The sequence below is a fragment of the Hevea brasiliensis genome, chromosome 2 (assembly GCF_030052815.1).
Source record: "Hevea brasiliensis isolate MT/VB/25A 57/8 chromosome 2, ASM3005281v1, whole genome shotgun sequence".
NCBI classification, from domain to species: Eukaryota; Viridiplantae; Streptophyta; class Magnoliopsida; order Malpighiales; family Euphorbiaceae; genus Hevea; species Hevea brasiliensis.
In genome coordinates, this window is record NC_079494.1 from 98,998,069 (window position 1) to 99,070,157 (window position 72,089).

Sequence of the window (72,089 nt, forward strand, 5' to 3'; positions counted from 1 at the left end):
CCATGACATGGCCCACAATTTTGGCTCAACATGCATATAAAATAATTTAAATTTAATTATTTTAATTTTATTTCGGGCCATCTTAACCCAATAATTATCAGAAACTAAAATTAGGGGAGCCCAGCTCAACTCTGTTACCTCATTTACAAACCATTAAAAATCATAGAAAATTTTCATTTATTAATACAAAAACTTAAACTCATACAATCCTTGACAAGATTAATGCTACTGCTAGTACATGCGAAGTTCTAAATTACAATTTAAAGAATAATAATACAATTAAGTAATTATTGATAACCTGTGAGAAAAGAAGCAGGTTTTTTTGAAAAAGGTCTCCTCCTGTAGCCTGGAAAAATAAGGTGAACAGGAGTGAGCATTCGACTCAAAGAGTAAAATACTAATTTTAACCACAATTTCTATGTCTATCTAAAGTTAATGCATCCTAAGGAATGGAATGCAACATCATCATAAATTTCATACAAACCACATCATAACAGTAAAAAGGCAATTTGGAGCACTCACACACCCAACACTGTTTAAACAGTACATATATGGAAGCTAATCCCCTATACAGCTTTCTTAAACCAACCTCTGCCAGCGAGTGTCTATCAAGCTGGACTTTCACTTAATAAATCAAATGCGGGGTCTTAGCGAGTGTCTCTCAAGCCGTGTCTACTCCAACTTATCCATAAAGGATCGGGTCCCAGCGAGTGTCTCTCAAGCCATGTCTACCCATCCTGTCCATAACTAATACCATACCACACGCACGCCAACGCACACACACTGCTCCAAATTATCACAAATAATATCCATGGCACTTCATTAATTATGAATGCAATATTTATAAGTGATGCATGGGCATACTTAAACATATATTAATATTGAAATTATAATTAAAATTAATATTTTACTCACAGTATACCGAGGACTATTGTGGCTGCTGAATGGAGGAAAATAGCTAACCTTGATCACCTAATAATTATACTATAAATTTATTATTACTAAGTCAAAATAAAACTCTAAAAAGACAACAGACAGCCTAATTAATGCAAGAAATCCGGCAGAGTTTCCCCTAGACCTAGGACCTATCCAACCTGTAAAAATGGTTCAAATAACACTTCTAAACTCAACCCATATCTCATCATCATTATATAGCCCCTCTTAGGCCCTCCAAACCAGGCAATACTCACACTCTTAAAAATTACGTTTTAGTCCTTATAATTGATATTTTATAAAAATCCACTCAAACAAGCTCTAAAAATTCTAAACTTTTTCTCCATGGTCCTTAACAATATTATAAGGCTATTACAAAAGGAATCAAAATTTTCTAATCATTCACGAATATTTTATGAATTTTATTCTAACCCAGTACAAGACAAAAATTGGGTAATATAGAGTTCGGGTTTACCTATGCCAAATTTGACACCTAGAATGCGTCCAAAACGTCTGAAAATGCTAGGATTGACTATAATATCGACCACATTCTGAGATGGGCCACCAAGCAGCCGGATCTGGCTAAGAATGCAGTCCTGGCACCGGTGAGCTATCTTCTATCCAATCGCACCTAAATTATGCCTAAAAATTGTTAATAATTATCATAAAATTTTTGGGAATCGAACAAGATTGAAAATCTCACCAAGTGATCTAGACCGTCCAATTATCACCTTTTTCAAATGGTATCTGATCGGAGTAGGACTAGTCCTATCTCAAAGATTTCACCGTCCTGAGTCCATCAGTGGCCTCGGATTTCAGATCCGACGATCGGATCGACTGAAAACTTGTCGAAAAGACCACTACCTAAAACTTTCTCTCTCTTCTTTCTCTCTCCTTGGAACTGACGATTTGAAGCACCACCGATCGGGAAAAGTGCACCAAGTCATGAGGAGGTGAACGCCTGTGGGACTACAGCCATCCGGTGTCAAAAACGCTGGGAATCGAGGCCCAAAGCTCCGACGGTGCATGGCTTCTCTCTCTTATACTTCCTCGTGTTTTTACTGCTGGAGCTCGCCACCGGGGCGTTGCCGGAGGTCACTGGTATCGACGGTGGTGGTTGGAAACGTTGGCCGGCGATGGGGTGGTGGGGGTGGTGGCCGGAAGCAAAGGAGAAGGGAGGGAGAACGAGGGAATCGAGGAGAGAGAAAGAAAGGTTGGGGGGGGGGGGGAGGGGGCGCACTACGTTTTGGGGTTTTTTTTTAACTTTTAATTTTATTGAAATCCCTGAAGTTTTCTTATTTGTTCACATAGGTCCCTAATCTTTCTTTAATGCATTTAAATTGATAATAATATTTCATTAAACATTTAATATGGATGTTTAAAACTAGCCATATAAATAAATAATAATAATAATAAAAATAAATATAATAATAATGATAATGATAAAAATAATAATACTTATAAAATAAATACCCATTTAACAAAAATTAAATTGTAAAATATTAATTTAAATTCATGAATAAAATATAAATAAATTATTAGCTCAATAAAAGAAAATAATAAAAATATATTTATTAGAAAAATTAGGTTATTACGTAAGTAGAGTTAAGAATTTTAAATTTATATAAATTTTAAAATTAATTTAAATAATAAAATATAATTATAATTAATTTAAAAAATAAAAGATATTATTGACAATGTTAATATCCCTCTTCATACATTTATATATATTATAAATATATACTTGAGTATTTCAAATACTTTTAAAGTATTGCAGTTCTTGCTATAATGTAGCTACCAAACAAAATAAATTCCTTTTAAAAATTCTTAAAAATGAAAAAGTTAATGAGAATTTAAATTGTTAGTTTCTATAAGATGAGATAAATATTTTCCATTAAAAAAATAGATATACATTTAACCATGATACTATCAATTCAACAATTATAAATAAATATTATAATCTATCTATTATCTATAATTATATGTAAAAGCACGAATTAAGAAGCGAACATGTAAATTGACAAAAATAACCTATAAATCCTAAATAATGTAAATAATATAAATTAAAATTTCAATTATATTGTAAAATGTATTCTATAATCTTATCAAAAAGCCATATTTTCCTAAAAGAAAACCTTAAATTTAAATCAACCAATTTCATTTGAATTAAAACTTGGCGATCGAAACTTGGATTTTTTTTTTTTTCTCAAAGTTGAGTTTTCTTCAATTTAATTATTAAAATTTATTATTTTAGTATAATATATGAAAATTGCAATAATAATAATAATAATAATAATAATAATAATAATAATATATTCAACTATTAAAACAAGAGAAAAAAAATATTTATGTAAGGAAATCAAATTTGTATTAATTTATTTAGGTATTACATATTCATTCACGAGTATTTTTTTTTATAACTTTGCTATATACATATCTAACCAATTTATAACAAAAATATTAAATTTATAGGCAAATTTTTACTCAATGATATTAGAGTCATTTATAAAACTATAAGATTTCGAGTATTCAAAATAATAAAAAAAAATGTTTAACCTAATAACCTAATAAAATCTAAAAAGTATTATAAAAACTTAAAAGTATTAACTCTAAATAAAATGTAATAACTATTTTTAAAAAAAAAAATCTTATATTTTCAAAATTTTAACTGACTAAAAAGTATATAATTATATTTATATATTTAATAAAAATTCCATAATTATAAATAAATATTTTAATTAAGAATTTCATTTTATCCTATTTATTCTTATTTTATAATTTTATAATTCTACACAAGTATTCTAACTACATAACTTGTGAATGATAAAAAAATTATGTGTAAATTTATGTATAATTATAAATAAAATTTACATAATACATCTTATTTTATTTCATATTCTTTCATAATTCAAATTTTACAAGTATTTTTACTACATTGAAATTATTTAACGGACTATAAACATTGATAAAATTATTTTATATAATCATTTTCAATATTTTTTACGATGAATTAACTAAAATATGCAATGTACTATTCATCGAGCAAAAAAGCGGCATATCAAGTCCGTGCCTTTAAAACCCACCAAACTGAATCACAAGCTTACATGGGCAAGCTGTTTCCCAGTGCTCTCATGTGGGTTTATTTGACTCTATTTTTCATTGTGCTTGTTTTATATATAAATATTGAAAAGACTAGTTTACACATAAAAAAAAAATAGATAAGTTAGTAATAAGTAAACCCAAAGGCTAATGTAAGAGTTTGTACAACATTAATGGATCAAGAAAGAATAAATGAGTTTATATAGCCCAAGTCTAATTACCAAAACCAAATTTAGTAAAATTTTGGACATAATGTTTGGAGCCTAAAGTTTTTTAGATAATTAGGTACAAGGTGTTACAATTAGTATTAGAGTCACTGTGTTTTAGAAATTGTGTGGAGCAACCAGGTGGAGTTGCCCAATACACCAACAAATCACAATACCCAAGGGTCTTGTTCAAGCATAGCAATTATACCAAACACAACACAACAAAACTTGTCCCACGTCAATAGGTTAAGGAGATATAAATGGGTTTATATAGACCAAGTCCAACTACTAAAAAAAGTTTGGGTTAACTTTTAGGTCAATAGTTTGGTCCTAAAAGTTATATAGACCAATTAAGTATCATTTTGGGATCATAGTGTTGGCCTAAAAGTTATTTGAACCACTTAAGTGTGTGTGATCTTCACATCTCAAGTAACATGGTTAGTTTGATCAACAATCCTAGTTAAGTATATATTTGAAATAGATGATTTTAATTTATATTTCTAGTAAATTAACACTTATCCAAATAGAGAGAATTTACATATTTGATTAGATTCAAGCCCTAAGAAAAATTTACACAAAGAAAAATTTTGATTATACTCTGTACTTACTCAAATTCAACATTTATAGTAACTCACTCTTCATTGCTTTATTCTTTTTTTTTTTTTTTAAATAAAGGATCTTTGTCATTACTAAATTGCCTTATTCAACTTTCTTAATTTCCTAAATCCCCTTAATTATATTATTTATCACATATAGAGTAAAGGACTCATAATCAAAGCCATTAAATTTAGTTTTATGAATATGAAATACTGGAAAACCACAAGTAAATGAGAGATTGACTTTTTGAAATTTCTAGCTCCGTTTCTTAATTATAATTCATGATAAACCTGATAAAAAGGAAAAATGCTATAAGACTTTAAGCTGTCATGACTCACAAGTTCCATATCCTCTATGTTGTTTTGGCAGCTCCATATTCAATGTATTTTGTTTTGGATAACATAATGAACCCAAATATCAATTTAACACCCTTAAATCTATATTTTATTATTATAAATTTTGTGGTTACCTACAATGATTATCCATATCAAAATTGTCACGACCCAACCTATGGGCCGGACCGGCACTAGGACCTGGACTAGCCTAAAGCCCCCGAGGCCCGTAGTAAGCCTAACTATTCCTCAACCCAATCCTAAGGCCCATTTGGGCTCAATTTCAAGAATTCAACCAAACAGAGTCAGGCCATAAAATGAACCGTTCAATGGGAAGTTTTTGACTCGTCCGACCTATAAACACAATATATAATAAATTGGGGAGCTCAGCTCACCCTCCACATAATCAAAATGTCATAACTCAAATGGGAGCTCAGCTCCCTCATCCAATCCCATCATGCATACAGTTAATAATTTTACAGGTCCAACATAACTTTTATAATACAGGCCCAAAATAAAAATAAGTGCTTCTAACACATGCGGAGTCTAAAATTTAACTCAATTGTATAAAATATATTAAATACTATCAATGGACCTGTGAAGGAGAAGAGCAGGTTAGCCATAACAAATAATCCTCCTGTAGCCTGGAAAAATAGATAAACAGGAGTGAGCGTTCGACTCAGAGAGTAAAATATCAATTTTAACCATAATCTCTATAGCTATCTAAAGCTAATGCACCATGTGGAGTGAAATACAACATCGTTATAATTTTCATATCATAATAGCAAAAAGGCAATTTGGAGCACTCACACACCCAACACTGTCAAAAAATACATATATGGGAGCTGATCCCCTATACAGCCCTCTTAATCCAACCTCTGCCAGCGAGTGTCTCTCAATCTGGATTTTCGCTTAATAAACTAAATGCGAGATCCCAGCATGTGTCTCTCAAGCTGTGTCTACCCGAAGGACCGAGTCCCAGTGAGTGTCTGTCAAGCCGTGTCTACCCGTCCTGTCCATATCCAATACCATACCACACGCACGCCACGCACACACACTGCTCCAAATTACCACAAACAATATCCATGGCACTTCGGCAATTATGAATGCATTATAAAACGTGCCTAGTGTTTTACTACATAGATACATATTTATAAGTGATGCATGGGTATGCTTGAACATATAATAATATCGAAATTACAATTAAAATTAATATTTTACTCACAAACTTGAACTGAGGTCACTGCGGCGGCTGGGTGGAGAAGGAAGGCTGTCCCAGCTTACCTGACAATGTTATTATAATTATTTAATATATTTGACTCAATACAAGTTTAGAAAATACCAAAGACACCCTAAGTTGTGCTGACAATCTGGCAGAGTCTCCCCTATACCTATGACCTACCCAACCTGTAAAATGGTTCAAATAACACTTCTAAACTCAACCCATATCTCATCATCATTATATGGTCTCTCTTGGGCCCTCCAAACTAAGCAATAATTACAACATCAGACAACTCAATTATAAGACTTCAAAACTAATATTTTTCAAAAACTATCCAAACTAACTTTAAAAATTCTATAAACCTACCTCGCGGTCTTTAACAATATTATAAGGCTATTGCAATAAGAATCGTAATTTTCTTATCATCCACGAATATTTTATAAATTTTATTCTAACCCAGTACAAGGCAAAAATTGAGTAATGTAGAGTTTGAGTTTACCTATGAAAAATTTGACAACTGGAATGCATCCAGAACGTTTGAAAACAATGGGGTAGCCTATAATCTTGACCCGATTCTAAAATGTTTCCAGCAGCTTATCTGCTCAGCCTGAAATTGCAGATCCGGGCGACGATCGAATTTCCACGAAATGAAAGTACATACGCGAAGTCCATAATACCAGGGTTATATATATATAATTATTTGAAAATTAGGAATGTTACATTCTTCCTCCCTTATAGAAAATTCATCCTCGAATTTTACACAAGGCAAAACAATGACACATAGTTGCATATCAAACTTATGAGTACTTGCTGCGCATATCCCGCTCTAACTTCCAAGTGCATTCCTCCATAGATTAACTCCTCCACATGACTAACCATATGGATTTTCCCTTGACCAAAGTTGTTTCATCTGATAGTCTACTATGGCTACTAATTGCTCCTCAAAGATCAAATTCTCATTTAACTCCAATGTGTCTAGTCGCAGCACATGAGAAGGATTGGGAACATACTTTCTAAGCATGAAAATGTGGAATGCTGGGTGGACATGAGAAAGGTTTGGTGGCAACTCTAACTGATAGGCAACTACTCCCACTCTGTCCATGATCTTTAAAGGTCTTATTTAACAGAGTGCCAATTTGCCTTTTCTTTCTAAATCTCATAAACCTTATCATAGGAGAAACCTTCAACAACACTGTCACCCATTGCAAATTTTACATCTTTCCTCCTTGGATCTGCATGGATGGTTAAAAATTTTTATGTCTATCTGCCCCTGTTGTAGTATGTCAGCTACCATCCTCCTTCTGAGTCTAAACCTTCACATCTGACTACTCGTTTACCCCTCTTTTGTTTTTTTTTTTTTTGTCATCTCTAGTACTCATTATAACTCCACTACTCTCGACTTGATATCTGATAATTTTAATCAACTTTGGCGCTTACCTCACTTTTATTACGCCCTAAAGTGTCTCTTGGTGACTTCAGTCCTCATTCCTTTGTTTCAATAATCTCTGTTCCCCAAAAATATGACTTATGTTCCTTAGCCTATAGTATCCTATGAAATGCTTTCTTGTAGCACCTATCATATACATCTCGTTCGAAACCTTTACTTGTCCTATGACCTCAATGGTCAATACCTATAAATATTCTCACTCCCATGATACTTCAAATTTTCAATCTCTTTTGTGTCATTATTGAGGTCCTTAGACCAGCTCCTGTCCATCTTATATAACTAGTTATGTAGAGCTCCATCCAAGTGTCAAGCGTACCCTACACCACTTATCAATATTGGAAAGTGAACTGGGTCTCTTCTCTTATAGGACAAATGTATTTGTATTCCCTGACAACCCAGTTAATGCAACTTTATCGTTTCCCACTCCTTATCTGGAATGGAAATATCTATACTTTTTCCTAAAGCTTCTTAGTATGTGGCCTACTTCTGACACATTGGCACTTAGATCGATGCTCTACTACTCCTTTAATCTATCATCTCATAATAACTTGTTTCAAACATCTCTTAATGTGTTCCTAGCATACCTATTCCTTCTTATCCTCATCATTATAACTAGCTCTACCAAGCTTTCTTCTTGTCCTTTGGATCTTATCCACTTTCTTTTCCTATTTTTGCTATCGTTGATATCTTTTCAACATGCTGTACTTATTCCTTAATCTTAGTCCTATCTCACCCTTACACCTTTTCCTTCAAGGATGTCCATCCCATCATAAACTTTAACTTTTTTTTTATATTTCTTAGTCTTATCTTGATTACTAGTTCCATTACTTTAAGAATTCTAACTTTGCGATTGACTCCTACCAGCACATTCTTCACATTACGTAACACTTGTAATTAACCATAGAAAATTCTTTTTGTATCCCCTTTCTCAACTTACCTATCAGAACATTATCATTCCCTACCAGCCTTAGTAGGAAATTGCTCATCCTGGATGGATAGGAGCCCCAGAAATTATAAGTTCCATATGAACTAACACGGCTGTGGGAAATATGTGCCATGCCTTAATTCTGAACAAGATACTTCACGTGTTCATTCTCTTTAATACAATCACATATACTGCCCATAGCTTTCCAAACTTCAACCTCAACTTTTCTCATTAGCAACAATTTCATTCGCTGTAACTCATTAGCAAATAACACTTCCTCCATCTTATAGTTCAAAAGGGTTGTAAGCCCTAGTAACTAGCTCGATTTAACTCCTGTCACCTCTCTGATTATTCTTTCATACTTAACATTAGGTACACCATTATCGTCATTTTTGCCTCAAAAGATTGGATATGTACTAACGCCCATCAAATTTTCAATTAATTAGGTTACTTTGACACGACCTCTCTTCTTAACATAATCTCCTAGAATCGAAACATGAGCCAATTTGAAAAGAAGGAGAAATGTTCTTCCACCATTTATGGTATACCATTGTTTGATAAACAAGATTTAGATCATACCCCTTAGTCTCCCTTTTTAGTTTCATTATTTCTTTGTAATTATTGTGCGTTATTACAAGATATCAGTTGTATCTACCATTTGTTATACTGATGTCTTGCCTGACATATCATCTTAGAATTTACTATTTCCTTTTTACTCTCCATTTATCTTCCATACTTATAATTATTTATCCAATGCTCCTTATACTTAGTTATATTCTAGAAGATAAAAGCACTCACAGATTCTTTCAGATCTACTCTAATCTTACCAACAATCACTCCTCTAATCCATGTACTTCTCAATATCTTATAATTACACCTATACCTATCTTGTCCTATTCTGACCGTTATTAGCGTTCTGCTATATATTATCATACTATTATTTATTTATTTATTATTACTCTTTTTTTTTTACATAATTATTCTATTAATTACACTGAAAATATATGTCTAACTCCAATTTTTGACTCTAGGTCTCACCACTCTAAATTTTAATATCAAGCCTCTGTGACATTATCCCTCATCTTGCACATTTATATCCCTTATGTTGACTTTTATCCAACTTCTACTGATCTTGCTTTTTTATCTGATAATACAATTCAAGTTACCACAGCACGCTCAACAGTTACTACCTACTTTGGTCGCACACCTCATCTAATTTCCATTATACTGTCAACAACGGAAAGGGTTCTTATGTCATTACCCCATTATCCTACCTTAGGGGTAGAAAACAGATAAGGTCTAATCTAGATCCTGTAACACTAAGCTTTAGGCTCAGGCTCCTAACACTACATCAATTATGACCTACTCTAAGTCCTGTACTTCTGGGTTCCATAAATTAACAATATTCTTTCTAATGCCATCCTTTTCTACGCTCTCTATCCTTTTTTTTTTTTATCTCGTTCACCCTTCCTATAACTACATTTACCTCCTCGGTATTCTGGCTCTATTCTTCCTAATCTTATCCTAATCTGTTTTTTCAGTTTATTCTTTAGCCAACTCTTTTTATCTTACCCAAATCTAAACTTTCACTCTTCCATCCTTTAGCTCTATTTTCTTTTTGAACCTGATTGTCATATCAGAAACTTGTACCTTTCCACTATCCCTACCACGTCATCTATACCTCAATGTTACTCAGAATTGATCCTCTAACTACCCTGGCTAGACTTCTACTGGCATTCAGGCTATCTCTCCTACTGCATTTGAACCGCACTCCATATATATATATATATATATATATATATATATACATATTCTATGATTTATCTGTGCTAACTTTTGTCTTTTTTCTTATACTTTATTTGGAGTATACTTTTGTCTTAAGCATTAAGAAGCTAAGGATGAACTTAGGGAATAACAGTCATACTACTCCTGTGTGATCTCTATTCTTATCCTTTTGGACTACATACTACCCCCTACTACCTTAGGGAGGGGATCTGTAGCAACTCTAATTTTTCATATCCATTTAATTAGCTGAAACTTAAAATACTAGGTATCCAAACCCGTCATTCAATTTAAAGGCTTACATACATCTTGATCTTACATCTTATAATTCTTACATGAAACTTGTACCCTCTCCAGAACACCTGAGCTAATAACTCTCTATCTCACGCTACAATCCCATCTGGGACACTACTCCATAAGTCATCATTATCAGTAATAACCTTCGATCCCTTCTAAAAAGATAGGATTATACCTTAACTTACTGCTACAAAAGTGCTACATTTACCACCTTGCCAAAACCATGTCAAATTAATGACTCTCTTATCATGTCATAACTCTGTAAATCATCAATTCATAGTTTCGACCTTCCCTAGATAGTAGGGTTGTACTTTACACCTTGCTGATACACACAAGGTACACTATTCTCACTAAGCTCTAAGCAAAACGTCTGTCGTACTGCAAAAACCATCCAAAATTCTATACCGAAGACCAGATGGTCTCACTCTATAGATGTCACCTTTACTTTGCAACTAATCCGCAACTTTTGGTCTGATGGTAACTCTTAATGTAACTCGAGCTCATGTTAGGGTAAACGAGTTACTGACTCTAGTTACCACCCAACTGTGACCTTTCGATATTCTAGCTCTAGATCCCTAACTAGGAGTTCCCAACTCCTTTGCAGATATAGAACTCTGTTCTGGCATAATTGTACCAAAACAGAGGCCATCCGCAAACACCCTCATTATGGAGCACCACGGGGATGCACGCAGCTCTACACAATAATCTCATGTAGGTACTGTAATCTGCAGCTTTCAGAGTAGACATCAAGAATATTGTATAGTTACTGCGATACGTCCTAACAGACTAGGTCTCCTAATCTCTTATCTCTCTTGAATCTACTATTATCATAAACTTACTCTGACTGGGTCATCCACTGACGACTGCCAGCAGTGGTATCCTCACCCTTATCTAGTGCAATTATACTATCAAAACTCACCTTTATGTACTCGTGCCTAGCGCTAGATAGGCACAACACTTAGACCCATATTGATAAAAATATAGTGTTTCTTAGAGAACGTATTTCCATAGCAGACCTCAACACGTCTGCTAACTCTATTTCACACTTCTATGTACTTCACAAAACTGAGGTGCTAAACTGAAGAACTCTTATATTAACCAAGGAATAACACAGAATCTTAAAACGAAGAATTACAGAAAAAAGACGAAAAATAATCCTATACTCTGCATGTGACAACTCTAGGTGCACACTTTCCCATGAATCTAAAGCCTAAGCTCTGATACCACTTTTGTCAGGACCTAACCTATGGGCTAGACCGGCACTAGGACCTGGGCTAGTCTAAAGCCCCCGAGGCCCGTAGTATTAGTAGTATGCCTTAGAGTATATCATTTAGTATGTATCTTGTACGTATTTTTATTAATAAAAGGCATTTTCACTTTTCTGTTTACATAATATATTTATGTGTAATAGAAAAGGTCCATTGATATTTTGTTAGAAATATTATTCTTAAGTTGTTAAGAATATGAGTGACAATATTTCTAGCACAAAGTATAATAAATAGGTTCATAATTGAGGATACTTCATAATAAGGACATGACTTATCCAGAAAGATTGTATTCATATTTGTTCCCAAGTTATTTATATGAGATATAAATAAGATGGAATGGTGAGTCTCATGCCATATAACAAATATGATAGGCACTTATAAATAATAAGTAGGCCGAACCAGTGACACTTATGACAAGCACATGGAGTTTACTCTTGTCAATGTTTTGTCATAAATCATATCAGTGTATATAATCTTTAGACCTGAGATAGCATAGTTATCTTGTATATAGGTAGTTTGAGTTTGATACTACTTTCATACTTGTACTGTGTATGGGTATATGGGCATCTGTTGGCTCCTACTAGTTATATATGGAGGTAGGTGTTGATCAAGATGGAATCTGTTCCTCTAAGTAAATAGAGATAAAATCCTATGTTCATTTAATTGTTCTTGATGTTTCAAGTTCCTGGCCAGGACAGATAGATTTATTCAGAAAAGAGTTTCTGATGAGAAAATCTTTTTAATCAAAAACTGGAATTAAAAGAGAACATAATATTCATAGCAAATGGAGTTTGACATAAACCATGACTCCAGCTTGAGTTGGGATTTTGTAACAGAGAGATTCTAGTGCATGGTAACATATGATTATAGGTTCATTTAAGGTAAACCTTATTACTAATTGGGTGGCCATGGCATGCTATGCTAGGTGTTAACCATGGTCTATGAGGTTTATAAAATGATTTAGAGAAATCATTTATGGTAAGAAAGAGTTTTGATGATATTAAGAGTTGATATCATGTCTCATTGCCAATTAGTGATGAGCCTAGTAAGTCACACACATACACAAGTTATCACCTATTTAAATATGATTTAATTAATTAATTAAAGAGTTTAATTGATTAATTAAATAGGTTTGGTTTGCAATTAAATTGCAAAGTCCCTAGATTATTGGATGTATAGTATAAGTTAAATTTATATTTAAAGTGTTTAAATATGAATTTAATTAATGAGAAATTAATTAATAAAGATTAATTAATTTATTTATATTTGATATAAATTAGAAGAAGAAAAATAATTATTTTGGGTTAAGAACTCAAAATTAAGATACAGGGGCATTTTGGTCATTTCACAGTGTGACACGTGGCACCATGAGATGGTGACACATGGGATTACACATAAGCTTGCCAAATGTTTTTTAATCATGTAAGATGATTAAAATCAAGATTAAATATAGGTTTGACACTTGGCACAATATGATTGGGTCACTTAAACCTAGAGCTAATCAAAGGATGACATGTGGCAAGGGTTTAATGTGTTAACCTAGCTATATAAGTGTTGTTATGAAAAAGAAAAACAACCAGTAGCCACTCCTCTCCTTTGTCATGCCATTTTGAGGCTCTCCATCTATTCTTCTTCATCTCTCATCAATTCAAAGAGATTAGCCATTAATCTCTTGAATTAAGAACACTAGAAATTATTTCTAGTGTCATGTTTACATCTCTAATCTCTTAAAAGGCAGAACTTGAATTTCTAATTAATAAGAAAAGCTTTAGAAGCTGTTCAAGGGCTGCCATAGGTGTTCTTGGTGTGGACAAACTAGAGGGACAACATTTGGTGTCCTAAAGACAAATCTCAAAGGCGCAGACACGCTGCAGTGCATCAAGAGGTTAGTGTAATCGTTCTTGATTTAATCTAGTGTTCTAAAATTAATCTAATTAATTTTAAAATCTTAAATGGCAAATACAGATCCAAAAACATATTAAAAGAGTTTTAATATGTTGTTTATCATTGAAATGAAGTAGATAAAAATAAATCTTGCATGATGCATGTGACCCTAGGTGAAAATTTTTGAATTCAATGGTATAAACTTGTATTTTTCACGCTTCTGTTCCTTCACGTAGTAAGCCTAACTATTCCTCAACCCAATCCTAAGGCCCATTTGAGCCCAATTTCAAGAATTCAACCGGACAGAGTCAGGCCATAAAATGGACAGTTCAACGGGGAGTTTTTGACTCGCCCGACCTGTAAACACAATATATAATAAATTAGGGAGCTCAACTCACCCTCTACATAATCAAAATGTCATAACTTAAATGGGAGCTCAGCTCCCTCATCCAATCCCATCATGCATATAGTTAATAATTTTACAAGTCCAACATAACTTTTATAATATAAGCCCAAAATAAAAATAAGAGCTTCTAACACATGCAGAGTCTAAAATTTGACTCAATTGTACAAAATACATTAAATACTATCAATGGACCTGCGAAGAAGAAGAGCAGGTTAGCCACAACAAATAATCCTCCAATAGCCTAGAAAAATAGATAAACAGGAGTGAGCGTTCGACTCAGGCAGTAAAATATCAATTTTAACCATAATCTCTATAGCTATCTAAAGCTAATGCACCCTGTGGAGTGAAATGCAACATCGTCATAATTTTCATATCATAACAGCAAAAAGGCAATTTGGAGCACTCACACAACCAACACTGTCAAACAATACATGTATGAGAGCTGATCCCCTATACAGCCCTCTTAATCCAACCTTTGCCAGCGAGTGTCTCTCAAGCCAGACTTTCGCTTAACAAACCAAATGCGGGGTCCCAGCGAGTGTCTCTCAAGCCGTGTCTACCCCGAAGGAAAGGGTCCCAGCGAGTGTCTCTCAAGCCGTGTCTATCGGTTTTGTCCATATCCAATACCATACCACACGCACGCCATGCACACACACTGCTCCAAATTACCACAAACAACATCCATGGCACTTTAACAATTATGAATGCATTATAAAATGTGCCTAGTGTTTAACTACATAGATATATATTTATAAGTGATGCATGGGCATGCTTGAATATATAATAATATCAAAATTATAATTAAAATTATAATTAAAATTAATATTTTACTCATAAACTTGAACCGAGGTCAGTGCGGCGGCTGGGCGGAAGAGGAAGGCTGTCCTGGCTCACCTGACAATTTTATTATAGTTATTTAATATATTTGACTCGATACAAATTTAGAAAATACCAAAGACACCCTAAGTTGTGCTGAAAATCCGGTAGAGTCTTCCCTATACCTATGATCTACCCAACCTGTAAAATGGTTCAAATAACACTTCTAAACTCAACCCATATCTCATCATCATTATATGGCCCCTCCTGAGCCCTCCAAACCAAGCAATAATCATAACATCAGACAACTCAATTATAAGACTTCAAAACTAATATTTTTCAAAAACTATCCAAACTAACTTTAAAAATTCTATAAATATACCCCGCGATCATTAACAATATTATAAGGCTATTGCAATAGGAATCGTAATTTTCTTATCATCCACGAATATTTTATAAATTTTATTCTAACCCAGTACAAGACAAAAATTAAGTAATGTAGAGTTCGAGTTTACCTATGCCAAATCTGACAACTGGAATGCGTCCAAAACATCTGAAAATGGTGGGGTAGTCTATAATCTTGACCCAGTTCTGAAATAGTTATAGCAGCTTATCTGCTTGGCCTGAAATTGTAGATCTGGGCGACAATCGAATTTCCAAGAAATGAAAATACATACGCGAAGTCCACAATACCAGGGTTAGAATAAAATATATATATATATATATATATATATATATATAATAATTATTATTTGAAAATTAAGGATGTTATAAAAATATATGATATAAAATTACAATGTTTAATTAGTGAAAATGTTTGAACTTTTCTGCTCAATTGTTCCAAAAGTAAAAAAACCCCTTTGAAATAGTCCATGGCTATTCTCAAAAAATGAATAAAAAGCAGTCATGCTACATTCTAATTGGCTATTAAATTGATATTTATAGTTGTATTGTGAAATAATTTCAATATTAGAGTTAGATATATATATTCAATGGATTAATTGAAATAAACATAATGGGATAATGATAGAAAAAAAAAATAATAATAAAAATAAAACCTTTACTCTGTTAATAAAACATATAGCTAATTGATGAATTTAAATGATATAATTCCAAAATTGGCCGAGAATTGCAGGATAGAATTTGTATATATTCATAATTTGTGCAAAAACTACAAATGAGAACCGCAGTGGAAACTGAAAACTACAAAAACCAATTAAAACTTGCAAGAAATGGATATTTAGAGAAGATCAAACAAATTCATTATAAGCCAAAAAAAAAAAAAAAAACCCTCTCAAATTTTTGGTTCAAATTTCTTTCTTTTTAATTTTTTTTGAATATTTTATTCATGAAAATTCCAATAACAACGTTAAGATTACTATAAATATCCTTCGATTATACATTTATCGACACAAAAAAAAGGCCAAACAATAGATTTTTTTTTCCCTTAATTAAAAACAAATTTTGCAAATTATTTCTTATGTGTAAATAACTTATATAAACTAACAACGCATTCTTCCTCCTTCATTTCACTCGTTCTTTCATTTTTCTTTTCTCTCATTTTACTCTTTCTTTCAATTTGTTTCATTTTTTTTTATCTTTAATTTCATCTTATCTTTCTTTTTTCATTAATAATTTTTTCATTTTATTTTTATCTCATTTACTCTTTTTTTCAATTTTCTTTCATTTTCTTCCTTTCTATCTTTCATTTTATTTTTCTCTTAACTTTTTTTATTAAAATTTTCTTTTTCATTTCAATTTTCTCTCATTTCATTCTTTTTTTTCATTTTAATTATATTTGTAATTTATTTTTAAGTAATTCTTATTATAATATATTGATGATAATTTTTTTACTAATTTAGTATTTTCAAAGAATTTTTATATTGTTTATAATTGTAATTTACTTTTTTATTAGTAATTTTTATTATTTCAATTAACAATTTTTTTTTACTAATTTTATTATAATATATTTATATAATTAGTTTTTTAGTGCTAATTTATTTTTAGTAGTATATTATTAATAATAATTTTTAGTAATTCATTTTAATATTTTTATATTTATTTTTTTAATAATATTAGTGATAATATATTCATAGTCATCGTTTTCACTAATTAAATAATATTTTTATAGTCATTTTTAATGGTGATTTATTTTTTTATTATTAATTTATTATTTTATTTGAAATTTAATTATCTTTCTTTTTTAAATGATTTAAAAATAAATAATTTTTATTTTTATTTTTGCCTTGATTAATTAGAAATGGGCATCCATTTCTAATTAGAAACGAAAATAAAATTTATTTCTAAAAATAATTTATTTTTTAAAAAATTTTCATATTAATTGAAAACAGATTTCCACTTCTAATAAAAAATAGAAATAAATTTGTTTCTACTTAGAAATGAACAAGTCTATGTTTCTAATAGTATTTCACTTTTAATTTAGAATCGAACAAAAATTTAATTTTTAATATAATTTATAATCTTTAATTTAAGTAATATAAAATTTTCATGTTATTTTTAGTAGTTAGTTTTTAAATTTTTTTATGAAATAATCAAATTAAACTAAAAGTTAATTTTTAATCTATTTATACTGGCATAACATTTAGCAAATTAAAATATTATTCTTTGTTAGATTGGTAGCTTTAAATAAATATGTTCTAGATTATTAAAATATTGGTCTGTGTAATTTGAATATCATGACTGTGAATAGAGAGAAATTAACTATAAAATATTATAATAAATAGACCTTGTTGCAACTCATTTTTTCTGTGATTGCAAGTCTACGTGTTAAATATAATTTAAGTATTTTTGCAAAATTATAAATTCATTCTTCTAAAATGCTAACTTTTGTTTATATTTTAAATATTAAATCTGAGTCATTTTTATATAAACTCAATTTTCTACATACCAAATTAAGTTTGTAATGTGATTGTTCTATTTTCTAATTCGCATGAGCAAATCTATCTCGTATTGAGTGGGCAACTAACCACACAAACTTGAAAATAATTAAGGATTCATAATAAATTTCATGTAAATTTACAATTTCCTCACTAAAATTTTGGTTATGCTCTGCACTCACTCAAATTTAACATTTATAGTAACTTACTCTTAATTGCTTTATTCATTTTTTTTTATTTTAACAAATCAAGGATCTCTGTCATTATTAAATTGCCTTATCCAATTTTCTTAATTTTCTAAATCCCTTAATTACATTATTTGCCACATATAGAGTGAATGAATCGTAATCAAATTCTAAGTTAATGAATTTCCATATCTTAAATGATCAAATTCCAAAAATAATAAAAATAAAATATTTACTCAGTTAATAAAATATATAGCTAATAGATAAATTTCCATATCTTGAATGATATAATTCCAAATTCATTTCAAAATTAATGGAGAATTGCAAGAAATGAATTTGGATATATCCATAATTTTTGTAAAAACTATAAAACAAAAAATGTAGTATAAATTCCAAATTCATTCTTTTCTCTTCACATGGGAACCAATTCAAACTTGTAAGAAAATGGTATTTTAGGGATCAAACAAATTTATTATAAACTATAAAACCTCTCAAATTTTCCTCTGAAATTCCTTTTCTTTTTTTTAATTCTTATTTTTGGAATCTTTTATTTATGAAAATTAATACAATAACAGCTTAAGAGTACTATAAATATGGTCAAAACCCTTTCAGCTCCACCATCACACGTACAGTCTCCGTTCTTTCCATTCTCTCTTTAACAGAACAAGTCATTATACCTTTATCAACACAAAAAATGGCCAAACAACAGAGCTTTTCTTCACTTGTTGTAATTCTCATCGTTCTTTTTATTTCATCTTTAGCAAATGCAGCACAATACAATGTCCTAAATTATGGTGCCAGGCCTGATGGCAGAATTGATTCCACCAAAGCCTTTCTTGCTGCTTGGGCACAAGCTTGTGGATCAATTAAGCCAGCCACCGTGTATGTACCTGCAGGGAGGTTCCTTCTGCGAAATGTAGTTTTTCAGGGTCCATGCAATAATAATGCAATCTTATTTCGTGTAGTTGGTACCCTTGTGGCTCCGTCTAATTATCAAGTGATTGGTAATGCCGGGCACTGGCTTTTGTTTTGGCTCGTTAATGGTGTTACGGTTGACGGTGGAGTTCTTGATGCACAAGGTCCCGCTTTATGGGCTTGCAAGGCCTTTGGCAGGAATTGCCCCAGCGGCGCCACGGTATGTTACCTACTCAAAATTAAGAATTTCAAAGGTCAACTATAATTTCTTAAGCCTGTTTATAGGTTGTAATTAAGTGATTAAGCAACGTAGATTTGCATTCAATTTTTACTGAAATTAAGCACCGCAATAGTCATTCTATTTGTTCCTTTTTTGTGTTTATGCAGTCACTGGCGTTTTCCAATTCCAATAATATAGCAATCGAAGGATTAGTTTCACTGAACAGCCAAATGTTCCACATTGTCATCAATGGCTGCCACAATGTGAAACTGCATGGTGTGACGGTGTCTGCTTCTGGTCACAGCCCCAACACCGATGGCATTCATGTACAATTATCAAGTGGTGTCACAATCCTCGACTCCAGGATTAGAACCGGTGACGATTGCATCTCAATAGGTGCTGGTACCACTAACTTGTGGATTGAAAGAGTAGCATGTGGCCCTGGTCATGGAATCAGGTAATTAAACAAAATATATTAGTATAACGCATTAATATATAATAAAACATGGGAGTTGATTAAAATATTTTTGTTCTATGCAGCATTGGGAGTTTGGGAAGCGATCTGCAGGAGCCCGGAGTACAGGATGTGACAGTTAGATCTGTTAGATTTACAGGTACGCAGAATGGATTGAGGATTAAGACTTGGGGAAAGCCCAGCAATGGCTTCGTGAGGAACATACGTTTCCAAAATGCTATTATGATCAATGTCCAGAATCCCATTGTCATCGATCAAAATTACTGTCCTTACAACCAAAACTGTCCTGGTCAGGTAGGTTAATGAAAAATTTTTCATCTTTATTGTTATTGTTATAGTACTGATCGTCTTTGGTTCATAGCTAAAAAACTAACTCTGCGCATCATAATTTTTTTATTGATCAGCAATCTGGTGTTAAAATTAGCAATATTATGTATAAAGGCATCCGTGGAACATCAGCAACACAACTGGCAGTGAAGTTTGATTGCAGTATGAAGAACCCATGCACTGGGATCCATCTGGAAGATGTGAACCTGACTTACATGAATCAGCAAGCTTATGCATTATGCAACAATGCCGATGGAATAGCCATTGGTCTCGTTCAGCCTAGAAGCTGTCTGTAGATCCATAAAAGGGCTACTGCCTGGATCATTTCTTGTTTATGTTTATAAAATTTGAAGCAACTGATCATCAGTGAGCACTGTCTATTTGCCTGAGCGAGTGGCTTTTCCAGCACATTGTAGTTGCTTGGAGCCCAGCCTTGCAATTAGGTGAAACGGAAATGGAAATGGAAATGGAAATGGATTTATTTTGCTACTTTATAATGTTGGGATGTGACCTTACTTTCCTCTTCATAGCAATTACGTGATCCTTGAAAAATAATTAGAAAAAGGCAATTAAAATTTGCCTCACATGGGAGATGGTCTGACATCTTTATAACTATCGGAATGCCTGCGGTATGCGCCCACACTTTCTCTTTCTCCAAATTTTCTCTTAATTTATTTAATTTAAATGAATTTTCTTTTATTCTAATAATAATTTTTTTAATTAATTTATGACATAATTAATTAAAAATGTCTTATTTATTTTTTTAATACATAAATTAATGGTAATGTCTATAATGCTTTTGAATAAATGGTAGGTTCTATAATTACTTCATTTAAAATATAGGATAATTAATATATTCACAAAAGGAAACTTTATACTAATCTATGAGTCAAAATTTCCTAGTGAGGTCACGTCCAATTACTTTTTTGATCCGATAAGATTATAAATATAGACTATTTTAAAATTTGACTAATTGTTCCGATCAGTCTTTTTGAATTTAATAACAATGATATTTATTATTAAAACAATGAATTTAATCAAGGGAATTGTAATTTTAGTATATAAATGATTTTAGTTTATATAGTTATTTTTTATTTTTATTATAAAAAATAAAATAATATTTTGAATTTATCATCAATTACCATATATTTTTTTTATTACATTTTATTTGAACTAAACTTTTTATCTCACTGTTTTTTTAGCAAAAATTGTATATTAGTATAAAAACTTATTAATAAAAATAATAAAAAGTATAGCAATAGAATAAAAATACATATTAAAGATATTAAATATTTTGAAAATAATTGAATTATATGATATTTCCATCATTCAATTTTTTTTATATTCACTTAATATATTAAAGAAAGATTATCTTTATTCAATCCTATTAATATTATTCTAAAAATAATAATAATTTGAAAAGTATAAATATAGTGTAAAAGAAGAAAAAATTATATTTTTGTATAATAAAAAATTATAAGCATATGAAATAAATATATGTTAATATTTATTAACAATATTAACGAGTTGATTGGTATTTTTATATATATATTAAATGAATAAAAAATAATTACTTTAAAGTTTGTAATTAAAATATTAAATTTAAATTTAAAAATTACTTTTTATCAATTTTAATTAGTATACTTAAAAATATATTTTTACAATAATTTTGTGACAATATATAAAACAAACTCTAAGAAAAAAATCTTTGGTTGTATATTTTTTTTAAATCACTAAATAAATTAGCATGAAAAATACTATTTTTTTTTATAAAAATTTAAAATATAAATATGTGAAAACTGTAAGCTCCATATATCTTAATTTTTACCAATATTAAGCCCTAATTCTATTTTAGGGAAAATACTAAGCTATAATTAAGGGATTCTATTAGTATACATTGTAAAAATAACAAAATAACATATGATTATATTAAATGGCATTAATATCTTCCATTAGGATGTTCTATATTTGCTTTCTATTAAATTAATTTATTATGAACAGATATTCTAACGTAATTATTTTTAGAAATTAGATTGGGAATTTAATTTTTCCTTGGAATTTATTACCTTATTAATTTTTTTTAATCAAGTTAACATTCTTGTTTTTAATTTTTATTGAGAAATTAGTGCTCAATATCTATGATTTTTTTGTTGACTTTAATTAGCCAACAAGGCAGGTAATTAGTAGAAACTATATATGGTAGTTTCAAACTTGTTGCCTTTATTTGAAGCTGCCATGTGGAGCCATTAGGGAAAATTTCACCTTATTTATATATATAAATAAATAAATTAGTTTTTCTAGTTACATGATAGAAGGAAACGTAATTTGAATTATACTTAGAGGCATTTAGTTTAAATTAAAAAAATTAGCTACTACTTATAAACTAAGTTTAGCCTATAAATATTGGGCTAGTGGTAAAAAAAAGCCAAATCTTTACAAGTTTAGCGAATTTATACTATCCTTTAAAACTTGACAAAAATGAACATGCAAAGGTTTGGCTTTTTTTTTTTACCAATAGCCCTAAAAACATTTAAAATTTTAATCAGTTACATGTTCAATAAAGTGCTTATAAGTTACTAATAAATAATTAATGAATTTGACAAAAAAATATTTTATATAAGCATATTTATTATTAAAATAACTTAAAAATAAATTAAATGAGATTTGTGATAGAATTTTAAAAATTAAATAAGAATAATATTGTAAAATATATACTCAAACTAATTTATAGGCACAAGATTTATAAGTATTAAAATAAAAAGTTGATCTCCTCAACTTATTTTTTTTAACTTATAAATCCAAAACTTATTATAAATAAATAGATTAATATATTTTTAAAGTTTATAAATTAATTTAACTATCTTATAAATTAAGACAAAAATTCTCTTAATTGTTATAAGAGAATTTATTTATCTACTAATGACACTAATATAATTAATGTAACATGCCCTGTCATGAGAAATTCTTTGGCCTTTGAATGTAAACAAGTACACATGTCTGCTTCAGCTTGTGCTTATAATTCATGGAATTGCATTTTATTCTTTAATAAGATAAACTTTGATATGATGTCAATAAATAGCTCACCTTCAAAAATACAAACTTGTATATTTTTGAGATGCGGGTAGCAATAAATATTAGATTGTTCTTCAACTAATCTATTAATGCGGGTAGCAATCCATTTTCCCATTTGGCATTCGATAAGACTTACACTATATTAAAAGTGTATTGTTAAAGAGATAAATTTTGACCCGATTAGCCAATATTCCTGCTGTTGATAATGATATTCTTATTAATTATATATTTTTGGAATATCAAATTATCAAGTTGTTTTATATTAATTAATCTTATCACTGGTTTGTTATATATATTCATAATATAATTTCTTAAAATTAATATAATTATTTTTAAACTCTTATATGATATACTTCTTAAAATATATATAATTAATCCAATAACTCAGATTTTTAAATAGTCTATGAGCCTAATAATATTTAATAGTTTAACCATGAGGTTTGTTCAATTAGTTCAACCACTGTAAGACCCATTCAATAAAAAAAAAAGAATCTTGATTAAAGGTAAGCAATCTTGATAGGATTATCAAATATAGTAATGTCTATAATTATGCACTTTAAATAGCAATATAATCTTATAATTATGCTAATTAATAATATCTATATAATTACATAGTTGACTTACCATAACCAATCATTGTCTATATCCTATATAGAGAGTTCAGATCATCTATGAAGATATGTTCTTTCTCCCTAATTAATCTAATACACTATTCTCTTATACTAGCTCTAACCTAAGCTTCGGAGGGTCCTCACCGAGCTCATACCCGATGGACTTTTGATCCATTTATTTTATGTTTTGCAGGTTTATACCACATGAAATTTCTGTGGACAATAATATTATATAATATTAAAATATCTCATATCAAAAGATTTAAAGTTCGAATTTTAATCCCTATGTATTAATTAAATATTTTAATACATGGTAACTCATTTAGATTTACTTAATCAATCCAAACAGTGGTCTAAAAAATAAATGAATAAAAACTAATTTTTCTGAAAAAAATAAGACTTTGATCAGAAAAAAGCCTCATAATTTTTATATGAAATCATTTATGATAGATAATTTGAGTCGATTCATAACTTAAAACAATTCGATTTATTTATTTTTTTAAATAAATTCATAGTATTTGCAGTTTATTTGTCACTTCTAAAATTATTTATACGCTAGAAAAAATATTATAAAATTATAAATATTCAAATATTATATCTGTTTATGGTAATGTCAAAGTCAAAGATTTGTTTTAAACGCCAAGATCCATGCGTCGTCTGCACATGGGATTGAAGTAGAGAATTAGCAAAATATAGTTAAAGAAAAGACAGTTCTTCACATGACAAACCTAACATTTACCCACTAATCTTAGTTCCCTCAATCCTCCCAAGTGAGTACCATTGAAGAAATGATATGATATGAAATGGTTGAATATGCAATATTATACGCAGCGTGGCACAGTAATTGAAGAAACTAAATTGTTCCAACATGCATCACGTTCACCTAAATGGAGGCTAATTAACTCATGCATGAACTTACAAAGATGGCAGGTTTTCGCTGCAAGCAAACTCTGTATATACATATACATGGACTATGGACTCCTTATGAAGGTTTTGAGAAACCTGTATCGTGTACAATTCAATTTAATTTATTTGATTCTTTTATTTTAAAATATCTATTATTAGTTTCTATCATTTTGGTCCCTCAATTCAATTTAATAAATCAAATTTAATTTTTGTTAGTCACTATATTCAAAAGAGAGAGAAATTGCCATTTTAGTGACTAAATAGTTCAATGATTAGAAAATAGATAGATTATATAGTTATGTTTTTTAAATTATAGAGACTAAATGAAACCCAAACTAGAGCCTAAAATGATCGGATAGACTCAAGAGTAAAATTAATAAAATTATAGTAACTAATGTATTTTTCAAAGTATGAGAAATGAATAGTTAATTTCATTAAAAATAGAGGGTTTAAGTAGTAATTTTCACATTTTTAAAAATTTTGGGCCGAACTTTATATATATTTAGGTTTATAAGTTAATAATTTTGAATTTTAATTATATGTTCTTCAATCAATAATTTGCAAAGGTCTATGGTTATTGTATTTTTAAGAATGAATTGGAATCATAATATCAATTATTAAAGATACGCATTTCAGATTTTGGGATATTTTTACAATTGAATAATTATATATTAGATTTATCTTTTGAACTCATTGATTGAAATTATATAAATAAAGTATATAATAATTTTTAATTTAAAAAACCTCAATTCAAATTATTACATAGGCAATTATATTCTTCTTTGGTTAATTTAATGGCTTCTAATTATCTCCAAAAATCATTAATTGAAATTATACTCAATGATTAAAAAATCCAAACATTTATACGCATTTTTAATTTTACTTAAAACCTTTTACTAATATGGTCTTCAATATTTAACATTTTTTAAAACTTTAGCAATTAAATTATTTTATAAATGAAAATATAAAGGAAATCATTAACATGAATTTTAATTGTAATTAAAAGTATATATTTTATTAGTGGGCTCTAAGTAATTTAAACACAAATGGCTCAATTACAAAAATTGAAATTAAGAACTAAATTGATAAAATTAGAATTTTAAATAAAATTAAAAATACAAATAAAGATTCAGATTTTTTCAGTCACTTATCCTTGAAATTCATATTAATATGTCATATCTAGAATTTGTATAATTATATAGAGTTCTTGTTTTTTCATTCAATTTTTAGATTTTGGACAAAGGAAATTGGATGGACTCCTTTTCATATATATATTTTAGTAAAGGTTATAATAATAAGTTTAAATTTATATAAAATTAGGAGATTTATAAGTTTAATTTGTTATTTATTTATTAATTAGTCATTTCTTTTGAATAGTATAATATATTTATAAGGGTGAATGTGATGGATGCAATATTTCTATTAAGAATTTGCATGGGATAATTTATTTGATACCATATGGTTGATGGATCTTATAAAGGCAATAAAGAATAATAGAGTATCACTCTGATGTTTAAATTAATAAGAATTAGACTGCTATTTGAATGAGAAATAGTAATTAAGAGAATTATACACATACCTAATAGCCTTTATATAAGCCTTGACATAGATTCTAATTAAGATTAGTAGAACGTGTATAATTAAGACTTGAGTCCATACTGTTGAGAGTTCCATGAGTGTCCAAACATGTGTTCAGTGAGTATCATACATCCGAATTGTTAGAAGAAAGAATACAAGTAATGAAGAAAATGATTGTGTATTTGTCTGTGTATTTGTCTGTGTCACATTTACAGAGATATTACATCTATTTATACATGAGAATATGAACTAATTTGGACAACAATAATAATTGCTATAATTATGCTACACAAATCTCCTATAATCAAATTATGTTACACAAATCTCCTATAATCAAATTATGCTAACACCCCCTCAAACTTAAGGTGGTCCAACTTGAGTTTGCTTAAGAGATCCCAAAGCGGGAGGATGCGTTTTGGTGAATATATAATCAAACATATGGTGCCATGAGCAACATGATGACGTACAAAATGACAATCAATTTCGATGTGTTTGGTACGCTCATGAAATACATCATTATGAGAAATCTGTATGGCACTTCTATTATCGCAATGAAGTATTGTGGCAGAAGAATGAGTGACACCCAAATCAGTTAATAACCACCGTAACCAAAGTAATTCAGATGTAGCATCGCAAGAGCACGATATTGCAACAACGCTTTGCTTTTTGCTACGCCAAGAGATAAGAGAATTACCCAAGAAGAAACAATAACTGGATAATACTAGGGAGGAGGTAGCGGAAAAGTGCAAACCATGAAAAAGAGTGCTTTTGATATAACAGAAATGAGTTGAGCGAGGAGGATATGAAATATCGTCGAGTAAGCGTGAGATAAACAAGACTCGATATAAAGTAGGATCATCAAGAGGAGTGCCATCAAGAGGTGTAAGTTTGCAATTGAGCTCCAATGGGGTTGACGAGAAAGTAAGTCGGATGCATACTTGGCTTGAGATAGATAATAGCCATCAATTTTGAGAAACTTCAAGACCCAAAAATAGAGAGAACCTGTGTCTTTCATTTCAAAATGTTGATTGAGATAATGTTGTAACTCTAAAATACGATGAATCATCTCTGTTATTATCATATCATCAACATAAAGGAAGAACAATACCAGTGAATAATGAATCATGTGGACTAGAGAAAACCAAGTTGAGTAAGAGTGGAACTAAATTTGGCAAACGAGCTTGTTTTAATCCATATAAGGCTGGCCAAGTTTGCAAACCTTATGAGGAGAATGATAACCGGAGGAGGATGCATATAAACCTCTTCGTTAAATCACCATGAAGAAAAGCATTTTTAACATCCATCCGGAAAAGTTTCCATTAATAGCTAAGAAATAGATGTTAAGAGCAAAAGTTTCTTCATAGTCGATACCATACTCTTGAGTGTACCCTTTGGCTACTAAGCGAGCTTTGTAGCGTTCAATAGTTCCATCTCTTGATTTTGTAAATCCATTTGCAACCAATAGGAGTCTTGTTTGGTGGAAGATCAACTAAATCCCAAGTATGAGTTTTCTTTGCCTCACGATAAGAATGAGGCTCATGAAGGGTTGCAATAGTAGAGTAACAATGAAAATCAGAAAGATAATGAGGAGTTTCTCAAGAGTAGTGCTAGGAGGAGATGCGGATCAACAGTGTAGTTGGGCTAATATTGAGCACATCACAATCACTGGATCAGGACTTTCTTTGGATGAAAAATAGAGAGTGATTGACAGAGTGATGAAATTTGGAAAGAGAAGAGAACATAGTATTTTCCCAAAAGGTAACATGACGAGAAACTTATTAGAAACAGGATCCCAACAACGATACCCTTTGTGTTCAATGCCATAACCAAGAAAACAACATTTCTAATTTGGTATGTTCATGAGGTTGTAAAGAACAAAAGAAACACATCCAAAAGGTTTAAGGATGGAATAGTCGGAGGTTGTCCAAACAACTTTTCAAAAGGAGATAAATTATGAAGAACCAAGGTAGGAAGACGATTAATAACATAAATGAAAAGTCGCTTCTCCCCAAAATTTTTCGGACATGAGGCGAAAGAAGAAGAGTAATCAAGAATATGGCGATGCGTTGAGAGGTGTGAGGACAAGAACGTTGAACAACGGTGCCTTGTTGACTAAGAAATCAAGTAAAGAAGAATCGATATTCCATGGCATGAGAATTTTAATGTCACAAGAGAATCGAGTTTTAATCATTTTTGCAAATGTGATGTAAATTTGTGATAACTCAGATCGATGTTTCAAAAAATATATCCAAGTAAACCGAGAATAATCATCAATAAATATTACAAAATAACGAAAACCATCAATAAATAGGAGAAGGACCCCAAATGTCGAATGAATTAAACCAAAAGAAGTAGTATTATTATGAGAAAAAGATAATGCAGTTGTTTTGCAAGTGACAATTTAAACAATTAAATGACTCAAACTTAGTAGATCCTAATAATCCACGAGAAATTAAAGGTTGAATTTGTAGAAGCATGACCAAGACGAAGATGCCATTGGTGAATGGAGGAATTAGGGATTGTACACAAATCTCCGAGGAAGATGTAAAGATGTAAGCTCAAATAATCGACCCACTCTGCGACCCTCCCCAAGAATGGATCCTGCACTGACACCATGGTGAGAAAAAATAACATTTAGTCCTCTTTCACGAAATAAGATTGAGTGCCAAATTAGGGATATAATAGGTGTCGGAGATGAAGATTTGAGGTAGACACATGACCGGTATGTGTGATGTTCATTTTAGTACCATTATGGATTGGTGGTAAGGAAGATAAGACAAGAATTTAAGATTAGTGGTCATATGATTACAACATGCAGAGTCAAAAGCCAATAAGAATTAGGAGAATTAGAAGAGATAACTTGAATAGTGCCTCAAGATCACTCATGGTGATGGCGAGAGCCGAGGAAGATCCAGGCTTTGAGACATTCTTGAATTTAGAATGCCCTCCTTTTGATCTTGGAGGGCGTGTGGGACAATGTTCAAGAATATGACCGTAACCATGACAATATCGCATTTTATGGTAGGACAATATGCAAAAGCATGACCAATTTGATTACAATTCTTACGAGTTGATTGCCGATGTGAGGATCGAGTAGTTGCAAGGCGACTTCAAATTGAGGAGTTTTATCCAAGTCTCTTCAAAAATAATCTCTTGAATAGCCCAATGATGGGAGTGGATTTCGATGTAGCCTCATATTACGATCGAAGAGCCATTAGAACTTGAATGAGATGAAGATGATCTTCACCGATTTTGGCTCGAGATATTTGATTCCAAATAGGTTGGACGGCAAGAAAATCATTGCTTCTTGTTTCAGATTATGAAGAGTAGTCCCGATAATAGTGGGCAAGTCGATATCGATTAGCCAAAAATCGATTTCTTTAGTCATAATTAGGATGTGGATGGGGTGATGATCGATGATTTTTACTATCCCAATCCTCAAGACAAAGAAATTTTGCATCGTTTCATCGTTCTCTCTTGTGATATCTCAATACGCCAAAGCTTGCGACCTATCAAAAAACTTTTCATTCCTTGAACCCAAAGATTATAGTTAGAACCAGTCAGAACTGTTGCAATAGGTTTTGAAATATCAGATTTCTCCATTGATAACAAGATGAGGAGAAAAAAAAAATGGTATAATAATAGGTATGAAAGAATGAATAGGTTGTAGAGAGAGCAGAGAGACCCCAAAAAAACTAGAAATAAAAGCTTTATGGCTCTGATACCATGTTAGAAGAAAGAATACAAGTAATGAAGAAAATGATTGTGTATTTGTCTGTGTATTTGTCTGTGTCACATTTACAGAGATATTACATCTATTTATACATGAGAATATGAACTAATTTGGACAACAATAATAATTGCTATAATTATGCTACACAAATCTCCTATAATCATGCTGATTGCTGTAATTATGTTACACAAATCTCCTATAATCATGCTGATTGCTGTAATTATGCTAACACGAATGATTAAGGTAAATATCCGACCCACATATGGTAACTCGATCCAAACCAGACATCTTAGTGGCTGAATTTTTTTTTTCTTGATTTAGCTTTTATAATATTTAAAAAGGTTATATGCTGGGACAGGTAAGCATACATATATATATATATATATATATATATATATATATATATATATATAAAGGAAAAGAAGACTAAACGTATGGTTGGCAAGGATTACGTACATAGGTAAATTGACTATTCATGGAAGTAACAAATGAAATGTTGCCACCTGGACCCTTGAGTACATTGAGAAGCTCCAAAAAGTAAAGAAAACTAAACTATTGGTTCGCAGCCCACTTAGATTTGATTATTTGACTTTCTCATCACCTGTCAATCATATTTTGCCACTTGTCCTAATTTAGGGAGGGGGGAAGGTGCTCACAACAGCAAGCAATATTTGGAAGCAAGTATAGTAACGGTTGAAAACCGTTTGCAGATCAAAGCCGCAGTCATCCAAATCCAAAGACTATAACAATTAAAAAAAAAAATTAAATTTCTGACTTTATAAAATAGAAAATAAATTGTGTCAAAAATATTATAAAATAAACATTTAATTTTAAATTATAATTTTAATAAATTTTTGAAGATTATTTACTGATTTGTGATTTGCGTTTTTTTTTTTTTTTCTACTATCTGTAAAGGATGGATTAAGCATTCATATGTGGGAATTGTTGTGAACTAAGAACGATAAAAGAAAAGCAAAGCAGGCGAAGCATGTTTCTGTAGTAACTTTATATGGTTATTAACATAAAGGGAGAAAAAGCTTTATAATATAAAGTTAGGCAGTTTAATTTGGTATGATATGGAGAAATAAGCAAAAATAAAATGGATAAGTCTAATTAATATATATATATATATATATATATATATAGAGAGAGAGAGAGAGAGAGAGAGAGAGAGAGAGAGAGAGAGGCTTTTTATTTCATCAAATTAATTCTTTTTATTTTTTTAGTTTTTTTTCCCAATTTTATTGTGATGCTAATTTCTAGTGAAATTGGAAGCTATAAGTCAAACATAGCCCACCAATTTCTAATTCTCCTTATCATGTTAGCAAGGTTAGCAAAAAAAAATAAAAAATTTGCCCGTTCTCTCTCTCATGAAAGTATATAAATGTTAGAATTTCTATTTGAAAGAGATGGATAAGTGAAAGACATATAAGGATAAATACTCATAAACTTATTACTTTAAAATTTTAGCTTGGATGTAGTGTCAAACCCATAAGTATGTTATTTAATAAAACTATTCAATAAAAGATTCTTTTTAGGTGCTTTGAGCTCCTCGAATGTAAAACAATAATTAATATCAGAGTCAATGATTTGGTAGGAATGAGTATAGAGATAACTGTCTGTAATTCTCGTGGCGGTCTAATATGTGGATGCACGTAAATAGACTCTCGGTAGGCTTAATAGAGCTAGAAAAAAACTCTTCTGGAAAAAAGCAGACTAAAAACGACAAACCGATGGAGTGCTAACGTGGCTATTAGAGGTGCATTTAGATAAGCTTAGTGGAGTAATTAAGCTCTTGGTACATCTTAAAGACATATAAATGAGAAGGCATTGTCTAGGAATGGCAACGGGTTGGGTTTTGAGGGTGCCATATCTTATCGAATCCTAATAGGACGGGTTTGGGTATTATATAATCTGGTTTGGGATGAGTTTGGGTTTGAAAAATAATACCTGTGACGGTTTTAGATTTTACATGTTGGATGGCAATTACCGAATTAGTTTATATAATATTTAATTAAATATAAAATATATATTTTTTTATAATAATATTTATAAATTTTTATATATTTTTTATTTTATATAAAATAGAATTTAAATATTTTATGAAATTATTAAAATTTTAAAATATAAATTATTAATTAAAATAATTTTTTATGCAAAATATTAAATAAAATATATAAAATTAAATGGGTTTGAGTTTTTTTTTTTGGTAATAATAATCGGGTTTTGTACGGATTTAAGTTTTAATAATATTAATCGGATTCAAATTTGGGTAGAATGATTTTTGTGCATACTCTACTCGTTGCCATCCTAGCATTGCCTTAAAATTTTGAATTAAATATAATATCAAACGAATGAGTGTGTCATTTTACAAGACTCATAAAAAAATATTGTCTTCATGCGTTTTGAGCTTCCTGAATATCTAATACTGTCATTATATATTAAAATTAAACTATTTTTTTATAAGATGTGTCACATTATCTTTGGCTGATCATATTAGCTTTCAGATGAGCAATTTATTTAGAATGCGTGACTATGATATAATCAAAATAAAATTGAAAGCTGAGTTATTTATTTATAAAAAAAAAAATTTATAATAAAATTACTAAAAATATTGAATTATATATATATATATATATATATATATATATATATATATATATATATATTTAAATTAAGCCAAAAGGATATGCATAATGTCATTTATTTGAAACGCAGCCCAAATACAAAAGAAGTTAGGTGCCTCAACAAGAACTTGTTTCGGTAAGCTCATTTATGACAGCCGATTTCTTCAATTTCGTATTCACCTTTTCCACTTTCATATTCCCACATTTACCTCCAGGTTCCAAAGATGCATGCACCGATGCGTGTGTACTCATCGGTTCTTCAAAATTGATTTAAATTATTTTTTTTAAATCAATAAATCAAGTAATAATATATTATTGGTAAATAAAAATTCGAAGGATGAAATTGTAATTGACACGGGGAAATAGCCATATTCTTTAATAACTATTATAATAAAGGCGAGAAACATTAAAATGGATAGATGAGAAAACTCATGTTTGAATTATTAAAAATAGTAAAAAAAAAAAAAAAGGAAAAATCAATTTAACAATCAAATTAAAAAAAAATTCGAATAATAATAAATTTTTGTATTAATCATTGTAATAGGAAACTAAAAATAGCAAAAAGAACAATAGTTTGCTTCCTTTTTTCCTTTTCTTTATGGTAAACAATGTCTTGCTTAATTAATAAGCATACATAACAGATTGTGATAGAATACTATAGTTAAGAAAATGTGTATAGAAGATAAAGAGTGAAAGAATTGTGAGAAAGGAATGGTTATAACAAAGCAATGGAGCTCATAAAATATATAGTGGAGCTCCGGAAATAAGTAAACCAGAAGGTGATGACGATGGAGGCAGCTTCCTCTACACGTTAAGGCTCATGTGCTTGCCTTTCAGATTTCATTCCTTAATTATTGTTAGTAACTAACCATTTATATGTCCTATTTCTCAAGCAAATGAACTTCTACGTGCACTTGTTCTTTTATGATCGTTTCTCTTTTCCTCAGAAAATTTTCTGTTGCTTGTGTAAATATGCTCTTCAGGTTGCTAATATAATTATTTATTTATTCCAAATGGATAAGTTCTGTTAGCAAATTTCTTATTAATTTTAAATTTATCAAAGCAAAAGGAAAATATAACTTATATGTACATTTCTACCTATACTAAGAAAATTCTTATCTAAAGTCAATTTATTATAGAATAACACAAAATATATGATAGGATTCACATCTAAAATAAATGAAATTCAGATGTCGATATGTCTTGAATTCATAATTGATCATCAAAGAAAAAATAATCATAAATACATAAATTATTCAAAAACCCTGAAATTTAATTGTTGTAACATATGTTTTGTTACTTACTATATCAAAATTAGCAATTTCACTCATCCCTATAATATAACTAATAAACAGTATGAGATTTTCTGGATAAAATCCTTATTGCTATGTTAAGTTTGTTCTTATTTCTTATTATCAAAAACAAAAATTTATACTTATTAAAAAAATTATTCAGAATTTAATTTAATTAAAAATAAGAATTAAGATATAACGGGAATTTTATAAGTTTATGATTAAATTAAAGAATTATTTTCAGTTTAGACTTATTTGATTCAGTAGTTAAAATATATTATTTCCTTTACTAACCTAAATTTGACTCTCTACTCCCTCAATTTCCTACATATATATATATATATATATATATATATATATATATATATATATATATATTAATCACTCAATTATAGAATTATGGATTAAAATATAATTATTTTTTTAAACGAAGTTCTTAAGAATCCCCAACAAAAGTAGGCATGCAAAAAACTATATTAATCAATTAACAACTGAACAACTACAAGAATTTATAAAATTAAAAAAAAAAGGGAAGGGTGGCAAACTATTTATCTGAGTGGACAACCCATTATTTTTAATAGTATAATTGGCCAACTTTTTTCTTTTTTTGGATACATTGGAAGGTATTATTGGCCAACCATGATTAGCAAAAAGTACAGGGTCTGAAGTAAGATTATATTAATTCTGATGTGCTCTTTGCATTTTGTTGTCTCAAACCACTATATATAGCCCCTTAGAGATCAAATCTATCCATCTTCCTACAGCCCTTCAAATACAAACTCTCAACTCTCTCTTTCTTACATGACATATCAAAATGAGTCCTTTTGTTCTTGCTTTGCTCTTCATTTCCCTTACCTCGTCCTTAGCAACAGGAGCCCAATACAATGTGCTCAGTTATGGGGCCAAGCCAGATGGCAAAACTGACTCTACCAAGGCTTTCCTGGCTGCATGGAAACAAGCCTGTGCTTCTAGTAGGCCCGCCACCATTAAAGTACCGGCAGGGAGGTTCTTTATCAGTAAAATCCTTTTTCAAGGTCCATGCAAGAACAATGCAATCTTAATAAGTATAGATGGCACGCTTGTGGCTCCATCTGATATTTGGGCTATTGGTAATGCTGGAAATTGGCTCCATTTTGAGAATGTTAATGGGGTTACGGTTTCTGGAGGCGTACTTGACGGTCAAGGCACTGGCTTGTGGTCCTGTAAGGACTCTGGCAAGAATTGCCCCAGCGGTGCAACGGTATGTAGAAAAATAATCTGAATATCTGTTTACTCCCGCCTTGATGATTAGTTTGCAATTACTGAGTTGCATATGAAAGTGATTATCTTAATCAAATAGAAGTTTAACTGCCATTAGACTAGTGTCACAGTACTTTTAAATGCCCGTCTCCTAGCGTGTCTGGTTCAAGTTACAAACTCTGGAAGCCACCTCCCCCTTCATTTTTGTTATGGGTAACAAACCTTCCCCCTCATTTTATTTGGAAGGCGTAGATTCCCAGGTTCCATGTAAGCCTGTGTTTTGAAGGTCTAAACCTAGGCAGCATCAGTACTTTTTTTTTTTTTTTAATTTTCTTGCTTTTCCAATTTTTGAGATGATTTTGACCTCTTTTTTTTTTTTCAAGACACGGTAGTAATGATGAAATATTATATTCTTCGTTATGCTTATGTGCAGTCCTTGCGCTTTTCTGGCTCAAGAAACATCGCAATCACTGGGTTAACATCCCTAAATAGCCAAATGTTCAATATTGACATCAATGGCTGCCACAATGCGAAACTACAAGGGATTACAGTTTCCTGTTCTGGCAACAGCCCGAACACCGATGGCATCCATGTTCAAGAATCAAGCGATGTAACAATCTTGAACTCAAGGATTGGAACCGGAGATGATTGCGTTTCAATTGGCCGTGGCACCACCAACTTGTGGATAGAAAACATTATATGTGGTCCAGGCCACGGGATCAGGTACTTTGAATTAATTACCACTTCTATATTTATATGATCATGTACTACCATATGCTAGATTTTTACGATGCTGAAAATAGAAATTAATTAATGCTTGCTTGCAGCGTTGGAAGCCTCGGCAAAGATCTTCGAGAGGCTGGGGTGCTAAATGTGACAGTTAAATCAGCCAGGATCACCGGTACTCAAAATGGGCTAAGAATCAAGTCTTGGGGCAGACCCAGTAGTGGATATGCTAGGAACATTCTCTTCCAACATGTTGTTATGACCAATGTCAATAATCCCATTGTAATCGATCAAAATTACTGCCCACATAACAAAAATTGTCCTGGCCAGGTAATTAAACAAAAATTTGATCAAACTGTATAAAGTTTTTTTTTTTTTTTTTTTAAGGTAATATAATATATTTTGTGCATGAAACAGGCTTCTGGTGTTAAAATTAGTGACGTGACATACCAAGACATCCATGGAACATCAGCGACAGAAGTTGCAGTGAAATTTGATTGCAGTAATAAATATCCATGCACTGGAATCAGAATGGAGGATGTAAAGCTCACTTACAAGAATCAACCAGCAGATGCATCCTGTAACAATGCCGATGGAAAGGCTTCAGGTGTCGTCCAGCCCAGTAGCTGCCTATCATAAGTGGGAAAATGATTTGCTGAATTCCAGTGTCAGGGGTTATTTTATAGGGTTTGTTAAATCATAGTAAAGAATTATAGCATTGATACATACAAACAAGTGAAATTGTCCTCATAGCCTTGTAGTAGTAGGGACAGAAAAATAAAAAAATAATAAAAAAAAGGAAAAATCAATTATATACACACGATTTCGTGTCATTAAATTGGACTGAAAAGTGCTTTTCGATTTATATATAGTTGAGTAGAATAATAATATGCCTAAATCCAATACTTCAAATGCTTATAACGTATTGTAATTCCTCCTATGTAGTATCTACCAAGCAAAATAAATTCCTTCTGAAAATTCTTAAAAATAAAACGGTTAATCAGAATTTAAATTCTTAATTTCTATAAGATGAGATAAATATTTTCCCTTAAAAAATAGATATACATGTAACCATGATACCATTACTATGAGTTCACAAATTACAAAATAAAATTTATAATATAAATAAATATGAAATGAATTGATGTTAATATCTCACTAATATATTTAACTATCTATCTATCTTAAATATATTTAAATATTAAAGCTATATATTCAATTCTTTCTTTTTTGTTTGCTTGAGAGTTTTCTTTTTTCATCAACAGGAGATCTAGATTATAGGCTGGGTGTACTAGGTTGAGTATGTTGACTCTTGGCAATTTCTCCGCTGGTTGTTTCTCTCTTACTTCTTCTCTTTCTCCATTAATAAATTTTTTTGCCTATCTAAAAAAAAAAGTTTAAAGCAAAGAGAATGTAACCCTCTCTTTATTTAGTATTTTTATTTCTTAGAAATTTTTGAATTTTTTCTCTATTTTTCTACATTTTGATTGAACCAATTAATATATATTTTTTTTAATTTTAAAATTAATATTTTTATATAATTATTAATTATGACACTGGAAATATGACTATATTAATTATATTCATTATATATTACTTTTTTTTATTTTATGATTTAAATATTTACAATTTTAATTATTACATACATTAAAATAGTGTCATATGAAATTTGCCTTCTCTTTGTTTCCTCTGTCTCTGATTGAAATGATATTTTAGCGATTTGACATGAAATTTGAATAAGTATTCTCGTGGTGGTTTTAGTTCATAAATTTAAATATATTTTATTTATAGAGTATTTGGAATAAATCTTGAAGATATTAAATTAAATTAAATAATTATTTATATTTATAAAAGTGAATTTTCTTTTCATGATTTATTAAATTACTTTAAGGTGATATTGTTTTGTAAATTAATAAAATTTAATAGTGATTTAAATGTTTTGATTTGAAAATTGATATTCAAAAGTACATGGATGGAAAGCATAATTCACTGCTCGCAACATTTTAAATTTTTGTGGTGACAACATAATTTTCAAAGGTTAAGGGCCAAGTTGTAATTTGTTTGACATTTGGCAGCTTCCTTATCACCCATTTTTAGCACATCCGACTGATGATTTTTTTTTTCTCCAGCAGAGAAGAAGAGCGGATAAGTTAATAATATAAAAAAAAAAAAGTGAAAGGAAAGTTCTTAACTCCATTTTCATGGAACATCAACCAAAGAGGTAGGAAATTAGATTTTAAAGATGGTAGGTTTTAGAGAGAGAAATAAATGGGTGTATTTAGAGAGAAAAAAAAGTAGAATTCAAGTTAAATTTTATGCTTTCAATATTTATATGAATTTTTGAAATAAATTAATTTATTTTTAGATTTTTAATTTTATTAGAGTTTAATAAATTAAAAAACATATAAAAAAAAGATTTCTTTTTAATGGGTATATTTTATTATTATTATTATTATTATTATTATTATTGAGAAAATAATTTATATGAAAATTAGATTTTTTTTTTTTTAAGGAAAATGTTATATTGGTGCATGCATGTTATATAAGATATATTAGTGTGAGAATTAGAATTTTTACAGATTTCTTAATTTTTTATGAGAATTATATGTATTTTAAAATAGATGAGAATTTATAGTAAATTTTAGTAATTAACATGAATTAATGACTAATTATTGTATTGGTTAATGTATGTCTTTTTAATTGTATGTCTTAATATAAAATATATTGTATTTTCTTGATGAAATAAGTGGTTTAAAATTTTCAATTATGCTAATTAGATTCTAAAAAAATTTCTTGATAATTTTCTTATGCAAAATTGTAGTATTATGAATTTTATATTTCAGATTTATATTTTGTCTCTATTTAATAAAAGCATTATATTTTTTTAAAAAGAAAAATGAGCTTTGAATAATTATTAAATTTAAAAATAATTGGAAGATAAGTTTAGATTATGTGAGGCCTTGGATGGGTAATTTATTTTAAATAATTTATTTGTATAGAAATTGTATTGGTATTCTTGTTTTGAGCAAGGAGGTAATATTGGGTTTTTAAGGGAGGTGCTAAAATGTTATGGAATTTTAAAGAAACATTATCATATGAAATGTATTTCCAAAAGAGTTTGTAAAAAAAATTAATAAAGTTGAGCATATATGGAATGATTTTTATTTTATTTTATTTTATTTTATTTTAAGAGTTAATAGAAATACATATGCAGCCTTCAAATCCAGTCTAAAGTAGATAAGTTTATATATATATATATATTTCTATTATATGTCACGATTAGGGCACTATTGATTTCTACACTTTATCTTCCTATTACCTTAGTTGTGGAGAGAACTTTTGTTGCCCTTAATATGCTTAGTGTTGGATTTGATTTGTTTAAATTAAATTTTAAAATGAAATTTATATTATTTAGTGAAATATATAAACATCATTTTTTTATTGTTCAATACAAGCATGTACATAGTTTTGAGACCTGAAATGAGTCAGTCAATTTGATAATGTATGTTGTTCAGAAATTATATGCTCTGTCATGACTTTATGTTCAATTAATTAATTTATAAAAAAAATATTTTAAATTTGGTTTCAGGTTATATTTATCCTATTAGTGGATGATGGGTAGGACAGAATTCATTTTCAAAATTTCACCATATTATAACAATAATTAGTTTAGAATTAATTCGTTTATAAATTTTATCACTTTCAATATAATTTAGTACAAGTTTAATAAAAAAAAAATTAGAACTATGAAGAAAAAAAAAAAATAAATTAGAGTAGTTGAAACTCAGTCGAAAATTTATTGCGAGCCTTAAACTAAATTTGAACTCCATAACTCAAAATAAATTTAGGTCGCGCTCGATCTTGAGCTCAATAAAATTAAATTGGGCTGAGCTCAATCTTGCCTCTAGCTCAACCCATTTAAGGTCCTCATTACATGTGTAGGTGGCGAGTCATATGGATATCAAAATTGAAAATTTGCATGGATTGACATATTGCATGGGTGAAATTTTCCCTTATATATTAAGTATAGAATTTGTAAGTTGTAATTAGTGATCTCTCTTGCTTAGAGAGAGAAAATCCTCTCAACCAGTTTTACTTGCCGTTGGTCGTTTTCTCTCGGATTTTGCCAAGCGTGTTCTCCATTTAACTTCTCCCATCTCTAGAGGCAGGGAAGATGGTGTTTCCGGTTCGATCGTGGTCCCCCTTTTCTCCCTCCCCCCACCTCAAGTTGGTTGTTTATAGTTTCGAGTTTGTTTTATTGGTAGCAGACCTTTGATCTTCATGGAGAGAGTGACTTGCTGATAGTCTGTGGCTAGGAAGTAGTGTTGGTAGTTATGCTTGCAGGTGTTGTTTTCTCTTGGTTTTGAATGTTGTTCTCTGCTTGAGGGGAAGCGTTAATCTTGGCTTAGAAGTTTGTACTTCGGGGCTTTATACTTTTTTTATCTTTGTGGAAAGCTCACCCTAAAAGCTATATGAGACTGAGAGGCTAGACAGCTTTGCTACGTCACCTTCCTGTGGCTGTAGAGCTGTGCTTTAGTCTTTGGATAGTGGAGACTTGGAATTCCTTTGCTGTTTTGGATGGCGTTCCAGTAGAAATCTGGATGGCCTTAAGCTGCTCAGGTTGTTCAATCGGAGCTCTGATTATAGGTGATCGATGACATGTTCTCTGCCTAGTTTCTCAATCAATGGTTAAGTTTGGTGTGGCAGACGGCCAATGGCGGTGAAATGCATGGTCCTGTTCCCTCCCCTATTCAGCCTAGGATTTCCAGGTTGGGAGCGAGTTGTATATGGAGTTTGCCTTACCTTATAGACTTGATCTGTGGGCCTTCATGCTCTCGACTACTATTTATTGTTCTGGACCCAAATTTGCATCTTTGAAATGCAATAGTTACTATTTACGGTTAAAAAAAATATACCTGACTTTTTTTTTAAAATTTATTATTTTTATAAATTCTTGAAATGCATTATTCAATGAAAGCAATACTTTTACGTATGTGACTTAAATGACATTTCAACGATTTGACATGAAAGTGGAATAATCATTTTCATGGTGGTTTTAATTCATAAATTTAAATATATTTTATTTATGAATCAGAAGAGTATTTAGAATAAATCTTGAAGGAATTAAATTAAATAATTATTTGTATTTATCAAGGTGATTTTTCTTTTCATGATTTATTATATAAAATTTAGTGGTTATTTCATAAAAAAATAACATGATTAACTTCATTTGGTTCTTAAGAATATAAGAGGATACTTATACACTGTGATTAGTAAATTTTTTTTAGGAATGTTTTGATTTGAAAATTGATATTCAAAAAAATATGGGTAGAAAGCATCATTTACTGCTGGACTTAAAAGTAACATTTTCAAAGTTTTGTGGTGAAAACATAGTTTTCAAAAGCTAAGGGCCAAGTTGTAATTTATTTGACATGTGGCAATTCCTTGATCACCCATTTTTAGCACGTGGTAATTTGTTGGATTTGCTTTTGATGGGCTTAATTTCTAAGACTATTGGTTGCAGAAGTCTTCCAGACTGTTGTAAATTGCCAAAACCAATGCAAACGCAACTCAATTATTTTATGGTGCTTAGGTCATTCGAGCTAAGAGGGAGAAGTGTTCTAAAATTTAAGGGTTTTATTCTTATCTAGAAATAGTCCATTTAAGCCTTAGTAGGAATGAATTCTTGTTTGTTGATAAAAAAATTTTTACTCATATAGTTAAAGACACCATTTTGTGGTGTGATAATTAAAATAGTGAATAATATTGAGTTTTGTCTAAAAGAGGTTGAGAGGACTAACTAATATATTTATTATTTACAAATTATTGTGAGAGTTCTCTTGAGTGTAATTGGATTAATATCTAGTATATCTTTGAACTTGTAATTAATTATTATATTTTATTGATAGTAGAAGATAGCATACCCGTGGACATAACTGTTACACTCATTTCATATAGGTATTTTAGGATAGTTTTGTATCCATTTTGTCCTTATATTTTAGTATATTTTATGATTTTAGCTTTATTTTAGTTTATTTATTAACTTTAGATACTTTATATTTGATTTTTGTAATTTTATTGTTTTTTATAGGATTTTGTGGTAAATCGAAGATCAATGAGTGTATTAGGAAGTAATTTGAAGAAATTTGGAATTCTTTAAGCATGGAGGAAAGTTGAAGAAATCAAGCTTTGAAAGAGCAAGTTAGTCGAAATTTGCTTGAGACTTTGCTTATGATGTTGCTTAGGGTATGCCATATAAGCTTAACCTTAAGCCTGTTCAAGCTGAAAGTTAAGCACGGCTTAAATCCTACACATTCAAGCTTTTACTCCACAACCTGCCGAGAATTGCTTAAGATCCTGCTTAAGGTAAAGCGGCAGTGCTTAAGGTGCAGCACAAGTCAAGCTGAAAGTCAAGTATGAGCAGAAAAGTCTATTTTACTCCAAGGCTGCCGAGATTTGCTGAGGGTCTGCTTAACCTTAAGCAGATAGTGCAACCAGAAGCTGAAATTTGCTAAGAAACTACTTAGGGTTAAGCCGTACCCTAAGCAGACTGCCAGAATGTGAATAATGCTGCTGACTTGGATAATTTTACACCTCATTTCCTATCCACTTCTTGGCTCTTATTTACTTTAAGGGCAACTTTTTGGGACCATGTAAATTCATCATTTCCTAGTTTTTGCCATAAGGGGAAACAGGAGAAAACAAAAAGGAAAAAAATATAAATAGAGAGAGGAGGAGAACGCTATTTTTCTGGAGAAGAGCTGCTGCAACCATCTTTTGGAGCTCAAGAAACCAAAGTTTTGAGTTCTTCCACTTGGGTTTTTCTATTTTAGTCCTCTTATCATATTTTTCTTTACTTTTCCATCAATCTTTCTTGTAAATACCATAATGAGTGAGTAAACTCTTTAGATTTCAGAGTTGGAAAATATGTTTTAGATTAATTTGTGGATTTGGACTGGGTATTTCCTTATTTTACATAAATATGAGTTTTGATTCCTTCCTTGTGTACTTGATTTACTTGCCTAATATTGGTACCCATTGGGTATTGTGTTAACTTTGATTGAAGGACCGAAAGGTGAAAGTCATTGATAGATAATCAAGGATTGGAACTTAAAATCACATAGATTTAGAAATAAACTAGGATTTTAAGAGGAATTAATGATTGGTTACAAAACTTCATGGGTTTTAAAGTAATCAAATAACATACGAAAGTAAGTTTGGTTATTTTAGAACATACTTTGGTTTGCTTGAAAAAGATATCAAAGGAATTTAGAATCAATTTCCTTCAAACTCTATTTTTCTCTTAAAATTGGAATACCCAAGGCAAATCTCAATTAATTTATGTATAAACCCCCAACTCTGGAATCACTTTTAACATAATTAGACTTTGATTTAAATTACCCATTATTAATTTAGTTTAATTGCAAACTAGATTTAGAATTTATTTGTTTGCTCTTTACCCATTTCAATTAGATTAATCAATTTACCTTGCTCATTTATATTTACCATTTATTCATCAATCATTAGCCCAAATAATCGCTTCATTCATAGTTTGGTACTCAAACGGCAAATCCTCGTGAGAACAATACTTGACTCATCACTCTATTACTTGAGACGACCCGTATACTTGCGGATACGCCCAACAAGTTTTTGGCGTTGTTGCTGGGGATTTGATTTTTGTTTGATATTGAACGATTGTTTGTTTGGTTAATTTGGGCATTTTATTTTATTTTCTTTTTACCATTTTACTTTGAGAATTTGTTTATTTTATTTTTCATGTGCTTTATTTTATGAGAAGGATAAAAAGTGAAGAAATCAATTTATTCTTTGATCCAGAAATAGAAATGACAGCAAGAACTTTAAAAGCAGAATCTAAGAGGAGAAAATTTGAATTTAAAGCTCAACAACAACAAGAAAGAGCACAAGAGCAAGAGCAATTACAAGAAGAAATGGCCAATAACAATAACAACCGTTCTGTGAAGGATCATGCCTATCCTAACATTGGGGATTTCATGTCAAGTATCACAAGATCAAGAGTAGAAGCTAATAATTTTGAATTGAAGCTTGCACTCTGTCAGATGGTACAACAATCACAATTTGGGGGAAGTCCAAGTGAAAGTCCACATGTGCATCTAGCACACTTTCTTAAGATCAGTGATATATTGAAGATAAATGGAGTTTCTGATGATGCAATTCGACTCGGATTATTTCCTTTTTCTTTGAAGGACCGAGCTAGAGAGTGGTTACATTCTTTGCCATCGGGTTCTATCACAACATGGGATGAACTTTCTCAAGCATTTTTAGCTCAATATTTTCCACCAAGCAAGGCAGCTAAACTAAGAAATGAGCTGACTTTTTTTAAACCTAGAGATGATGAGAGCTTATATGAAGCATGGGAGAGATACAAGGATTTGCAAAGGAGATGTCCACATCATGGGATTCCTAAGTGGATGCTTGTTCAACACTTTTACAATGGAGTTTCACCCGCTATTAGAAGTACAATTGATCCATCTTCTGGAGGTGATATTATGGAGAAATCTAAAGATGAAGCTTTTTCTGCTCTTGATAAAATTGCTTATAACAACTACCAATGGAGTTGTGAAAGGAATGAGATCAAGATACCAGCTGATATGTTTGAGCTTGATGCCATGAATATGATTAATGCTAAGTTTGATGCTTTGACAAGGAAAATGGACAAGCTAAACATGAAAGTATATTCTTTAGCTGGAGGTTCTAGTAATTTAGTGAATGTTGGGGCTGCAAATGTCAATTGTGCAGCTGATTTTTCTGCACTTAGTCAAGATTTTTCAAGTGAGCAAGTAGATTATGTGGGGAACTACAATAAAAAACCAGGTGGTAACCCATTTTCTGCAACTTATGATCCAGCATGGAGAAACCATCCAAATTTTTCTTGGGGAGGTAGACAAGGACAACATCAAAATTTTCGGCAACCTTCTAGGTATCAGCAACATCAGAATTTTCAGCAGAATAGAGGTCTTCCTCCTGGAATTCCTAAACCTCAAAATGCAGTTGCTCCATCTCAACCACAACAAGCACAACCAAACAAGACAGCTAGAGTAGAAGCTATGATTGAGACTCTACTTGTGAGCCATCAAAGTCAACAAGATATGATTTCTCAATTAGCATCTAAAGTAGATCAAATGGCAACACACAACAAGATGTTAGAAAATCAAATTACTCAACAAGCTAGCTCTTCAAATAACAAAGCATTTGGGAAGCTCCCTAGCCAACCAGAAAATTCAAGGGAGCATTGCAAGGCTATTACATTGAGAAGTGGAAAAATATTGGAGAGTGGAGATAAAAAGATTGAAGAGAAAATTGAAGAAGAGAAAAACAGAGAAGGAGATGAACAAACTGAAGTTGAAGTTAGAATTGAAGCTGAGAAAGAGAATGCAGTGGAAGAAAAAGAAAGTAAGGAGAGAGAAAGCAAAGAGGAAGAACCTAAATATGTAGCACCTAAAGCCTACATGCCACCTTTACCATTCCCACAAAGGTTCTAGAAAGTGAAGTTGGATAAACAATTTAGAAAGTTTTTGGAGGTATTGAAGTCTTTGCATGTGACTATTCCTTTCACTGATGCTTAGCACAAATGCCTTCATATGCTAAATTTTTAAAGGAGATTTTGTCTAATAAGAAGAAGTTGGAGGAATTTGAGATCGTAACTCTCACAGAAGAAAGCAGTGCTATTTTGCAAAATAAGCTTCCACCCAAACTGAAAGATTCTGGTAGTTTTTCCATACCATGTCACATTGGGGATATCAGTATAGATAAGGCCTTATGTGATCTTGGAGCCAGTGTTAGTCTAATGCCATTGTCTATCTATGAGAAAATGAAGATTAGAGAAATGAAGCCTACCACCATTTCACTACAATTAGCAGATGGGCCTATTAAATTTCTAATTGGGGTGATTGAGAATGTTCCTCTGAAAGTTGGAAAGTTTTTCATACCAGTAGATTTTGTAGTATTGGAGATGGAGGAGGATGTACACATTCCTATAATTTTGGTAGACCTTTCCTTGCTACTACTGGAGCTGTGATTGATGTAAAAAATGGAAAACTTACATTAGAAGTTGGGGAAGAAAAAGTTGAATTTAATTTGTTTCAAGCAATGAAAAAGAAAGATGATTCAAATTCATGCTTGAGAATTGATGTGATAGATGAAGTGGTCAGAGAAGTGCTCAAAAAGCAACATCCTGAAGATCCCTTAGAAGCTTGTTTGGTTTATAACATCAAAAAAGGGGATGAGATTGAAAAAGCTATAGAATATGCTACAATCTTGGAAGGAAATCCACCTTTGCCTATGGCTACTATTGAGAAGATTGGAGATTTGAAGCAAGATACAACTTCATCATCAAAGCTTGAAAAAAGTGAAGCACCGAAGGTAGAGTTGAAACCTCTTCCAACAAATCTCAGTTATGCTTTTCTTGGTCAAAATTCTACATATCCTGTGATTGTTAGTGCTAAACTGAATGATTGTGAAGTTGAAAAATTATTAAGAATTCTTAGAAAACATAGAAGGATAATTGGTTATACCATTGATGATATTAAAGGAATACATCATTCTATGTGAATGCGTAGAATTTTGTTAGAAAATAATCATAAAGCCTCTAGAGAGTCATAGAGGAGATTGAATCCAAATATGAAAGAGGATGTGAAAAAGGAAATCTTGAAATTGCTTGATGCAAGTATCATTTACCCTGTTTCTTATCGCAATTGGGTAAGTCCAGTTCATGTTGTACCCAAAAAGGGGGGCATCACAGTAGTAAAAAATGAAAATGATGAACTAATACCTACAAGGACTGTAACTGGATGGAGAATGTATATAGACTATAGGAAGTTGAATAATGCAACTAAAAAGGACCATTTTCCATTACTATTTATAGATCAGATGCTTGAGATTAGCTCATCATTCTTATTTCTGCTATTTGGATGGCTATTCAGGGTTCTTTCAGATCCCTATTCACCCAGATGATCAAGACAAAACCACCTTCACATGTCCCTATGGTACCTTTGCATATCGAAGGATGCCATTTGGACTATGTAATGCCCGAGCTACATTTCAAAGATGTATGATGTCCATATTTTCTGACATGATTGAGGATATTATAGAAGTGTTCATGGATGATTTTTCTGTGTATGGTAAATCTTTCGATGAATGCTTATCTAACTTGTCTAAAGTTTTGCAGAGATGTGAAGAGTTTAATTTAGTTTTGAATTGGGAAAAGTGCCATTTTATGGTACAAGAAGGAATTTTTTTGGGACATCTTGTGTCAAATAGGGGTATTGAGGTGGATAAAGCAAAGGTAAAAATTATTGAGAAAATGCCACCCCCGACATCTGTGAAGGGAGTGAGGAGTTTCTTGGGGCATACTGGATTTTACAGGAGATTCATCAAGGATTTCTCTAAGATTTCTAAACCTCTTACCAATTTATTGAGTAAAGATGTGGAATTTCATTTTGATACTGATTGTATGAATGCTTTTTGCAGGATAAAGGATGCTTTGATAACTGCTCCTATTATGCAGCCACCCGATTGGTCATTACCTTTTGAGTTAATGTGCGATGCTAGCGATTATACCATTGGGGCTGTTTTGGGACAAAGGAGAGATAAGAAGGTGTATGCAATATACTATGCAAGTAGGACCTTAGATGATGCTCAAATAAATTACTCTACTACAGAGAAAGAGTTTTTTGCAGTGGTATTTACAGTAGATAAATTCAGGTCCTATCTTGTGGGGTCTAAGGTAATATTGTACTCAAATCATGCAGCTATTAAGTATCTCCTTCAGAAAAAAGAGGCCAAACCTAGGTTGATAAGGTGGGTACTACTCCTTCAAGAGTTTGACTTGGAAATTAAAGACAAGAAAGGAGTAGAAAATGTAGTAGCAGATCATCTGTCTAGATTGAGGTAAGAACAAGGAGATAATTTGGGGAAAGAGCTTCCAATAGATGATTATTTTCTTGATGAGCAGCTGTTGATAATCATGGGTGCAAAAATCCCTTGGTATACAGATTTCGTGAACTATTTGGTGTGTGGAATCCTTCCACCTGATCTAACATGGCAGCAAAAGAAGAAATTTCTTTTTAATATGAAGGATTACGATTGGGAAGAGCCATTTTTGTTTAAGAGATGTGGAGATGGGTTGATTAGAAGATGTTTAGCTGATGAGGAGATAGGAAATGTTATTAAAGATTGCCATTCTTCACTTTATGGGGGTCATATGAGTGTGACAAAGACTGCAGAAAAAGTTCTTCAAGCAGGGTTCTTTTGGCCACATATGTTTAGAGATGTGAGAAAGTTTGTAAATGCATGTGATAGGTGTCAAAGGATGGGTAATATCTCAAAAAAGAGATGAAATGCCCCTCCAAAACATATTGGAAATGGAACTATTTGATGTGTGGGGCATTGATTTCATGGAACCCTTTCCATCATCCGCTGGACACAAGTACATATTAGTTGGGGTAGATTATGTGAGAAAATGGGTTGAAGCTATACTATCTCCAACTAATGATGTTAGAGTTATGATTAAATTCCTTAAGAAGTTCATTTTTCCAAGATTTGGAACTCCACGTGCCATTATAAATGATGGAGGTTCTCATTTTTGCAACCATCAATTTGAGAGATTATTACAAAAATATGGAGTAAAGCACAAGGTTGCAACACCCTACCATCCACAAACTAGTGGTCAAGTGGAGATTTCAAATAGAGAGTTGAAAAGAATTCTTGAGAAAATAGTGAATAGTTCAAGAAAAGATTGGTCACTAAAGTTAGATGATGCTCTTTGGGCCTATAGAACAGCTTTTAAAACTCCCATTGGCACCACCCCTTTTAGATTGGTTTATGGGAAAGCTTGTCATTTACCTTTGGAGTTGGAGCATAAAGCATATTGGGCCATAAGGACACTTAATTTTGACTTAAAAACTGCAGGAGAAAAAATAATGCTGCAACTAAATGAACTTGAGGAACTTAGATTGGATGCTTATGAAAATGCCAAGCTTTATAAGGAAAGAACTAAGAGATAGCATGATAAGCATGTTAGGAGGAAAGAATTTCAGGAAGGGGATGTTGTTCTCTTATATAATTCTAGGTTAAGGTTATTTCCCAGAAAATTAAAGTCAAGATGGTCAGGGCCTTACACTGTTATAAAGGTATATCCATACGGAGCTGTTGAGATAGGGAATGAAACCTCAGGTACTTTCAAAGTTAATGGGCAGAGATTAAAGCATTACATCGTTGGAGAACCCACACAAAAGGTTGTAGAGGTTTCATGGCTTAGTTCCCCAACTGGGGATATTTAGGTGATTTGGAGTGGAAGGTCAAGCTTAAGACCTTAAACAAGCGCTTCTTGGGAGGCAACCCAAGCGTATCCTTTTATAGTTTATTAATTTTCCATTTCATTTCATTTTCAGTTTTTACCCTTATTAAACTCAAAAGTAACATTTGTTTATCTTTTGTAGGTCATTCATGAAGACTGGGTAAATTGACACTTGTAGCAAAAAGAAAGGAATAAAAGGGAGTAAGTATAAAGCAAATTTCTGCACTTTATCTAGTCTTTGTGAACAGTAACACTTTTAAACTCGTGCTAACTTACTGATATTGAAATCTACTTAATAGCACATGTTTAATTTTGTGTCTTATGTAAATTTTGTGAAATGCAACTTGAATGAGGATCAATTTTGATATTTAGGACTGATGTGAGTTTTATTAAAATGCAATATATATATATATATATATATATATATATATATATATATATATATATATATATATATATATATATATATAGTGTTTGTTAAGTTTTACCTTTTTGTGTATATATAGTTTTGTAGTTAATTAGAATTTGCATGTTTTTGATTGAATTACTGCTAGTTTTGGTAGTTTGTTAGTTTTTGTTACTGTTCACGCAACTGTTCATGCTGCTTAAGAAGTCAATTTCTATGTTTTTTCTGAAATTTTTGAATGCTTTGAACTTGTCTCAAATGCTACTGAAAGTGTGTTTTGGGTATAAGCTTAGGATGTAAGACCATTTCGTTGGGTTTGCAGAAAGGTAATCACAATTTGTGCCTAATTTGAGCTAATTACCACATACTTGTATTATGCTTGATAAGTTTATGAGAGATGATGAGCTTAAATTCTTCAATTTTTTGGTGTTAATGTGTATTTGGTAACTACTGAGGGTCATGATAGTATTCCATAGCATAACCCCAAGTTACCAAGTGTCTGCCCTATATTTAAAAAAAAAAAAAAAGTCCCAAATTTCTGCCATTTTTATGAAACCCTCACTCCCGATAAACCAAAGCACTGTTCCACTCCCTCCACCATTTTTTTCGGCCATTCTTGGGAAGTTAAAGAGATTATTTCTCTTCATTAAATGGTGAGAACCAAGATGTGGTCCACCCACAAACCCAAAAAATCCAAACGCTCTGTTAAATCGAAAATGGCTACTCCATCTTCACTTTCTGTGAACCCTAACCCCAGTCCCAGTCTGTCGCTGCCATCCCAGTCACCACCGCAAACACCACCACTACCTCACTCGCCTCCACCATCTACACCACCACTACCCCAAAACCAAACACCGACCCTCATCCCGCCAACCCCTCTCGCACCACAAATTGAAGCCCAAAATGAAACACCCATTTTCGAAACTCAGATTCAAGAACCGATGTCTGAACCCGCGCCAACTCAAACCAAATCTAAAGCTAAAACAAAAATGGCTGCGGGTAGACCCAAGAAAGCCACTGTCGGAAAAAGAAAAGGAAACCCCTCTATTTCTTTGGACTTTAACTCTTCACCTCAGGTTTCCTCTGAACTAGTCAGTAAAAGAACTAGGTCCTCATCGTCAATTTCATCACCAGTGGCTCCAATCCTTGTATCTCAGTCACCCTTAGCCTCTCCCCAGCCTGCTAGTGCTCCAGCAGCACCTGTGACATCTGCCGATGATATAGAAGAGGTACTTTCTCCGTTACCTTGGGCTTTTAAAGACATGAATATGAAAAATGCTTATGAGAGTTTAGCTTCTAAACCCATTTCGGCAAACAAATATATGGATAAGCAGATTTTAAAAGAGTTAGGAATTTATGACTCTGTATTTGCTTATTTAGATGCTGTCAACTGGACTAAGTTTGCTAGGATTAGGGAACCAGTGTACAAAGATTTGACCTTCGAGTTTTTGAGTTCCTTAAGGTTGAATTTCAAACCCACTATTCCTGAGCATAAGGATGTGATCTATTTTCGATGTGCTGCCATTGATAGGGAGTTAGACATGGGTTCTATGAGTGAAATTTTTGGTTTTTAGGGTTCAGGCTATAAGAGCATTTAGTGGCAACAAACCATTTATGATCCTGTTAAGTTCTGGAAAGAAATTGCACCTTATGGGGGTTATTATAGGCAGAGGACAGCAAAAGCCTCTAGGATAGTGGATCCTGTGTTAAAATACCTCCATAGATTTATCTCTTACACTGTTTTAGGAAGGGGACACAGTAATAGCATTGTGGGTGCTGGAGATTTATTTTTCTTGTGGTGCATCAAGGAGAGAAAACTAGTTAGCACAACCCATTTCCTAGCTACTCATTGGCACAAAACTGTCACAAGGCATACCACAGGTAGCATAGTTTTTGGAGGCTATATAACTGCCATAGCCAATTCATTTGGCTTTGATGCTAGTTTACATAAGTTGCTGCCAGTGTCTGGTGAATCGTTTATAAACAGCACAATGTTGATACACATGGATCTTTGTGAGAAAGTAGGACATACATATGTCTTGTTACAGCAGCATGCTGATGCTAGTGGGTCTGCAGAACCAAGTGCCTTTGCATCAGCAGAACCTCAGCGACCAACTGCTCGTGATTTCAGATATTTTGTCCATCCTAAGATCCTTGGAATCTAAAGTAGCTAGCTTCACTGCCCAACCATCTACCCCCTCACCTAACACCACAGATATCCTTGCAACCTTGAAGGGCTTAGAAGTTAAAATTGATACCATGGGTCAACAGCAGGTCAACCAGAAGAAGAAGCTAGAAAAGAAACTTAAAAAGAGATTTTCATCTCTTAAAAAAAAGCAGCAGCTGCAATTTCAAATGTTGGAGCTCTATAACAAATTGGCCCAATCTTATAACAATTTATATCATTGGGGCCAAGATATGCTCCAGCAAATGAAAGAACTCACAGAAAACTTGGAGACTGCTTCTGAAGCTTCAGATCACAATGAAACTACTGCAGAACCTGGCGCAGACCCTGATGCAGCAACAAAGCCTTAACAGCAATAGCAGTAGCAGCAGTTTATTTAGTTTAACAAGTTTCTATTTCTGTATTTGTTCCTGTGTTTGTTCCAGTCTTTGGTTTCATTTTATCTTTTGTTTGTTAAACTTCAAACTTTGGTAACAGATGTGATTTATCTTATTTTATGGTTGTGCTCACACTTACATATTTTCTTTAGCTTATTCTCTCCTGTTTTGTTATCCTATATGTTTTTGCAGTAATGAATCTAGTTCTTTTCTTAATACTCCTATTTTCCACCTTAGTACACATTATCTTTGCATTTTCTCCTTTATTCAGTTTTGATTTTGTGGATATTGTCGCAATGGGATTTTGCGGTCGCCTGGACGATCACTCACCGAAGTGGGAAAAAAGTGAGGAGTCGCCACCTTAGTTTTGAGGGAAACTAAAGAAAACCATTTGAGAAGTTAAATTAAGAATGAAACCACTTCAAGACAGAGATTCTAAGTTCGGGGTCCGTAAACGGGTGGGGAAGGTGTTAGGCACCCCACCTCGTCCCTTAATAAGGGTAAGTAGATTTAATTCTGCGTCCTTTATAAATTAGTTAGGAGGGCTTAGGCGGCAATGTTAATCCTTTTGGTAGAAGGAATATTTGATTTTTCACTAAATTTGGATCACCCAGATATATAAGTAAATGAGACAACCTTAGTGAATGGGTGTGAGAATCGGATAAGAACTCTCCTCCAATCTCTTTTAAGTTATTTATTAAAATTTTGAGGGGAGACCGGATAAGAACCCTCCTCCGATCTCTTTTAAGTTATTTATTTGAAGTTTTGAGGATGAGACCGGATAAGAACTCTCCTCCGGTCCCTATTTAATAGTTATTAAAATTTTGGATTGGGACCGGATAAGAACTCTCCTCCGATCTCTTTTAGACGTTTATTAAAATTTGGGGTTGAGACTGGATAAGAACTCTCCTCCGATCTCTATCTAATAGTTATTTATATTTTGAGTTGAGACCGGATAAGAACTCTCCTCCGATCTCTTTCGGATTAGCAGGAGCCTGGAAGGGGCTTTGCCGATCTCCCGAATTTCAATTTCAGCTACATGTCACAAGAACCTAAAACTAAGGTTTCTGGCATTCAAAAAGGCTAGAGATAAGGTTTCTTGGTACCCTATGACTAAATGGGTAATACTAAACTTGATTTACCGACCTTCCATGTAGTCATTTCACGCATACCTATTAATGTCCGATCTGTTCTGTCTAGTTTATTTTGGTTTTATTCCTCTTCATGGAATCTTGCCGAATTCCCGTTCACGTCAGCCTAATAGTTTGGCTATTTTCCTGACGTGTTATTCAAGCTTTCTCTTTTAAAAGAGGCCCTTAAGTTGCAGATACCTATATTTTGCCTGACCACTTACACGCTACTAGGAGCTAAAAGCTCGTATTCAGAAATGACGAAAATTGACGAAATGATGGACCGATCACTAAAGAGATAATTCGAGTAACGTTCTTTGAGATTTTTGCTTAGAATAAACTTAGAGAAAACCGCGTGCGTAAAGAGAACAAAGAAAGTGCGAAAAGTAAACGCAAATACTTAATAAAACGATAATATGAACTCTTACTGCGAGGAGCCAAATATATTGAAATAAGCGTGAGGTGGTAAATAGTGATGAAGATGGCGGATTGATCGGCTGAGAGTTGATGTCCGTGAGGAGCCAAATGTATTGAAATAACTATGAGGTGGTAAATAGTGATGAAGATGGCGGATTGATCGGCTGAGAGTTGTTGTCTGTCGTGAAACCGTGTGATGCTTTAGCTAAAAGGTAACGGTAAGAACAGGTGGAAGGAAGTTGAGCTTGAACAGAGGAGAAAGCGAGAGATGGCGAGTATGACCAGATAATGAACAAACTGGAAATGTAGAGTTCCAGTATTCAGAATCTTTTCAAGAAAACACACCTGAAAACAAGTTTCAATAGTATTTTTAATCACTAAAAAAAAGCAGAGTAACAAACTGAATGAAGTTTCAGAGTTCATCAACGATAATAGCGACCTCTTGTCTATATTTTTGTCCGTCCCTTGAGCAGTTTTATGCCGGTATTTATAGGAATCGGGTGCTCTTCGTGAAGGGTCAGGATTTATTTGAGTGATATGGAGGGTCGATATCTAGAAGGACATGATCGGAGGTTCAGGAATTAAAGAGAATCAAAATGAATGGTTGAGATCACTCTTCATAATATTTGTCATTTTCTTCTTTTCATCTGACGGCCCCAAATTTCCTTGTCCGGAACGATCCGAGGGCTAAGAGTGAAAGACGCTGGTATTGTCGTCTTCTCTCTAGATCTAAGTGTTCAGGGTTTGTCCTTACAAGTGGGATCAACGGTGGAGATTGGGATGTACTGGATCATGACATACCACGGCACTGTCGGCATTGCGGGCGATTCTTAGGCGTCGGTGGAGATCTCGTCGCCACGCTTTAACTACCTTGGCTCGATTACGACGGTTATTGGGATTTGTCTTATTCTTTTTGTCTTCCGATCCCTCCCTAGCTCCTATTCCGATCTCTCATGCGATCTCCTATCTCCGATCTCTATTATCCCTTAATCGATGCGGATTCGGTCCAAGCATTAATTACATCTCGATTCTCAAGCGCCCGCCGTTTTCCTTCGACATTAAATGCCCATTTCCCCTATATATACCCATCGACGGAGACATTTTCTTCATCGACTTTCCTCTCTTTTTCTTACTTTCCTGTTCTATTGCTCGGTGGAAGTTCTGGCTATAACTGTGGCTTTGATCTTTTTCCGATGAACTTCTTTACTTACCGACTGAAAATTCACGATCCCGGTGATCGAATGACCTTTACTGATGATGGTGAGAGGACTGGATTTGACCGATCTGTATTGCGGACTTTGGTTGTACCGATCTCGAGTCGCTCAACTGAGTTCATTCGGCTTCTCATCGCATTGGGTGTTCCGACAGCGTCTTTCCTCCACATTGGGTGTTCGACAGCGGGTCGGTTTCGAGTGGTAACATCGGTGACGATGTCTCTCATCTTCATGGGAGTCATAGTCACCCCATCTGAGCTGCACATCTATCCGATGCCAACAGCCGGTCTCCTGGTCAAACACATCTTTTGATTCAGCCACAAGACTAGGCTTTGACATAGGCCTTTTAGATAGGATGTTCCACCGGTCTCTAGAGATCGCCCAAATGATGTAATCCTGAAATGTAATCAGATCTCTAGAGATTGCCCAAATGATGTAGTTAGACCTTTATTGTAGTCCGATCCCTAGAGATCGCCCAAATGATGTATTTTATTTTCAATGCAATCCGATCTCTAGAGATCACAGAAATGATGTGATCCAATGTTAGTGTAATCCGATCCCTAGAGATCGCCCAAATGATGTAATCCGATCTTTTGAAAATAAAGACTTTATTTTGTCGGTTATCATCTTATTATTTTGCATTGATTATTTTCCGATCCCTAATGTGATTATCCAATCTGATTCTTTACCTGAATGACACTTAGCTGATCCTTTATTCAAAATTTTTAACTTATTATGCCGATCTCTAATAAACCGATCTCAGAACATTCGGATATTTGAGAAAAGTGTTAGAACAGCTGTCGAGTCCCACCAATCGATGCGCTGCCTAGAACCTCGCGAGCATTAAATGCTCGGACTAGTATAAATAGGGGTGGGAGGGTTAGCCAGTTGTTCTCTCATTCCATTTTCAATCCCCTGCTCACAACTTCGAAGTTCTCTCATTTTCTCCAGTCTCTCCGACGCCGATCGGACTCGGTAAGGACTTTGATCTTCTTTCTTGATTAAGTTCGTTGTTTATTTTAAAAATGAGCGGTCAGAAGGTCGAGAGCAATGAGCCCTCCTTCCATTCAGTTCTCATGGTCATCGTCGACGAAGAAGAGCGATCGGGCCCGGCGTGCAACCTAAACCCCTAGGGTCTCTCGCTCCAGTCGGGTCGGGTCATACCATCAAGGCTTGCACCACCTTCAAGGAGAGACCCTTCCTATAGACGAGCTTCCGTCGGTTCTTGAGAATCCGATCTGCAATCGTTTGTTCAAGAATACAATATTTGTCTGATTCATATGAGTGATCAAGTGCCATGGCGATCTTCGTGTCGATCACTCTTTTGAAGAGAATGACATGGTCATGGTGTACGAGGAACGATTAAAGGCGGTCCGAGGTTCCCTCTGGCGGTTTCTATAAGGAGGTCCTAAAACTTCACCGAGCATCCATTGTTCAAATCCACCCCAACTCGTGGCGGATCTTGGTAGCTTTCCGAGGTCTATGCCGAGCTAAGGGAATCGGACCTACGGCTAAGGTGTTCGCCAGCTGCATGCACTAACTCGCCGAAGGATGACGAACATCGGTTCTTTCAGTGAAGCCTCGTTGCGGACTCTTTTCCGATCTGCCTCATCCCTTAAGAATTGGAAGAACCGATTCTTCATTCCGAGGAGTAAAGATCCGAGCCGCTTTGAGGACTTTCCTCGTATTTGGTGGTACCAGGGCCCTCGCTCAAGCACATTACCACGAGTCAAGAGGAAAGCTTGATAGTGATGGAGCTGAAAAGTCGGCCGCCACTCTAAAATATTCTGTCCAAATGCGGTGGCGCCGAATCGCACCATTGGACCATGCAGCGATCACCGTGAGATCGCGAACTTCCGCTCTCGACCTCGGCATTGGTATTTTCTATATCTCGGTTCTCGGGACCTTAGCGATCTCACTAACCTCTTTTACGTGCGGTATGGCGGGTGGTGAGGGTTCTAGGAAGCGGAAGAAGGAAAGAGATCTCCGGAAGGTAAAGGAGATGAAGCGTTCGAACGTCTTCAAACACCGATCCACGAACACAGGGAGATACAAAGGACCCGCCTCAACCTTTGGGTCCGCCGACCATTGAGGTCGGATCTCCTCCTAGATCGGAAGAGCGGCCCCGCCTCTCTCGATTATTCCAAGCACGGAAATGGAGCCTTCTCAATCTTACGGAGGACCTCTTCTCGTGGCGCTCGAATCGATCGATCGCTTGAAGAATAACCGAATCGTTAGGGAGAACTCCGATTTTGCCAAAGTCACGGGATCTACCATCTTTTTCAAGAGGATCGAGACAGGCTATCCTGAGAATGGTCTCGATGATATCTTGACTCGAACCATGAGCCTAAGCGTGGAGTGTCCGTGAACCGGACCATGATTCGGGAAAAGATTCAAAGATCCAGGTAAGGAGGTTGGGAAGAAAAATCAGGAATTGACTTCCCTCCGATCCCAACTCTCATCCGCTCGGGATTATATATCTCAAGTCGAGGGACGGGCGAAGTACCATGAAGACCAGCTGGCCGAAAGGTCTCGTGACTTGGCTGAAATTGAACGGGCTCTCAGAGAAGTCCAGGCACTTCAGGCCAACGAAGCCGCTCAGGTCGCTCAACTTGTAGAGGAGCTTAACGCGAAGGATAAGGAGCTTTCGGAGAAAGAAAAAGAGCTCAAGGAAAAGGATGAAGAGATGGTGTCGAATAGCCGAGCCTATGTGAATGCTCATAAGGATCTCTTGGCCGAACTTCAAAAGCGCTATCTGAAGAGGACTTCTCTTGGATGGACGACACGGCTCCGGGCGATGGTGAAGATAGTGAGGGGAGGCGAGGAAGAGAGAGAGAGTGAGTAGAATGTAAATCAGGCTGGGGGTGATCCCCCAGCCGAATAACTTGTACAAATTATGAAATGAAATGGAATATCTCTTTTGTTCAATGAATGATTGTGATCGGAAAATTTTAAACCATTGTTTGTCTGAGTATTTGATTGTATAAGCACAGCAAAACAAAAACTAAATGTGATTATTAATCTAAGTATAAAAGATCGGAAAGCACAATAAGCATGAGATCGGTGGGGGAGAAATGCTAAACGGGACTTGATTAAAATTGAAAATTTAACTTGAACACTTAAGATCGGAACCCTCGTTAAACCGAACCCAAACTTTAGCTCTTAATCTTCCGAAAAGGAGGTCGGCAATAAAACTGGTAGGAAAAGATCTAGTGCCAGTTCATTTTATTTATCAACAGAGATCAGGAATATACTTGACAGGTCCGGAAATTCGACAACGGGTTTGAGAGGTCGGTAAATGATTTGAGAGATCGGCGAGGCCTTAATGAATATGAGGACTCAGCATTAATTCAATTCTTTGTGAGGAGAGATCGGAAATGTGACCGCCTATCAAAGAGGGATCGGAAACGTGATTAGCTGTTCAGAGAAGAATTTTTATTGATCCTAGGGATCGGCCAAAATATGGTGTCGACAGATATTAATGAGTGGCACAGTTACCTTCAGTCAAATCTGTTTCATTTCATCATGAGGTACTGAATCACTTGCAGTTCTTTCTATATATATATATATATATATATATATATATATATTTAGCATGTTCCCAAAGCTTAAGATCTCGCCTAACCTTATGCAGATCTCGCTTAACCTTAAGCTTAATCTTAAGCAATTTCTTAAGCAGTATAAATTTATATATTTGGGATATTTTTTCACATCTTTCTCTCTAAAGCTTCATTGTTAATATCATTTTGAGCTAATTTTGGAATTTTTGAGCTTGTATTGATTTAATCCCCAATTGTTTATATTTCATTAATTGATTAGTTCACACAATTTTGCCCATCTTTGCATTCATTTTTGACATTGAGGACAATGTTTCATTTGAGTTTGGGGGTAAGGGCAAAATTTTTGTAAAATTTTTAAAAATTTTCGCAAAATTTTTAAAAATTTTCTTTAAAATTTTCATTCATTCATTTATTGCATTTCATTCATCCATATATAGATAATCCATACACTTATACATATACCACACACATGTCTATACTCATACACATACATTTGCATATAGTTTTTATATAGATTACACTTAGTTTTAATTTGATTTATGCATTCATTTTAGGATCATGCATATCATAAAAAATAAATTTTTTCTTCAAACTAAGCTTACTTTTAGAAGGGTTTGATGGATTGAAAGTTCTAGATAGGTGCAAAGTTATTAGATTTTTGCTTTAGTTTATATCTTCTTAGCCAAGGGCTACCCAATCAATTGCGTTGACTTTGAGTGCCTAGAGAAAACGCTAGGGTGAGAAGTAGCTAATTAATGTCTCACCAATCTTAGAACAATCTTTCTAAACCTTTCAAGGCGAAATCTTAGCATGCACTTGAGAAAGAAATGATATAGGCATTCTTCGAATTTTAAACCCATATTTTAGCTTTAGCCAATCTCACTTTGAAATTTCCCTTTGGAACCAATTTGAGCCTACATTTATCCCTCTTATTCCTTTGGAACCCACATTAATGCCTAGCCATAAACCTAAACACCTACCTACCATCTATGAGAATAATTCTTTGAGTGATAGATACACCTAAAAAATAATAATAATAATAATAATAATAATAATAATAATAATAATAATAATAATAATAATAATAATAATAATAATAATAATAATAATTAGTTGGGAGAAGTGACTAAAATAAAAAGGCTAGCAAATTCAATTATGGTATGTAAAATAATTCACCACCCAAGTACACAAAGAAATGAGTTTGGGGGTAAATTGAAAGGGACAATTGAAATTCAAAGTCAATGTTATTTATGTAGTCCCTTCAAAAGTTTCACAATTATATGCTAGCATTGGTGAATAGTTGTAAAGTTCCTTCTCCCATTTGATTCAAAAAAAAAAATTTTGTGTGTCCTGATCTTTTAATAATTTGATTATTCTCATATTTTGTTACCTTTATCCTTTCCTTGTTAGCCACATTATCACCTCCTTAGCTCCATTACAATCCTTGAAAGTCCTTTTGATCTTTTGATGGTGTTTTGCTACATTAGTGGAGATTGAAATAGGAGAATTGCTTATGGGATTGGGATATCATTAATCCATCTATTTACTTCCATCATTATTTGAGACACTTTAGTTCATGAATTACCCTATAGTCTATTTAGGGATTATTATTATTTATGATTGATTGGTTTGGGCTTGATGATATGGATAATTGACCTAAGGCTAAGCGGTGATAACTTTGGTGATGATTAAACTCTTTGTATCTTGAAAGTGGCTATATAGTTTGTTGGTGGCTAAAGGTAAGCTTGAGAGTTTTAATAAGTAATTTTCATAAATTTAAGGTAAGGTACCCCAAATTGCATTAATTATTTTTAATTTGCTTGAGGACAAGCAAAGATTTGAATTTGGGGGAATTTGTTATACTCATTTCATATAGACATTTTAGGGTAGTTTTGCATCCATTTTGCCCTTATATTTTAGTATATTTTATGATTTTAGCTTTATTTTAGTTTATTTGTTAACTTTAGATACTTTATATTTGATTTTTGTAATTTTGTTTTTTTTGATAGGATTTTGTGGCAAATCGAAGATCAATGAGTGCATTAGGAAGTGATTTAAAGAAATTTGGAATTCTTTAAACATGGAGGAAAGTTGAAGAAATCAAGCTTTGAAAGAGCAAGTTAGACGAAATTTGCTTGAGACTTTGCTTATGATGTTGCTTAGGGTATGTCATATAAGCTTAACCTTAAGCCTGTTCAAACTGAAAGTCAAGCACGGCTTAAATCCTACACATTCAAGCTTTTACGCCACAACCTGCCGAGAATTGCTTAAGATCCTGCTTAGAGTAAAGCAGCAGTGCTTAAGGTGCAGCACAAGTCAAGCTGGAAGTCAAGCATGAGCAGAAAAGTCCATTTTACTCCAAGGCTGCCGAGATTTGCTGAGGGTCTGCTTAACCTTAAGCAGACAGTGCAACCAGAGGCTGAAATTTGCTAAGAAGCTGCTTAGGGTTAAGCCGCACCCTAAGCAGACTGCCAGAACTTGAATAATGCTACTAACTTGGATAATTTTACACCTCATTTCTTATCCACTCCTTGACTCTTATTTACTTTTAGGGCAACTTTTTGGAACTATATAAATTCATCATTTCCTAATTTTTGCCATAAGGGGAAACGGGAGAAAACAAAAAGGAAAGAAATATAAATAGAGAGAGGAGGAGAACACCATTTTTCTAGAGAGGAGCTGCTGCAACCATCTTTTGGAGCTCTAGAAACCAGAATTTTGAGTTTTTCTACCTGGGTTTTTCTATTTTAGTCCTCTTATCATGTTTTTCTTACTTTTCCATCAATCTTTCTTGTAAATACCATTATGAGTGAGTAAACTATTTAGATTTCAGAGTTGGGAAATATGTTTTAGATTAATTTGTGGATTTGGACTGGGTATTTCCTTATTGTACATAAATATGAGTTTTGATTCCTTCCTTGTATGCTTGATTTACTTGCCTAATATTGGTACCCATTGGGTATTGTGTTAATCTTTGATTGAAGGACCAAAAGGTGAAAGTCATTGATAGATAATCAAGGATTGGAACTTAAAATCACCTAGATTTAGAAATAAACTAGGATTTTAAGAGGAATTAATGATTGGTTACAAAACTTAATGAGTTTTAAAGTAATCAAATAACATACGAAAGTAGGTTTGGTTATTTTAGAACACACTTTGGTTTGCTTGAAAAAGATATCAAAGGAATTTAGAATCAATTTCCTTCAAACTTTATTTTTCCCTTAAAATTGGAATACCCAAGACAAATCCCAATTAATTTATGCATAAACTCCCAATTCTGTAATCACTTTTAACATAATTAGACTTTGATTTAAATTACCCATTATTAATTTAGTTTAATTGCAAACTAAATTTAGAATTTATTTGTTTGCTCTTTACCCATTCCAATTAGATTAATTAATTTACCTTACTCATTTACATTTACCATTTATTCATCAATCATTAGCCCAAATAATCGCTTCATTCATAGTTTGGTACTCAAACGGTAAATCCTCGTGGGAACGATACTTGACTCATCACTCTATTACTTGAGATGACCCGTATACTTGCGGATACGCCCAACAGTAACCTTATATGGAAAGGGTAAACTACGTAAATGTTTGTGTTTTATGTGTTTACTTTATTTCTTTATAATTTACACATTTTCACGGTACACAACAATTTTACAAGTAAAATTCATATTATTCTCTGTGTGTGTGTGTGTATATATATATATATATATATATATATATATAGCTTTGAGTCCTCAAATGAGTTGATTAGTTTGATGTTGTACGTTGTTGAGAAATTTTATGGTTTGTCATGATTTTATGATCAATTAATTTATTTATAGGATAGTATTATAAATTTGATTTCAGGTTATATTTATCCTATTACTGCATGTTGGCTATGACAGAATTCATTTTCAAAATTTCACCGTATGGTAACAATAATTAGTTTAGAATTAATTTGTTTATAAATTTTATCAATTTTAATATAATTTAAAATAGTTTTATTAATTCCATAAAATTAAAAAGTGTAGAACAAAATTAGTTTGTAATTTAGAACAAGTTTTATATAAAATCTGAAGTAACTTAATTTTAAATAATTAAAAAATTAAGAAGTAATTTAATAATTTATATGACTCAATACAAATTTAATCATTTAATTTGGCTTCAAAAATAAATAAATAAATATTAATTTAAAAAAAATAACATTTTGACTTAACACAACTTACAAATTGATCAAAATCTAACTTGGAATATTTAATTTATAGCAAATAATCTGAAGTCGAAATATCCTAATTTAAATTTGCCACGAACAAAATAAAAGTTGAAATGACTCACAATCTAAAATAATGAAAATTTAAATAACTAAGCCCACTGCTAATTAAATTTAACTTAAGTGTTAAAATCATCACCATTTAAGCATATTTTACACAAATATGTATGTAAATTCCTATAATATCAATTATAAATTGAGAGGTTAAATAAGCAAAATAACAGCTTTTTTTATATTTTCTCAGAGAAAAAAAAATCTTTTTTATATATTTAAAATAACTTTTTAACGCATTAGTAATTAAGCCGTAAGCCGTGTGAAATGTGCATGCAGTTGAAGCAGAAGGTGCAAGGAAACAACCATCTATGGCTGGGAGACTGACTTTCTCTGTGGAAATTGACTTGCTTCTTAAAGCTTTTGGACATTATGTCCTTCCACAAATGTTAAAAGTAATCCAATTCACACATAGATCGAAATTGCACCGTTTACTCCATTTAAAAAATTGTCCCATTAACACTCCATTCTTTATTCTAATTATGTTCCCATCATCATACATGCAAATGACTTCGAAAGCAATTCTTCTTCCTCTTCCTCTTCTTCTTCTTCATATCGGTGGAATCGCTGCTGGGATGACCGGTGAGGATCGCCGGCGGAAGCTTGAGGAGGAGCATGGGATGAGATTCGATTATTCATTCAGTAGTGGGTTCGTAATTGGTTATGTATTTTCTGTAGTTTCAGTAGTAACCATTTTTATGTCCTATTGTGTTCCTTGGTCTGATTTCAAGAAGATAAACAAGACGAAGACTTCTTCACCCATTACTTTGTTAAAGGCAAGGCCGCAAATACGTGGAGCTATGAAACAGGTCTCTCTCTCTCTCTCTCTCTCTCTCTCTCTCTCTCTCTCTCTCTCTCATTTATGGTGCTTGTGAGTTGTGTTGAAGGAGTGGCTTTTCTTTCTTGGATTTGCTTTTAATGGGCTTTCTAAATCTTCTGTTTGCAGAAGTCTTCAACACTATGTAGTCAATTTTCGCCTATGCCTAGGCAAACCCAACTCAAATATTTTATGGGCCTTAGGTCAATTTCCCTCAGAGGGAAAAGTGTTGTAAAATTTATCAGTTTTTTGTTCACTATTTTTTTTTATTGGGTTTTTAATCCTCACTTATAAACCATTACAATATTAGGATAGAAGAGACCACAATCCAATATTCCAACTTTTTAAAACCTTAAAAGATTGTAAATAAACAAACCAAACTAAATATGGAGGGATTTTTCCTGTTTAAATCTAATTAATTATGAATTTAAGATATAAAATATGTGGTGAATTTACCTATTAAATAAATAGATTTTATATATTTGTGTTTTGTGTCTATGATGGATCGAGTTTGGATAATAATTTTTCTAAAGGAAGAATTTATAACATTATTGACATCAGTGGTATTTAAGAATTTATAACATTATTGACATCAGTGGTATTTCTAACAGGAAAATTTTTACCTAAATCTGATATATTATAGATCTAAAATACAGATATATAGAATCTATATATTTAATAAGTAACCCACTATACATCTTATATCTTGGGTCCATGATGGATTGAATCTAAAAAAAAAAATCCTTTGGAACATACTCCTCTCTAGTCTATTTGGGCTTTGGTTTAGGGGAAAAAAAAAAAAAAGTATATGTTGGGCTTAGAGTGTAAAACAACCACATACACGTCATTCAGATTGAAACTTTGGACTACTTGCTTAATTATAGTTTTAATATTTCTAAGAGTTTTATTATTGTGTTGAATTTAAGATACATTATATAAGATGAGACCATACAATTAAAGGATTTTTTTTACCTAAATTTAATCTATCATAAACCTAAAATACAGGATAAATTTATAATGAGACTCATCTATTAAACAGATGAAATCATATGTTTGTATATTGAAGGACTAGATAAAATTTTCTTATTATTTGAGTTATCATATTAGAAGAAATTAAACAAGTTATAAGTGATTTCCTTGTTAATTATCATCTGTAATTTCATCCACAGATACCAGACTTAGAGAAGTTGAGTACGAGAATCAGTTTTACAGCTCTAAATAATGCAACTGAATCTTTCGATGAACACAATCTCATCGGCTTTGGAAAGAAGGGGAAATTGTACAAAGCAAAACTTCCTTATTATGATTGTTTAGCAGCAGTTAAAAGGTTCTATAATTCTCGGTGTCTGGTAAAACAATGCTTCTCTGAGCTAATGATTCTAGGTAAGTTTAAACATATTAACATAGTTCCTCTCCTAGGCTTTTGTATAGAATCAACTGAAAGGCTTCTTGTATACAAATATATGCCAAACGGGAACCTTTACGATTGGTTGCACCCCATGAATTATGAGACTAAGATCTTGGACTTCCATTTAAGGATTAAAATAGCAATTGGGGTAGCTAGAGGCTTGGTATGGCTCCACCATAACAATTTCCTTATAATTCATGGTAATTTATGTTCTAGTTGTATCTTGCTTGATAGAAACTTCGAACCCAAGATATCAAATTTTGGAGGAGCTATGTTCTTTTCCAAAAGTGGATCGAAAGAGTTGCGTTTGATTCAGAGTGATGTCTATAAATATGGTGTTCTTCTCCTCGAGTTAATTCTAGGGCAAGATTTTTACATGCCAAAAGAGACTTTCAAAGAACGAATCTCTCATCCTTCCACAACCATTGACACTCTCTATCGTGCTGTTGATAAATCTCTTATTGGTAGAGGAAATGATGCCAAAATATTTAGTCTTCTTGATATTGCACGTGGTTGTGTTAAGCCACTTCCAGATGAAAGACCTACAATGCTGCAAGTCTACAAAATGCTAATGGACGTCAAGAAAATAAATAATGGCATTGAAGATTATTCAGAGACATTGACTGAAACTGATACTACCTTTACTGGTTTTAGTGATGATAATATTGAGCTTGAGATAATAGAGATATAAAGAACAGGGTTATGTTGGAAGTTTGGATATTGGTGTCACCACATTCATGTGTAAATATATATATTTTTAAATTATCACATTAAAATTTGATATGAAATCTGATTATTTAGTTCACTTATATAAGATAAATTATTCTAATGTTAATTGATTTTTGCAATGACTTTCATTAATATGTGTAGTTATAAAATTTTAATTTATCACGAAGTGTTCAATGAAAATTATAATCTTTTTATTAATTTGACTCTCATTAAAACTCAAAATTGAAATTTTATAATTTTAAATATGATTTTAATATATGATCAAACTAATGTTCATCAATTAAAAAAAATAATTTGTTATAATTTGAATAACTATATTAGAATTTATTGATAAACCTACCGGAAATCTAATGTAACATTCAAAATATATTTTTATAGATGAAAAATAGAAGTTAGATTTCCTCAATATCGAATCTGTTTTTTGTCTATGTCTAATTTCTATAATAAGTAAAATTAAATGGCAAAGAAATTTACAAATTTAAATTCCTTTTAATCGTTTGAATTAATTAGAAACATCATTTTATTTTTTTCATCTTTTTCATTATTTCTTTTTTTTTATTCATCTTTTCTTTATAGAGTTATCGATAAGTTTTGTATTAGTATCTACTCTCAAATATTTTTTTTTTAATTTTTTTAATAAACTTCCTAATGTATTTCCATTTAAAATATATTTATATTTATCTCCATATATTTATGTTCGTTATAAACAGATGTGAGGTTTTCGCATCAATAATAGAATCTTGCTATCTCACTATTGGGGTTTGTTTTCTCCCCCTTAACGATGTTTTATTTATTTATTGCTATATTTAATAACTTATTTGATGATTTAAAATACAATGTGAATAATTGATTTTTCTTTTTTAGTTGAAGATTTTGAATCTTCTATAAATGAAGCTTTATTGTGCAACACATTCCTCCATTAAATTTTCTTGATCTAGAAATGTTTCTTCATTGATATATGGTGATTTAAACTTTTCTGCATATCATAAATATAACTACTTCCTAAATGATGATATTGTAAATGGTATTTTTAATTGTTCAAAATAAAAAAGAATCAACTACTACTCGAAATATTATTTTTTTTATTCAAATCATCCATGAACAAAAGAATTTAATTGTCTACATTTGAGCTTTTCTTCTTTTGTGAGAAGGCTATATTGTACTTATATTATGATAATTATTAATGGATAACAAAATTTTTTATTTAAAAAATACTATTCCACTAAAAAGAATGTCTCAATTAGTTGTTTTAATTTTATTATTTTGTATTTAAAAGTTTCATATATTGAATTTAATTTTGGCAATTAATTGTATGGTTGGTTGACCAAACTAATATTTAATTTTGATCGAATTATTAATTGCAATTAATAATTATTTTAATTTTATTAATTATATGCACAATTTATTGATATTTTTTTATTATAAATAACTATTTTAATTTCATTAATTATATACACAATTTTTCAAATTGATATGTTTTGTAATCAAATTTGAAGGAACATATACTATATCTTTTACATAAACATATATTTAAGGTTGTGCAAGGAGGGAGCTGTGGAGAGTGGCATAACACAGAACAAAAAATTCTTTTAATTTTACATCAATTTATATGTATAAATGATAAAATTAAAAAAAAATGATTATTATTGAAAATTTGAATAAATATCTGGATTATTATATTATATTATATTATATTATATTATATTTTATTTTATTTTAATTCTAGTAATTAATTCACAGTATGTTACACGCATGTTTGGTTTACTTGATGACTTGGAAAAATCTACTAGCGTCTTTAAGCGGGCCTTGACTTGAAGACTTGGAAGACTTTGTTAGCTAATTTTCGAGACCTAGAGGAGGCTGCCATTAAAGGAGGCCTGCTGTTAAAGACTTGAGGTTCTTGCTTTGTCTTCCTCCTCTTAACCTTTTAAGAAACTTCCATGAAATTTGGCAGATGCGAATATTTGGATTTTGAAGTATTGGTCAGAAACTTCCAATTCAACTACTAAGAATTTTCCTTGATATTGAGCCGATTTTTTACTTCGTTTTCTTTCCTTGGAAATTTTAGTAACGTCCTCAATGGGGCTTGACTTAGACTAATTAGGTCTTCTTTTGGGGTAAAGAACACTTCTAAAGGGATAATAATTTCAGGGATTAATCAGGTCATTCACTTCTGGTTCCCTTGCAATAAGTTGCAGCTTGTTGATTGATAAGCATCCAAATTAAAATGGCCCATTACAGAGTCTTTATTTCGGTTTCTTTCTACGCTTGTATATGGGCATTTCTGCGTACTTCTACAGCTAGTTCACATTCCACTGATATTTATTGCTTAAAATCGATTGAAGATTCTGTGGAAGACCCTGACAATTTGTTAAGATCTTCCTGGAACTTCAATAACGATTCAGATGGCTTCATATGCTCCTTTACAGGAGTTCAGTGCTGGCATCCTAACGAGAATAAAGTCTTCAGCCTCTCACTACCTAAAATGAAGCTGAAGGGCCGGTTTCCTCGAGGGATTGAGAACTGTACCAGTTTAACAGGCTTGGACCTTTCAGGTAATGAGTTCCATGGACCGATTCCATTAGACATCGGGAAAAGGATGCCATATGTAACAAGACTAGATCTATCCTTCAACAAATTTTCTGGTAAAATCCCATCAAGTATTGCAAATTGCTCTTATCTAAATGATCTCAATCTTGAGAACAACGAATTAACTGGCCGTATCCCACAACAAATTGGCCAGCTTGATCGGATTAAGAACTTCAGTGTTGCAAACAATCGATTATCAGGGCAAGTGCCAAACTTTGCGAAGGGCAGTATCCCAGCTGAAAGCTATGCTAATAACATGGGACTCTGTGGAGGGCCTTTGGAAGAATGCACAAAGCCAAGGAAAATCAACTGGAAAGTGATTGGTTATACTCTTTCTGCGGCTTCAGTGATGGTTGTACTAGCTTGTTACGTTCCTTGGGTGCGTGTGGGGGAGATGATGTGGCCCAACCGCAAATGCAGGGGTCGTACAAGTAATATAGAAAAGATATCGTTCTCACGAGGAGTTGTATTGAATTTTTGATATAAAAAGTTGACTAATTTAAACTATTTTTGAAATTAAAGCAATAAATTGATGGATATTGAAGTATGAATTCTATATGTGTAAAATTAATGATCTATTCAACAATATAACGATTTAACTAAATTTGCATCAAATTAAAATAAGCAAATTGAAATATGGCAAGATTTAAAATGGCAAGTAATTAAATTCAATTGGAAATTAACAATGATAAAAAGGCGATTCCGGAGTTCGGGAGTTCATATTCAAGCTATTTTGGGATTTTAAATTGGTTATCTAATCTTGTGGAACTTACGGGTTTTAAGGAGATTAATTCTTAAATTCTTTGAATACCCTTTCGAGTGGGACAAAGAGTGCCTTAATCAATGTAATCCTACTTTCGTGGAGTTAAAGTTAATCAAGACCCATTAAGTTCCTTAATTAATCTGTAAATCCTCTTAATCCTTAGTCTATTTCTAGATCTAAGTTAATTAAGTCCAATTTCTTGATTATCTATCACAAGGTTTTCTCCTTTTCGGTGCCTCAACCATGGATTAAGAACAACACTTAATGGGATCCTACACTAAGCATGTCATTGAGCACACAAGAAATAAATAAAACTCATTAAAACCACAAAATATGGATTACCCAATCAAAATCCACAAAATATCTCAAATGCTACATCCCAACTCTAGAATCTAATGAAAACTACTCACTATCCATAATATTTACAAGTTATTCTGAGTTAATATGGAAATAAAACCTTAATCTAAGCTAAGAACTAAGAAACCCAATACAAGAAAGGTAAGAAATATGCAAGAAAAGAAGGAAAATTCCAAATCTGGCTGGAAATGGTGGGAGTGACGTTTTTGACTCTTCAGCTGCTGCTCCTCTTTCTTTCCCTCTTTCTTCTCTTTTTCTCCCCCTCTTCTAAAATGGGATAAGGGTATATTTATAACTTTTTTTGACAAGGAGCCCTAAAATGGTGTGTTTGAGGTATGATTTTCTGAGGGAATCTTCTGCCAGCTCATCAATGATATCTTTATGGGACTGCATAAGTGGATTGCATAAGTTATGCAGTCCCTTATGCAGTTTTCGGCTGGTTTCTGGCTCTCTGTGCAAAACTGCATGAACAAGGTGCAAGACTGCATAAGTTATGTAGGATTCCGTGAGGTTGCATAAGGGAGGCACGAATCTGCATAAGTTATGCGGCAACTTATGTAGATTTCGGTAGGTGTTTGGGACATTGTTTCTTCTCCTTATGCAGAACTGCACAACTTATGCGGCAAGTTATGTGTAATTTGGCCAATGCATATTTCAACTTTGAAACTTGTTTTTGACATCTTTGGCTGTAGAAATCACTCCTCAATGGCAAAATTTCTTTTTAGTCCCTCAAAAACACCATTTTTCCTACAAAACAAAGTAAAATTAGAAATTAATTCAAAATTGGCAATTATAAAAAAACTATCTAAATAACTAATGAAATTAGCTAAAAGTGATTAATACTCAAGTAAAATGGCTATGAAATTAAATCTAAATGACTATGCAAAATGTATGTATCAAATACCCCCAAACTCAAGCTTTTGCTTGTCCTCAAGCAAACTTTAAAATATAATGTAATTTTTAGGGGTGCCTTATCCAAAGAGCTATGAAAATCACCTATTAAAGTAACTTACCATACCTTTAGCCATACCAACAATCCATATACCCATCCTTCAAAATGCAAAGAATCTAATGCTTATCCAAGCTTTCACCGCTTAGCCATCAAGTCAATTATCATTCAAAATTCCCAAACCAACCAATCAAAAGAGAGAGTCATGCTCAAAAGGAAAACTAGGATAATCAATAGTCAAAGTGTCTCTATATAGAATGATGGAATTAAATGAATGAATGGATAATTTTTCAATCCCATAAGCAAATTCCCTACTCCTATCTCCACTAATGTAGCAAGTACTATCAAGAGATTAGAGGTCTTTTTAGGGATGTAATGGGGCCATGGGGTTCAAAATGAGGCTAAGAAGAAAAAGGAGTAAAAAGGATTCAAAGCATGAGAATATTTTCAATCTTGAAAACATAAGGTACACTTCTTATTTTATTATTTTTTCTCTCTTTTATATATATATATATATATATATATATATATATATATATATATATATATATATATATGGAGGAGAGAAATACACAATGAGAATTGTCAAGTGCTAGCATATTTTACAAAACACATAAAAATGGAGGGACACTTTGATACTTTAAACTTGTATCTTGCATTTTCTTTTGATGATTGTCCTTAAAAATGCCACCCCCAAACTCATTTCCTTTAATTACTTTGGGTGGATTTCTTTCAATTTGAATGACAATAGTGAAAAGCACATATATTAGCACTTTTACAAGATGATAAGCATTTCTTCTCCCTTTTATTGTATTTTTTTTCTTTTCTTTTCTTTTCTTTTTTTTTTATGTACTTAATATTATAAATAATTATTCTCATGAAAAGGGTTGGAGTGTTTGGTTCATTGGCTAGATAGCAAGAAGGGTTTCAAGAAAAATTAGGAATAAAAAGGCTCAAAGGGGTTTGCAAGGGTCAATTTTAATTAGGAAAAGGGCCAAAGGTTTAAAATGAGAAGATTTAAATCAAAGAATGCCTAATCATCTCTCTTTTCAAGTATAAGCTGGTATTTCGCCTTGAAAGGTTTAGAAAATTTATTCTAGGATTGGTGAGACATCATTTGACTACCTTATATCTAATAACTCCCTCTAAACACTCCAATCTCTAAAGGACTAGTTGAGTGGCTTTTTGGCTAAGAAGATATAGGCAAGGGATAAACACTTCAAAACTTTGCACCTCTTAGAAAACTTTCAATCCACAAACCCAACTAAAGGTAAGTCAAATCACTCTCATAGGCAACTTTTCAATACTCAAGGGATTTGGCAAAAGATTTTAATGCATGATGCATGATTCCTAAAAATGAGCAATGCATTAACTAAATGGAGGAAATCTATTTGTGTGCAATGTATACAATTTCTAAGTGATGTATAATGTGTGTGTAAATGTATTATGTATATGTATGTATGGATGTATATGTAAAATATTTACAATATATGTAAATGGAATGGGATGAGATGTTCCTATACT

The 72,089-nt window shown here is 32.2% G+C and overlaps 4 protein-coding genes and 1 non-coding gene across 5 annotated transcripts; 4 read left to right on the forward strand and 1 right to left on the reverse strand.

Moving 5' to 3' along the window:
• Positions 1-18,990: 18,990 nt before the first annotated feature.
• LOC110651689 (polygalacturonase-like) lies at positions 18,991-20,529 on the forward strand. Its single transcript, XM_021807081.2, has 4 exons — positions 18,991-19,431; positions 19,599-19,888; positions 19,972-20,200; positions 20,311-20,529. The coding sequence occupies exons 1-4, from the start codon at positions 18,991-18,993 to the stop codon at positions 20,527-20,529; spliced, it is 1,179 nt and encodes a 392-aa protein (XP_021662773.2).
• A 14,295-nt stretch (positions 20,530-34,824) lies between these two features.
• Positions 34,825-37,045, forward strand: LOC110644329 (polygalacturonase-like). Its single transcript, XM_021797036.2, has 4 exons — positions 34,825-35,292; positions 35,725-36,014; positions 36,119-36,347; positions 36,435-37,045. The coding sequence occupies exons 1-4, from the start codon at positions 34,867-34,869 to the stop codon at positions 36,654-36,656; spliced, it is 1,167 nt and encodes a 388-aa protein (XP_021652728.2). The 5' UTR covers positions 34,825-34,866; the 3' UTR covers positions 36,657-37,045.
• A 7,305-nt stretch (positions 37,046-44,350) lies between these two features.
• On the reverse strand, positions 44,351-44,457 carry LOC131178109 (small nucleolar RNA R71). The gene has a single exon (XR_009147242.1). It is a non-coding gene; the product is annotated as a small nucleolar RNA R71 (small nucleolar RNA).
• An 18,908-nt stretch (positions 44,458-63,365) lies between these two features.
• LOC110644327 (probably inactive leucine-rich repeat receptor-like protein kinase At5g48380) lies at positions 63,366-65,983 on the forward strand. The gene is made up of 2 exons (XM_021797035.2): positions 63,366-63,762; positions 64,940-65,983. The coding sequence occupies exons 1-2, from the start codon at positions 63,436-63,438 to the stop codon at positions 65,867-65,869; spliced, it is 1,257 nt and encodes a 418-aa protein (XP_021652727.2). The 5' UTR covers positions 63,366-63,435; the 3' UTR covers positions 65,870-65,983.
• Positions 65,984-67,902: 1,919 nt separating this feature from the next.
• Positions 67,903-69,003, forward strand: LOC110644323 (probably inactive leucine-rich repeat receptor-like protein kinase At5g48380). Its single transcript, XM_021797031.2, has one exon. It carries the CDS (start codon positions 68,135-68,137, stop codon positions 68,975-68,977), a length of 843 nt encoding a protein of 280 aa, XP_021652723.2. The 5' UTR covers positions 67,903-68,134; the 3' UTR covers positions 68,978-69,003.
• Positions 69,004-72,089: the final 3,086 nt, after the last annotated feature.

Excerpts from the sequence above, each read along its gene's own strand:
- LOC110651689 (XM_021807081.2), top strand. The coding sequence starts at position 18,991 with ATGGCCAAACAACAGAGCTTTTCTTCACTTGTTGTAATTCTCATCGTT. Across the intron at positions 19,889-19,971 it reads GGCCCTGGTCATGGAATCAG|CATTGGGAGTTTGGGAAGCG; the intron begins GTAATTAAACAA and ends TGTTCTATGCAG. Across the intron at positions 20,201-20,310 it reads ACCAAAACTGTCCTGGTCAG|CAATCTGGTGTTAAAATTAG; the intron begins GTAGGTTAATGA and ends TTTATTGATCAG.
- LOC110644329 (XM_021797036.2), top strand. The coding sequence starts at position 34,867 with ATGAGTCCTTTTGTTCTTGCTTTGCTCTTCATTTCCCTTACCTCGTCC. Across the intron at positions 35,293-35,724 it reads ATTGCCCCAGCGGTGCAACG|TCCTTGCGCTTTTCTGGCTC; the intron begins GTATGTAGAAAA and ends GCTTATGTGCAG. Across the intron at positions 36,015-36,118 it reads GGTCCAGGCCACGGGATCAG|CGTTGGAAGCCTCGGCAAAG; the intron begins GTACTTTGAATT and ends GCTTGCTTGCAG.
- LOC110644327 (XM_021797035.2), top strand. The coding sequence starts at position 63,436 with ATGTTCCCATCATCATACATGCAAATGACTTCGAAAGCAATTCTTCTT. Across the intron at positions 63,763-64,939 it reads TACGTGGAGCTATGAAACAG|ATACCAGACTTAGAGAAGTT; the intron begins GTCTCTCTCTCT and ends TTTCATCCACAG.
- LOC110644323 (XM_021797031.2), top strand. The coding sequence starts at position 68,135 with ATGGCCCATTACAGAGTCTTTATTTCGGTTTCTTTCTACGCTTGTATA.